The 72,089-nt window shown below is 43.8% G+C and overlaps 1 protein-coding gene across 6 annotated transcripts; it reads right to left on the bottom strand.

Annotated features, from left to right (window-relative positions):
* Window positions 1–19,904: 19,904 nt before the first annotated feature.
* Window positions 19,905–53,698, bottom strand: STARD4 (StAR related lipid transfer domain containing 4). Of its 6 annotated transcripts, none has more exons than XM_075601799.1 (8): window positions 53,482–53,698; window positions 40,813–40,901; window positions 39,816–39,955; window positions 37,620–37,734; window positions 36,553–36,602; window positions 27,601–27,727; window positions 26,778–26,892; window positions 19,905–25,117 (listed from the first exon to the last, which is right to left on the bottom strand). In XM_075601799.1, exons 4-8 carry the CDS (start codon window positions 37,722–37,724, stop codon window positions 24,891–24,893), a joined length of 624 nt encoding a protein of 207 aa, XP_075457914.1. In that variant the 5' UTR covers window positions 37,725–37,734; window positions 39,816–39,955; window positions 40,813–40,901; window positions 53,482–53,698; the 3' UTR covers window positions 19,905–24,890. The 6 variants fall into 6 exon arrangements, with proteins under 6 accessions (XP_075457914.1, XP_075457924.1, XP_075457939.1 ...); XM_075601809.1 differs by having other exon boundaries at window positions 39,816–39,942; XM_075601824.1 differs by lacking the exon at window positions 39,816–39,955 and adding an exon at window positions 41,011–41,040 and having other exon boundaries at window positions 53,482–53,695.
* Between the last annotated feature and the right edge of the window lie 18,391 nt (window positions 53,699–72,089).

Here is a 72,089-nt window from a genome sequence, read left to right as displayed (position 1 = left end):
ATGCCGAAAAGCGGTGATAAGTGGCTTAACACTGCTGCCTCTGTTATTTTTTTATTATGAGCAATTTTTTTTGAGCGATTCAGTCTTTTATCACCCACTTATCACTTTTTACTTAATAGCAGTAGGCATTTTTGACGATAAGTGCTTGATAAGTGGCTTATGAACGCTTACTGCATACAGTAGGTCCCATAGTGTCTCCAGACATTTTGACACGGTCCATGCAGACAACCCAGCTGGGTTGTTATATAGAGGGATTGAATGTGTCCCCCAAAATTGGAGGGGAGGTGACAGGTTAACGAGCCTCTGTAAGAAGGAGACCTATTGGATTTATAGATTGAAGATCCTTGTCCCATACGGTCTAAATGTGGACATAGACATAGGGGCCTTCAACTAGACATTATCCTGAGGAGCCACTCCTTTGTATTTCTTTTATTATCTTTTTTAACTATTTTAAGACACTCGAGAATTTTAAATAGTTTTAATCATTTTCTAATACACCCCAATTTTTAAAACATTCAATTTTCAAGGAGGAGGTTGAGAACTAGAGATATTTGTGTTTTCTATTATAGATTGACTTTATGTATTTGAATGTTTATACTATATGTACACCAAATTATATTACGAATGAACATGGCAATCACATCTCTATTTCCCCTCTACCACTTTTTTCGACTCCTATAGTTTACAACATCAATCGCCAAGGGGTCAAAATATACATAAATTGACAATTGCAATTATTTGTTATATGTTGTACACTGGTACCTGTGTGGTTTTTTTTAATCAGATATAGCTGTTTTAAGGGATTCTGCAATAGCGACAGGTATTCTATCTGGGACTTTTATCCTAAAGAAGAGTTAACAGATGATGGGTTAATAATAAACATATGTGATTGACAATTCCTGCACAGTACGGTAGGGAGTTTAGGTCAGTGAGTCTATTACACTAGAATAACTATATGATGAAAATGAACCACTGAATGAATTTATCCTTCGTACTGTTACACTTAGCAGCCATTGCTTTTCTATAATGTAAATATTTCAAAAGATGAATAATGGTGTTCTGTTACGTTGTTGTATTTTAAAACTGCAGCTACATATGTCATGTTTTAGTATACCATGCACTGCATGCTGTTTTATGGTCATACATTTCCATATGGAACTTAGATTGCATTTTTAGAATGATGAGCTAAACTTACTAACAGAGGGTATAGATTTCTGTGTTGAGATATCAAACTACCAAAGAGGCAATACATTCTATGTGTGAGAAATGCAGAGACAGGACTCAGAAGGAAGATTACTCAACTATCATCAGCTGGGAAACCCTTCAGATATTAGTGGAAGGGTATTTAAACCTTCAGACGGACACTACGCAGATTCAACGAGCCTGAGGAAGCTGACTACTTTTTGGACCATCGGCAACCGCCGTAGCTGTCCGTTTTGTTTGCGTTCCAGCAGTGTTCCAAGCTGTATACCGAACGCAGTGGCGAGGACGTGCTTGGGCTGTAGTAAATGCGGACTCTGCTGTGATTGCTGGGGAATTTTAACATGTTAGTTTGTATGTTTATTGCATAATAAATGTTTGTGTTTTTATCTAAATACACTCTCCATGCTTGTTGATTTATCACCGGGGATTGTCCTGCAACAAGGTGAACTGAGACTCTGCATCTGGAGAAGTAACCCACCAGAGACCAAACGGAAGCTTCAATCGATAGGAGGAAAAAGCAAAGAAACCATTTAAGCACTGTTTGCTTACACATGGCCATGTAAGTAGTTTTATACAGTATATCCAGTATTTACACTTGTCACCATCTCAACCTTGATATTTATCACTGAGTTAATGCATTGATTGTGGCCATTCTAACACTGGTGCATTTCTCAGAGTTACGATTGTTTGGTTATAACTATAGCCAATCCACTGTTGACAGTTGATTCTATTTTAATACACCTGCGCTGCCTTTATATTGCTCTTCGTTTCTGGTGAAGATTGTCAGAGTAGTATTGTACTTTTGCATGTCTTGTTTGCCTTGTGCATATATTTTGCAGGAATCTGTAGTTATTAAGATCCTTGGTAGTGCCAGTTACTTTGTAGCTTTTCCACAAGGCATCCCTGAAATGGTAGAGGGCTATAAGGTCAGTTGTAACCCACGGAAGGTGGGCCCCCGTACCCTTATTCTGCGTAGTGGAGCATGGGTATCAAGGAGTTTTTAGAATTTGGATTATAAATAGTCGAGCGCAGAATCAGGGTCAGGAATTAAGTTGATTCTGTACCAAGGACAGTTGGTAAGGTCAGCCAGAAACTGTTGTGGGTTAAATGATCTAAATATTCTAGTGAGGAGAACATTAGGGCTTGATTGGGGTGGTTTAATTTTCCTTACACAGTACTCTATTGCATGGTCACTGAAAATGTCAGGAAGGATGCCAGAGGATTGGATTCTGCTTGGATTTGAGGAGAGAATCCAGTCTAGCAAGGAATGACAGTTACAATGTAGTTTTATACTGTACCGACACAAACTATGAAATGAGCAATTGTTATTTCAATTATAACCTTGATATGCATAGTATCTACATGGATGAAAATGGTTTACGTGTGTAGTGTTTTATTTTACAATTTTACAAAGATAATGGACTTGGTAGAGGTTGTACTATTAGTTTTTATTTTATGTTTCATATTATTATTATCATCATGTCATTGGAACTGATGCCAATGCTCTCAAAATAACATGTATAACATTTTGCATTATATCTAAGAATTTTTTACAAGAAAAGAGTATATGCATTTTTGCAAAAAATATTCCACTGATATGTTAAAGCATATGTCCAATGGCTGTGAAGCTGTATATTACCATAGCTTGCATTAAGAATGCCTTAATATAACACTTTATATACAGTATTTTAATAACCAAAAATTACTACCATAGATTTCTGCCATTGCATTGTCTAGAATTGCAAAATAATACAAGATATCCCAGATAGATGTTGTTTGAAATAATGTTGTATTTGAATTATTTATTATTAAACAATAGTTCAAATGCAGGGAGTCCTGAGGAATCAACAACTGAATTAATTTCTCTAGAACCTTTCATGGTGCAAATTAGGCTGCTGTGGTCCCAAACACCACAGTTAAATCTATTATGAATGTCTGTTTTAAAAACTGTTCAGAACATCACTTGCAGGAATTGATGGCTAGAATCCGAAAATTATTATTATTATTATTATTATTATTAAAGAGATGGTTTTAATGAAAGGCCAAACAAATTATTAAAAATGCAGGTCTCTTCTAGGACAGAGGTACTGTACAAAGTACATCTCTACTCACAAGTTTATAATGCAGTTGATGAAAGGTTCATATGGGACCTGAAACGTTGTTCCTCCTATGTTCTTGTCTGAATGCAATTGGAGAATTGCATTATGAACTTGTGAGTAGAGATGTACTTTGTACCTATGTCATAGAGGAGACCTGCATTTTGAAGAATGTGTTTGTCTATGTTGTGTTGGCTGCACAAGGAGGATTCTCCTCGCCTGAAACTATTTCCCCACACTTTGGAACTTTAATAAAAGGCCAACATCATCCATGAGACTTTAAGTTACCAAAATACATTTATTAATTCGTATAACATTAGCCTCTGTGTTGACTTTTGAGTCAAGGTCATCTTATCCTGTATACTGTAGAAAGCTTCAAGCTATAGTTTTGCTTGGTATTCCATATTTGTACACACATTGTAAAATGTAAAAGTTGGATGAAAAGTAAAAATTCCCACCACATTGTTAACAAGGGAAATTACTTGCATAGATCCAGTATTTTCTAAGTAATATGAGGGAAACATTTGCAAATGTAGGCAATTTGCAACATTCTCAGCAAAGGTTATGGAAAGTACATTTCCCTATAGGAAACCATATGATTTACAAATTTCACAAATTGTTCTATGATGTTTTCAGGTTTTACTTCAATTTTTGCTAAATCTCTTATAAGTAAAAATGAGGGGGGAAACCTAAGTATGTTTCTGCTTGTGGACATAAAAAAAATAGAAGATTGCTGAACTGGCTTTGTACACATTTCTTAAAAAGTGCGCTGAACATTTCCAGAACTGGACGGTGGTTAGACAAGACCCTTCCTTGGTGACAGTGCCCAAAAAACAGGAGTGGAGCCACGGCATAATTTTTAAGATCAATAATCTAAGTGTAAGCATCAGAGTGTTGTATTATCACATGTATAACTACAGGCTTTCAAATATATTCAATGTCAGTTTTTGTTTTTTAAATGATATAACTGTAATGTATGTTAAATCAATGGACAGCCAGTCATTATTTTGTATGAGAGAAGACTGCTGCTTTATATATTTGTGTATGATAGTTTCATATTTCTATGTGCGTTTTCCCATAGTAGCCCTTATTCAATATGCCATAAACCCCTTCCCAGTAAAGTTCCATTTAAATGAATAGTATTAAAATGTGTATGTACACATACATACATACATAAATACATACATACATACATACATTTTAGTTTTGTCTTGAAATCTCAGAAAAGATCACTGTGCAAACTCCTTTGATACTTTTGAGGTAATAGAAGCTTTTATACAAAGTACACAAATACCATTCATATTCTTAGTACTATGTACAGTACATTAACAATATATCACAATAGCAATATACCAGATATGCAATAGTTAGTTTTTCCATAAAAATGTTAAAAAAAGAAAAGAAAAAAGTCAAGACTTGTTAAACATATTTACAATGGACCTTCTTTACAGCTGGTTGGGATAGGAGTACATTGCTTAGCAGGCTCCTTCGGCAGATATATTTTGCTTGACTCATTAAGGTCCTTGCTCAATATGCTGTGAAGCGGTCTTCCCTGCACTTGAGAAAGCATCTTCACAGCATAATGAATATGGGCCATTGTCAGTCAATAGAAGATTTAAAGGCAATCCAAGCCGCCATTTATTTTCCATTTTTGTTTATTTTTTTTCATTGGGGGTGCTTGTAACCACTCTGGCTCATTATCTGGGTTCATGTAATGGCAGATTTTCAAGGCTCCTTGCGGGCCAATAGGAAGCAGTGACATCATCCGGTGCGACTTCCTAAGTGATGCGGGAGCTTTAAACTTTGCTGAGATACCGGAACCCCCTTCGGAAATAAGTATCGCAGGAAGCAGAGGGTTGACAAAAATGACTAGGGATCAGCTCCGGAAATGCCCTGCTTCAAACCTGTGTTAAATACATTAGAAAAAAAGTCTGCTTGGATTGCTCGTTAAAAAATAAATAAATTGGGCAATGCTTTGTACAGCTTAACAAAATCTATCTATAAAATAAACTTATTTATTGCCTAAAGAGTAAAATATCATCACAAATATGTATACACTGTAAAAACATGAAGAAATACCGGGGGGTCACTTAAATGCTGTAGCACTGAAGGCCTCGTCCATAGTGCAAGATCTGGAGCGAGCTACATAGCTTGCACAACAAACAAACGTGTGTATTCCAAAGCGCGTGGCCATAGTGAGCGCGAGCTTGCATGTGCACGTGAGACACAAGGATACCAAAAGCAGAGGAGACAAACTTGTTTAATATTGCAGCAAGATAGCCTGGTCATGTGAGCGGTTCTATATATTATTGCATTTTTATTATATAACTTATGTTTATGGTTATGTTGTTCCCAAGCGGGATGTTGGATGTTTCACCAGAGGGAGAATGTGGCCAGGTCCCCCTTGGGGCCCCATGCCCCCTTACCTCCGGCTGTGGCGGCGACTGGCAGCGGAGGCTGGGGAGAGTGCGGGGAGGTGAGCGGGTGCGTCCGGCGGGTGCCGGGAGTGTGTGGGGGCACTGCGGCTGGTGGAGGGCTGACCGGGTCGCTGAAGGCTCCTTTTGCAGGGAGCTGCCATCTTGTTGGTGCCCGCGCATGCACGAGATGGTGTGCTTGCGCAGTATAGCGCGAGCTGCGCCATTAAGGAGATAGAGCTCCGTGGGAACTACAATTCCGAGCAGCCCCAGTGGCTGCTAGTCAGGTAGCTAAGCTTAGCCAATAGGGCTCTAGGATTCCCCTGTTCGCCGGATTGATACATTTGGCGCGCTGCGATCCACACCAGTCGGAGCTGGGACACAGAAGGGTGAGTGTGTGTGTGCAGGGTGTCAGTGGCCGCTGCACTAGCCCAGCGACCCCCTTATAGGCCCCAGCCAGGTCCCGAATCCCCCATAAGCTTATGCTGCTACAGGGACAGGCCCAATAGATAGGGACACTGCCCCTGTAGTTGCAAAGTGTCAACGACACAGCGCAACGCCACGCACTATCTGTGGCCTGTGGTCTGTGACCAGACCACCACCGAATTAGAGACTATCTTCATGGTGGGTCACTTCAGCGGGAGTCCACCCCATGCAGAGGCAGAGGCTTCGCTGGCGATGACGTCGCTGGATCAGCGGATCCCTTTTTGCTCTTCGGCCATATCCAGGTGCTGGAGCTCCTAAGCAGGTACCTTAACAAGTGCACCAACAACAACACTCTTACTGTGGGCAGCGCTGTCACGCACACATTGGGGGGGTGGGTTGGCTTCTGTGGACACCAGGTGGTTAGGTGCCCAGGGCACCTCAGTACTTTGGGGGGAAACCCCACCAGGGTGTGGACAAAGCGGTTGGGGGCATTGTGAGGTTACAGCCATGCGAGGCATACAGTTCATATATTATTCAGTCATATATATGTTCTTCCCACTAGTAGAAGGCAACTGGTCTCAGCAGGATTTCCCTCGTGCGACAGAGATGACACTCTTAGTGCAACATTGCATGTTCAAAAAATATATATTTAAACAATAAGAATTGCACTTACATTTGCACTATGTGCATAGACACAAAACTATAGATGCGTGGCTCGTATGTCCTCAATCAGCCCCTGCTGTTTGGAGTTGCGTCGCGTCACTTCCGGTAGTCTGTCGTGTCACTTCCGGTTGCGATTGATCTCGAATATGGAACGGCTGGCACAGGGCAATGCTGGGGACACTCGTAGCTCACTGCAGTTCAACTCAGTTGCCTTCTACTAGTGGGAAGAACCTAGACCCCATTGATACACCAACTGCTGATACCAAATTGGGAAAGTGTGAGTCCCCATTTCTATGAAAACTTAGTTGTCATTCATGTAGAAATTACTACACTATATTATTATTATTTTTTCCACATATGGTGAAATCTGTGCTCCCCAAAGCTACTTTCTACAATCAACGTCAGGAGAATTGGACCTTCTCTTTATAGGGTTGAGCTGCGACGTTCACTGTTTACATTATATTTTATCACTATACCTTTATACACATGAGCATCTTTATAAGTTTAATTTAAAAAATGTAATATCACTATATTGTCCTCTTAAAGGAGCGCCTCACTTATTCTTTTGCATTTATATGTTCTTAACTGATGTTCAGTAAACCATATATATATATATATATATATATATAAATATATGTGAAAAAAAATCACTGGCACTCCAATAGAAATTCAATAATGAATAGGTGCATGTCCCATATAAATAATAAAAAAAATATGTTCTTATCTGATGTTCAGTAAACCATATATATATATATATGAAGGAACAAGGATTGTAGCGCCAGAGTAGAACTGCAAGTGATTAAAACCTAATGAGTGAATAAAGTGTATAAAGTGGATATTGTGATTAATGTGCAAAAAATTCTAACACATATATATCAATAACCAAAATAGTACAATACAATAAACTTGATATAAAGATGTGCAAAAGTGTAAAGGAAGAATAATAAAGTCCAACCAGTCCTTTTGATGTTAGTCCATGAATAAAGGTAAATAATGCTGATAAAGGGGTTCTCCGGCTGCTCTCACATGGGATAAACCACATCCAGGGGTATCTAGAAACAGAAAAAGAGAGAGAGCGCACGCCCCATAGCATAAAACTGTGTTTTTAATATGAAAAGGGGGAAGAGAAGGGGGGGGGAAGAAACACACTCACAAGAGTAAAATGATAAAAAGGCAATTTGTGATTATATCACCACCATCCGGTTCTTTGCTGCAGAATGTCCGTTCTTGTAGGCTCCCTCAGGGCTGCCTGTAGAAATCCCAGCTCACCGGATGCCAGGGGTGCCGTTTGCAAACTGGAATCAGTCCACCGGAGTCCAAACACTTGCCTCTCCACTAAGAATGGCCGCCGTATGAATCCCACGCTGGATGTGGCCTCGTGCGCGTGCGCAGCATCGTAGTGACGTAATCGCGCTATCAGAGTCCCTGACGCGTTTCGTCACCGCTGGGCGACTTTCTCAAAGGGCTGATGAATAGATGATGAATAGAATGCAGTCCTGTATATTTATAGCCAGTCCGTTGCTTAGCAACCCGTAATTGAATAATTATTTAACCCATAATATGCTGATGAAGATAGGCATTACTATGTATACGGAACAATATATAAATAAATAACTAACTGGCTAAATAACAAGATATGGATAAGATAAAAATACATAATGCAGGAAGGATCTATGGGAAAATCAAACATATAATCACCGCAATAGATACTTAGATTCATTATTAGTATAATTTAAAAAGCATTCAGATTCATAATGTAGACCAATAGATTGAATGAATAATATAAAATTAACCCCAGTTGTATACAAAATGAAAAATAAAAAACCTAAATTTGCTCCAAAACATAAAATACACAGGGGTGGAATGAATTGAAATCCAATAATCATATGTGAAGCAATAAAGCAATAAAAACAATAAAAACTCATCATTACAACATTGCACATATAGACAATATAATATACACATACAAGATAAGCAACAATGAATTAAGTAAATAATCACTACTGTCAAAATCAAAGTGTATGGATAATACAGGTAATCTAGGCTGAAAAGTATATATATATACAACATTAACAAAAACAAAAAACAACCTAATGGCTCAAATGGGCTTTGCTGATAACCAAATATATATATATACATGTTGATGTGTATCGGATTACTTGGCCCTCATGAATGAGGTGTAAATTTCCCCATGCAATTAGCAATAACACATGATCAATCATGTATATACATTAACAGAGACAATGTCCTTAAATGTAGAAAAATTATCTCAATTAGCACATTGATATATTAGATGGTAGCCTTAATTTTTGTGTTACCAATAACCAAAAAGGTGGAGACTAAAAACAGGAAAACATACTCCCTGGAGGGATCCAGACCGACCTCAGCCCCTGGCAGTCGTTTCTCGACCCTTGAGGTTGAGCCACTGCCGGCGGATGAGGTCATTGTTCGTTTCGCGAGGGGCTTTTTCAAGGCGAATAGTTAGTATCATTAAGGATACCCTGCAGGTAGGCAGGTATATATAGGGCCCCCAGTGATGACGTCATGAGTTAACCCCTGGTGTGCCATGATATGCTTGGTCCTGTGATGAAGCACAGTGAGTATGCCAATGTTTATGACTGCATATCCAGCACACTGAATCATTAAAAATCTGACTCAAATTGTGTGTTGTTATTGCCTAGTTGTCAGAGACTTGCAGAGTGAAGCAATGATACACTCCGAATCTGCTACAGGGGTAGTAAAGGTGATGTCTAATATGATCATGTAAATGTATACATTATAATGTCAGGGTCCAGAGAGGCCCTGTTAGGGGATAATGTCACCACTCCTGGGTGGTGGTGGTCTGTGTACAGGATTTGGGAACTACCTGTTTTTACAGACATGGCAATGCTGTTCAGTGTATATATATGTGCAAGTGGTTATGAGGTCACGAAGCGGTGTAAAGTGGACGGTGAGTATGTGCAGACATGATCCCAAGTGGTATCAGGATGAGTGGGTATACACTGCCTATAGGAATGGGGTGTACAGAAACCCCTCATTCAGGCCTCTGGGTGCCAGTGTCCCACGTGTGTAAATCCATTTGGCTTCTATTTGGAGGAGAACTTTGTCCCAATGTCCTTTCCGAAATCCTCTAGTTGGATGGTCAATCCCACAGAAGGTGACGGCCTTGAGGTCCCCGCCATGACATTGATTAACATGTCTTGACAGGGGTTTGTCCGTCTTATTCCTCACAGTTCCTATGTGTTCAAGCACCCTCTGTTTAAGACATCTGCTTGTTTTCCCCACATAGACTTTGCCACAGACACATTTGCCTTGGTATATGACACCTGTGCTAAGGCAGTTGATGAAGCTGCGTATGGGATACGTCTTGGTGTCATTCCAGTTTCCAAACTGTTTTGTAGTTTTCATGTACTGGCATGCCTTGCATCGCTTGCAAGAATATGATCCAGTGGGTTTTGGTGGTAGCCATGTTCTTGGTTTCTCCTCCTCAAAGTGGCTATGGACCAACAGGTCTCGCAGATTCTTGGCTCGTCTACTGGTCATGGATGGGCGGTCTTTGATGACACCTTTAAGGAGGTCGTCTGCTCTTAGGATGTGCCAATGTCACTCCAGAATAGCTCTTGCCTGAGGCCATTCGCGGTTAAATGTGCCTACAAAGCGAATCACTTTGTCTGGTAGGCTAGGTGGTTTGTCCATGATAAGGGACTGGCGTGAGGTATATTTAGCTCTCTTATAGGCCTTCTGTATACTCTTCCGGCTATACCCTCTCTCCACAAAGCGTTGTGTCATTGTTTTTGACTGTTTTTCATACTCCTGATCAGTGCTACAGTTCCTTTTGTGTTGAAGGAACTGGCCTGTCGGTATGCCATTAACCTGAGCCTTTGGATGGTGGCTGCTGGCTTCTAAAAGGTTGTTTGTGGCTGTTAGTAATGTCCATCTTCATCAGCATATTATGGGTTAAATAATTATTCAATTACGGGTTGCTAAGCAACGGACTGGCTATAAATATACAGGACTGCATTCTATTCATCAGCCCTTTGAGAAAGTCGCCCAGCGGTGACGAAACGCGTCAGAGACTCTGATAGCGCGATTACGTCACTACGACGCTGCGCACGCGCACGAGGCCACATCCAGCGTGGGATTCATACGGCGGCCATTCTTAGTGGAGAGGCAAGTGTTTGGACTCCGGTGGACTGAATCCAGTCGGCAAACGGCACCCCTGGCATCCGGTGAACTGTGATTTCTACAGGCAGCACTGAGGGAGCCTACAAGAACGGACATTCTGCAGCAAAGAAACCGGATGGTGGTGATATAATCACAAATTGCCTTTTTATCATTTTACTCTTGTGAGTGTGTTTCTTCCCCCCCCCCTTCCCTTCCCCCTTTTCATATTAAAAACACAGTTTTAGGCTATGGGGCGTGTGCTCTCTCTCTTTTTCTGTTTATATATATATATATATATATATATATATATATATATAGAGTGTGTGTGTGTATTGTATTGGGTCCTGTGCAAGGGGTATCCAGCAGTGCTAAGATCCTTCACAGGTGGAGGTGCTATTACCGGATGAACCAGATATACCCCGGCTCCCTGCAGCGGAAGATCAGGGCTCCTGTTAGCCTACAGGTAACAGTGCACCACACGTAGTCACCCTAGACACAGGAGAAAGGGGGCTACATGGGTTTGCAGAATACTTTTGTAAATTATTAAGCATTATGCATTTTATTATTTGCTAAAGACGTGTTCTCATGCATGAGCCTTCCTTGACATGAACCCCTCCCCCCCACTCCCCACCTTGTCATGACCGCGCCCACCCCATCACTCACTCTCTAAAAAACTACAGTCCACACATCTCCGGAGAGGAAAGCTCGCGCAAGGCAAGTAGCACTGTAGCGCTCTCGCTCGCTTTCATTATGGACAACGCCTTAGAGTAGCAAAAAGCAGCTCTCATCTGCAAAATAGGACTTTGTTTCTGAGAGCTGCTGTTATTGTAAGCCATGAGTTTCAAATCGTGCCTACAACATACAGTATTGCATAGTCGATAACATGACCTCTAAATAATTTGAAAACAAAAGGTGCTATTACAATGTCTGTGAATGCAGCAGGCCTGGTACATACTAACAAAGCAAATCCTGCTACACACTCTTGTTTCTGTTGATGTCACATTGTTTTCCAGTGTATATTTCTTTGCCCATGTTTATTATCTTTTACATTAGGGAATGCTTTGACTGCTTTGATGCTGGGACTCTACACCTAAAGATGCATGAACAGAATGATAATAAAAATGACAAGTCTAGACAAATAATACAATCCTGTCATAGTATGATTTCAAATAAAATGTCTTACTCTGTAGCTCAGTAATTGAAACAGAAAATAGTCAATTTGAACACACATAAATGTAACCAACAATATTGCTACCAGTGGTGCACTACATCAGGACACAACACACCAGAAGGGAAAGCGGCCATTGTTTTGAATCAGCCATGTTCAAGAAGGGGGTGGGGGCTTCTGTGCTACTTCACTCACAAAAGCACACAAGTGGGTGCAATATTGTTAGCTGCATCTGTATGTTAACTAATGGTACTGTACATTACGAATTGCCATTTGCACCATATCATGCAAAGAACTTGTCATACTGAAACTACGAAATGCACATGATGGTTTTCCAGCTCACAAGCTAAAATTGACAGTGCAAGATTAATTGAAGGACATTGTGCTGGATTCAATTCACATTCTTAATGACTATAATAGTAAGAGACTGCAACTAGCACTGCTCTCTTTGAAAGAGACATAGATCACTGAGTGAATTATAAGACAATAATATGTCTTTGACATGTGCATGGTTCAATCATTCAAATACAGTTGATAAAAACAGAAAAATAATGACTAAAGTAAGCCATTTTGCCCATTTCAAATGGAGATATCGCACTCAGGGAGCTGTGGACATGGTCGGAACAGAAGAGGAGGACATCCTCTTCCATTATCAACATTATGCAATGGGTTGCTACTACGTTATGGTTACCCAAGCAATTATATGGTCACAATGCTGGAATGTCCATGGCATTCTGGGGACACAGACATTCCGGCACCAAAAACATAAAATAACCACACTATTTAAATCATAAAAGGTATACAGGGTAGACAGCACTCGATGAATATAGCATAAAAATAGGTAGAAATGTGGATGGTGCAACGGGATCAAGTGGGGGCCCACAACCCTCCCAAATAATATCAATAAAAAATATCATTTTGGGATATAGTCTTTTACCTAGTAAGCTGGGTGCTTTGTTGTCTGTCTGGAGGTTTGGAATAAGGGAGAGGGATTTACAGTACCTGTGGTAATTCAGACAGTAGGGAACGGGTCAGAAGAAGGGGTTCATCCCCTGAAACATTTCTCCCCTCTACTTGATTTTAATTTGTTTCCTCCACATTTGTTGTTTTTCCCTCCACTTCCCTTCCTTCCCCCTCCACCCCTCCACCCCTCCACCCCTCCCTGCTTCTGTTTTCCCTTCCCTTGTTGCTCACATTCCTTAGCCTCCAGAGAACCCCTTTTTTCCTTCAGGTGTCTTTTGCACCTATAGTAGCGTTTACATTAGCATTTTTTCATCTGACTGTGTATGTATTTGTATACACATTAAATATATACTCTTTGCTGATTATCAGTTTGCTTTCTCTGTGTGTGCTGGGAACCATATATTTTTTACTCACACTATTCCAGGAAAGTTTTGAAAAACATTCAAAAAGAAAGACTGTGCACTAAATTCAATGACTAGACTGAGAACTCATCCACCACTGGAAATGTTCCAGTACAGTGAATAAGAGTGGATGCAAAATAAGGCAGCACATATTGCTTTTTTTAGAGAATTGATGATGGGTTCTGATATCACAAAACATTTCTTAGATTTTCTTCAATAGTGGGTGAAGATTGGACGATTTCAAGTCTGAATAATAAAAATGCTATATTGTGTGAATATATACTGTATGTAACTTGTATGTAACTAGTTAAAATACGTAATTTAGTATTAATATAATACAGGGGAACCCCCGCTCAGCTTAGGATAGATGTATAAGGAGAAGGTGCTCCTCTGGGTAGAGAGGTATATGATAAACTATAACAAGACAAGTAAACCCAGTTGTGGGCACTTGGTCCCCCTAGTGGATGTATTATGACATTATTAAAAACACATTTAACAACAATGCAGAATTGGATCCCTCAACACCCGTGTAGGAATCTATGTGCTATAAAGGAGTATTGATTATGTATATTGTCCAATCTCCTTAGGTTTGATAACCAACAAACCTGAGTATAGTGCCCCATCAATTCAGACAGGGATTGGAGTGTAGTAACACCGTGAATATACTTCTAGATATACAGATTCAGTTTAGTAGTATCAACTTATAATACTCAGGAAACTGGATAAGTATAAGTACTGGATCGAACTACATTGTATTTAGGGGATTACCACTAAGTCCTGCAATCAGTGTGCGTGATGTTTAGACAAATAGTGGTGTCCTATTAATGAAGCTGATATCACAGAATGATATTAATATCAGTAAAACTATACTGTATATCCATATCCTTGATGTATATAGCAGAGAGGAATCTAATAGTATTGGATGGTCTTTGATAAAAGCGATCGGTCCATGACAAGTCTAGACAAACCTAAGGAGATTGGACATTATATACAGTATAACCAATCCTCCTTTATAGCGTATAGATTCTAACACCTGCACGGGTGTTGAGGGATCCAATTCTGCATCGTTGTTTTATTCAATATATATTTTAGGAGATTATGCTAATAAATATGTTTTTAGTAATGGCATAATACATCCATTAGGTGGATTGAGTGCCCACAACTGGGTTTACTTGTCTTGTTATAGTTTATAATTTAGTATTAAGTTATAAATTATATTGGAAAATTATTAGCTGCCTCTGCAAAGATAAGAAGGCATAAATTAGTCTGAAGACAGGCAGATGTAGAAATGTTTTATGTGACTTAAGAATCTTACTTGTTTTATTCATTTCCTTTTCGTATGAAACTTGGTATGTTTAATGCCTGGTCAGTTTGTAATCAAAGGGTACAGTAGTTAAATAGTTAGTTAGTGAAAAACAATACAATAGAGATTGGCTTTAAAAGATCAGGGACACAGTTAATCCTATAGTTACTTAGTGACAGAACAAAGAGGGTTTTGTAAATCAAAGTAAACATTGCTAAATGAGGAAACAGTGGTCTAATGTTGATGATTGACTAAGAACATTCGGCTGACAGTGAGAAAAACAGGTGATTGCTACTGTCACGGCCGCTTTAAACCTCCTACATCGCCGAAAAAATTCGGGGATGTTTTCCGTTTCTAACGGACTTGGCCGCGCGTCAGCCGCATCTCCCGTTCAGTGCTAATGGCGCTTAACATTGAAAGCACCCGCGGCGCCAAAAACGGCCCGCATCTGCTCGCGGGAAAACGGCCACAGGAGACTAAAGGCGGCCGCCACTGTAAGTTAAGGATGTGTATAAAAGATTGTATTTGGATTTATAGAAATCAGAATTATTTATCACCAAGCTTCAGCTGAATCATTTAACATCAACCAAGCTAAGGATTCTCCACTCTATAACCAAATTCTACATGCCTGAAAACCTGATGTAACTGACTGAAATAGTGCTGTAAAAGATGTTTTCTATTTGCCTCTGAATAAATTGAGAAAAGAACCGGGCCGTGGACTATTTGATATATATTGAAAGGTGGGGCATTTATTTGCACCCATCTAATGAAGTAAATCTTCAGTGGGTCATTCATTTTTTTTTATCATAGGGGTAATTCATTAAGCTGCAACAGTGCTGATTTGGCACACCTACATTAAAAATCTCCCATTGACTTCAATGTGAGATTCTACACAGTAGTGCCGAATCGGTATTAAGGTAAATTAATTAGTAAAACAACAATAGACAAGAAAGTCACAATGCTACATCCGGTCTGACCAATTATTAAGTTCATTACTATCTGTTTTTTCTGTTTGTTCTTCTCATAAGTATGGGTCATTTAGTTACATTCTTTGGCCAAAACATTTCAAGCCTGCAACCACGTCAAGGTAGACCCTCTTAGCAGGCCCCACACTACCAATTCCACACGGACTTTTGTAATTCTTCCACTGCATAGAGAGAAGAGGAAACAAAACAACACTAAAGCCAACATGTATTTGGTGCCTAAAGTGTTAAACATTTAAGATACACCGTATGTGCTATGTATGAGCTACAGTACATCGTTTTTAGTCTATTTTTGTCTTTTTTTTTTAGAATGTAATTAATAAATAGTTTTCATTTTTTTATTCTCTGGTGAGTTATGTTTTTTCCTCTGGGTTGCGGTTCCACCGATTCCTTTTTTCCATCTTGCCAATTTCTGTTAAAGGCCCCCTGGGTGGGTCCTCCTCCATCACCAGCTGGGCATTGACAAGCTTGTGTATCCACACCCACGTTCCCCAGGGCCTGGAGGGGGGAGAGGTGAGAGAGAGTACAAGAGAGGGTGGGTGAAGAGAGGGTGGGGGGAGAGAGAGAAAGAGTACAAGAGGGTGGTGTGAGAGAGAGTACAAGAGGTGGTTGGGTTTAAGAGAGAGAAAGTACATAGGTGGTAGGGTGTAAGAGAGAGAGTACAATAGCGGTTGTAAGAGAGAGAGAGAGTATAAGAGGGGATGTAAGAAAGAGATTACAAGAGGGGGATGTAAGAAAGAATGCAAGACAGAGGGTGTGCGAGAGAGAGTACAAGAGTGTGTGCGAGAGAGAATACAAGATGGGGGTGTAAGAGACAGTACAAGAGGGAAGGTGTAAGAGAGAGAGAGAGAGCGAGAGTACAATGGGAGGCAGGGGTGAGAGAGTACAAGAGGAGAGGAATGGGTGTACAAGACCAGTGAGGGGGTTGATAGAGTACAAGAGGAGGGGGTCTGAAAGTATAAGATAAGGGGGTGAGAGAGTATGAGGGGGGGTTATTAGAGATTACAGGGTGAGAGCACAAGAGGGGTGAGACTACAAGATCAGTGAGGGGTTGAGAGACTACAAGAGGAAGGGGCACCAAGTCTTACTAGTTTTAAATACTTGGGTATATATATACAGTGTTCGACAAATCACCCAAAAATCTACTCGCCCAACCAAAAAATCTACTCGCCACCTAGACCCGCCCCCAACCCCGCCCCTAGTCCCTCCCCCAACCCCACTTTAAAATACCCCCACCTGAAGAAGCGAGTTGATCTCGCGAAACGCGCGTTGAAGTAGTAGAGCGTCATGATCGGTGACGTCATCGGAGTGCGACATCGGCTACAGGAAATCAGCTTGTATACTTGCTCATCTCGTCTCTGACCCGCGCTCATATACACCATTTGTTCAGATGCACAGAGATACTGATATACAGATATGTAAACGAGGATGAAAAGATAATTGCATCTAAATAAATATTCCTCAGTCTGTGTTCCAATAGAACATATAGTGTTGTGTAGATACAAGGTATAAATATACTATACATTTTTGAGCTTACAAGCAATTAAATATACACTATAAATAAAAACTTTTGAGCCAGATAATTACTAAAGGCTATTCAAAAATACTATATATATAGTGTCATATTTAATCCTGCAATACATTGCAAGTTATACCTATTTTGGAGACAATAGTACTCCTCCGATGTCGCAGTAGTCCTGGGATTTAACCATTTGGGTTAACACATATATATATATATATCCAGTTACTTTTCACACCCAAATATACCAGTGCTACTACTCCTCTACGGGGACTTTTAAACCATTTTTTCACAAATGTCACACATATTATTTGATGGAATAAAATGTTATTATTTTTATCAGCAATAAGATCCTAGTTCAACTGAAAAGAGCCAAAGTGATCTCCAATACTTATCGGTATCAGTCAGTTTATAATATCATAGAGTGCATGATATTGGAGGGTCTTTTCTCTCGGTCCCAAGGGATCAATCTGTTAAACTAAAAATATTGCTACCATGATTTACTACAAGAACAAAGTCCTGTATTTCAGTTGAGCTGAAAATCGTGAAAACATGCTCAATCCCTGGGTCTCAACAACGTATCAAGATCACTATATAATCAATTACTCCTCTCACCTTTACTGTCTCTTGATCATTACATCCGGGATATACATATTCTTCAACTTTTGCTGGGTGAGAACATGAGCTTGACTCTCAGAAACCATTTCTATCTGCAGGTCACACGCTAACACAGTGGCTGAAGATGGCAGAATTTCCTCATAACATATGATACTCCAGAAGTTCATAAGGGGAAAACAGTTTTTTCACTGAATCACAAACATTTACTCTTTTCTCAAAATAATTCAGATGAATCTACCAAAGTTAGAGGAGTCTCTCTTAGGCCTGTTTGAAATTGGCTAGAAATAGCCTAAGAACTCTGATCAGCATACATTAACCCCACTGTGCATGATACAACCACTCACTCCCATGTAAACCTGGTAACGGAAAGTGTTAATACTGTGATTCTACTATTTAATGACCTAGGATTTACCTTCTGATACTACTGCAACAGTATTCAGATCTTGTGTTTGGAATGGTGCTTACCAATTACAAGATACTATACAGTGTGTAGAACCACATGTTGTTCTTATTCTAGGTTCTAGATTATGTTAACTATATGGAACTTTAGTTCTCTCTGATACCTACAATCAGAAAAAAAAAGTATTAATACCTTGATACTACGATTTATGGATACAGGGGATACCTTCTGATGTCAATGTGGTAGTGTACAGAATGCCATAATTGCATTGAGTTACTGTCGCCCACAATAGTTTAAACTTTTCTCTCATAAATCTCTGGAGATTTAGGTCAAATTCAAGGAATTGCAAAAGTGAAGACTAACAAATAATTCTCATTGACTCTAAATCAGAACATAAATTAATCTACTCACACTCTTTGCATTTCTGGAGAATTGGTGTTGCATCTAGATATTACCTATATATACTGTAACTAAGGACACTGTCTTACCTTACTAAAAATATTTTGGTTCCAAAAAATATCAGCGCAACCTCAGAATAAAGGAAAAAGAAATATGGTGAAGTATGTCCAAAATTTTGAACGCTTTCAGTATTGATGGTGAGATATGCACTTACATGAAGTGCCCAGACCACAGGCACTTAAAGATACTTTTAAGCAGCACCTTGTCTCTCTTTTAAGGATAGTGCTTTTCACGTTCAACAATTTTTTCCATTGTTTTATTAAAATATTGGTTGGTTTACCTGTTCAGGTTGTTGGGTTAATTTAAAGATAAAAATATATTTAAAAAAAAGGGGTCTCCCCAATTTATGTAGTTCTCTAGTTTTAGTGTCCGCATATGACAATTTTACTTGTTGAAATAACCCATCCCCTCTTGCTAAATATACAGGTAGTCCTCGTTATCCAACGTTTCACTTTACAACGAAAGGCATATCCAATGCTTTACAAAACAACCCTATGGGATGTTTTTCGACACCGGAATGCGTTATCCAACGGTCACCACCACTGATTAACATGGGACTGACTTTACAGCGGTTTCACTATCCAACGCTACTTTCAGAACGAGTTCTGTTGGATAACAGAGGACTGCCTGTACTGAATGTATGCATACACAGTATTTTATCTTCTCTGTATTGTTGTGATACCTATCCATAAAGAAATTTAGAAACCCAGTTTGCCACGTTTAGCTTATGACAGTTCATTTTTTTCCCCAGAGGGAAAGATCACAAAGCTAATCTGGCCAACATAAAGAAGCCCCATATGGTTTATATTTAATACATGGCCCCATGTGACCCGTGGCACTAGATGTGTGTTTGGCTTCACTAGTTCATGTGATAAACTAGAAACTATTGAAGGACTTCACAATGTGATCAGGATAAATACATTAAAAGTAATAATGGCAGTCCCATCCAATAACATTTAGAAATATCTGAATCATTCTGAAATAATAAAATAATGATTTAACCAAATGAGACTCATTCGAATTACTAAGGGAAATATAAGCAAACTACATAATGTTTTGAAACCTCAATAGAAGTTTTGTTAAAATGATAAAGATACAGCAATAAATACCAGCACACATTGACATGAAATACAAAAAATGTTTATGCATAAATATAAGCTTATTATGTTGTTTTTATTGTTCACATTAATAGTCACATCTTTAATAAATACATACAAATAGAGCTAGTCCGCTCTTTCAACAATGAAACAAAATACATGGATAAGCAATTAATTAAACATAAAGGTGTTTTTCCCCAGTTTGTTAATTGTTCTAGTCAAACAGTTTATTGTACAATGTATTTGCAAGAGACATCCTTAGCATTGCTTTCATGTATTTAATTCACCTGGGAAAAAAGGGGTTATTATTTAAATATCTTTAGCGAATTACATGATTATGGAAAGCAGCATTGCTCATTATTAAAATATAGCCATACAGTTTTTACAAATACATATGTACATACATTAAACTAACCTATATCACGGGAGGAAAAAGATTGAGCTATCATTTCCCTTGCTCCTTTGAAACAAAAGTAGCCATCTTTGACTAATGCTATTTGTGATACTATTGTGGTGTATTGATTGTGGTGTATTGATAAAACTCCATTCGTGTAATTTGTTGTGAAACAGCAAATAAAACAGTTACTCACTGTATAGTACTGTAGCTCTGCAGTGTAAAACACTGGGGGAAGATCAAGGAGGGCAGATGGACATCTACAGAGTACTGTATGTGCTGTTCCCAAAGAAACAAAAGCTTAGAGATGTTAGTGAGAAGTCTCAACTTACACTGTCCTCACTAGCCTCTCCAATGATATCTTATTACCAGAGAAAGTAATGCTATCTCAATAATAATATCTAATTTACTGTATATAGTGTGTGTATGTATATGTACACACACACACACACACACACACACACACACACACACACACACACACACACACACACACACGTATTTTGAGGCTATTGTATATTTGAAGAAGTATAATATGTCTTAATTACTCTGTAAAATGGTTACACAATTATAGGTATTCATATCTATGCAATTGAATTGTAAAATGAAATTTAATTTAAAAAAAAATATCTTTAGAAACAGAACTTGTTGGTAGATTAAACAAATTTGTTAAAGTTAAAAATAAAGTAATTCATTTGACCACAAAATAATATTAATAAATACGACAGCCATCTTCATCTTGTGTAGTAAATCTTTAATATATCTCTAATTTCAAATATATACAAAAGAAGCATAGAATAGTTTGCACATAAATTACTTTTCCTAAAATGCAAACCATTTCATATTACAGATAACGGATAAATACAGTGGCACTATTGCATCACTATAAACATTAATGAAAGCATGTACAGTACCTAAAAAAGTTTTGATTTTGTATAAATCATGCAGTATACAGTACAGTATTTGAATAAAAAGCATCACAACCAACAATACCTTTCTGTAAACAATAATATCTATACACTAAAAAGTGATATGGCCATTAACTACTGCCAACCACAATAAGTCCCTCTCCACTTGTTTGTCTGGCATTCAGGAATTATTTCAACCAACAAAAATAACACTGTACAGTAGATACATTTATTTGAAGAATAAATAAGTAGAATAAAATCTTAAAATAAATTGAAAAGACATGCACATTTTTTCTGCAGTATTAAACACTTGAACATATCACAAATCATAAGTCCCCATTCTGGTAAACATGGGATATATGTGTAAAAGAAAGGCACAATTTATCTCTAATCTAAGTTACAGTATTTTTTACAATCGGAGGTACACTGCAAATGTATCAGCTGCTAGAAATCGTTAGCACCAAAACAAATTAAGTATAACATTTGTAAACTGGGATCTTTCACAACTGAGTTTCATGTGTGATATAAAAGAGGTTTCAAGCAAAAAAAAAGGAAACGGTTATATTATTCAAAAAAGCACACAAAATAAAAAAGATACATTTGGTTCTTTAAAAATACGTGACTTCTGTCAAGTATGAATGTTCAAAGGGGCATATTCAAAGAGCTCTCAATTGGCATAGCACACCACAATAGGCTGAGAACTCCCATTTATTTCAAGGGAGTTTTCGGATGATGGGCTTCAGACTACATACGTGTAGAGTAAGCCCCTGAGAAGTAAAAATGACCTGTTCTAAAACGGGAAAACAACTAAATTATTGCATGCATACGGTAGCAGATACACATATATATTTATAACTTAAGACAAATCATAAGAAACATGGAGCATCACACAAAAGCACTACTGTATGACCTGCTATCGTACTGTACCTGAAATTATAAACCTGAAATTATAAGCCCTGTTTTTCAGACGTATTCGTTTTTCAGACGTGCCTCGTGTATTAGGTTACAACCCAAAAGATAGCCACTTCAGAAACATTATTTCAATGAGTTGGAATACTAGCAACCTTGAATGTTAAACGCTAAAGTACTAATGAAAGGAAGAAAAAAAAAATATATATATATATATATATATATATATATATATATATATAAATGTGCGTGTTTATATAACTATAAAATACTAAATTACTTTTTTTTAAAGAAACATGCAATGCTAGAATGCACAAAATGTTCTTATTTCTATGAAATAGCCGACACTAAGGCCCATATACACAAAGCTCCGTTACTGACTTAACGACATGTCAACTTAAGTGCTAATGGGTTAAGTGCTAACGGTATCTTCAAAGTTCACCAACGCTACACTAAGTGCTGTTTGCAGCTGTAACGAGCCCTTGCATTACTATAGCGGACGTTCGTGCTAATGTTATGCAAAAGAGGTGTGCCCTCTAACAACGCAAATCCTCAGAGCTCCGTTATACTTAACACAGGGATTTAACGTTAAATTAGTAAAGTCATATCTAAAGGTGGCGTTACTCACCGAGTGTAATACCACAGTTAGGTATTATTTAACTATCGCATTGTTAGTTACCCGGTTCTTTCCCTCTCCTGTCTTCTCTTTTTTAACTTTAATTAAACACATATTCTTGGTCTGGATGAGAGTAATGCCACCTTTGGGTAAGATAGGCTTAACGCCATGTTATTTCTATGTTAACATGCTAATAAAATAACTGTTGTTTTTGCATAGATCTAAGCGTTGCACCCATTAAACTCACTGTATCTCTCTTACTATATACAATATATACAGCTAAACCCCATTATAGCGCGGTCCTCGGGGGCCACCCTATCCGACCGCACTACAAACGGGGTTGTGCTAATTAAATAAAATAAATTAATTAAACAAATTTAAAAATGGCCGCCGCACACGGGGTTCTGTGTCTACAGAGGGGGGAGAGCTGGGATCCCATCATCGCACTGTGCTGCACTGTGCTGCACTGTGCTACTCCTCCCTCCCCCCACCTCCCCACCTCCCCACCTCCCCACCTCCCCACCTCCCCACCTCCCCAGCAGTCAGAGAGCTGCAGGCTGTGCTTGGACAGTGCGAGGCTCAGGGCTGCAGCCTCCTCTCATGGCAATTTTACTCACATGTCCACTGATCACCTGCACAGCAGCTTCTCCTGCTCTCACTCGCAAACTTTTCAGGGACGCCGGGGGAGCCTGAGCTGTGTGTCTGTGGGAAGAGAGCTGTGTGTCTGTGTGTCTGTGTTCCTGATAGCTTCTCCTGCTCTACACCACAGACATTCTATCCTGTGGGGGGTGGGGGGGGGGTAGGGGGAGAGGGAGAGAGTGTGTGTGTGTGTGCTGTGCAGTATCCTGTGAGTGTGTGTGCAGTGTGCAGTGTGCAAAAAAAAATAAAACATTTAAATTTAAAAAAAAAAATTTTTTAAACGGGAGCCACGTGAAAATTGCGTTATAACCGATTTTGCGTTATAACGGGTCGTGCTATAACGGGGTTTACCTGTATATATATATATATATACACACACACATACACAAGAGGGTATTCAATTAGAATTCAAGTACAGGCACTCTACAGGGCTTATAATCAAGTTAGTAGGTTTATTTAGTGAAAATCACAATGGACTAGGTTTGGGAGATATGAAAAAACTTACCACGATAAAGATATTATGTAATATATTGCAATAAATATCCAAAATAAAATGCAAAAAATCTTAACTCATCAAAAAATGTTCCTGGTCATTTACTGTGGAATCTTTTTATTATAAAAATGCATTTCATCTTAATAAATGTCAAAAAAACATTTTAGTATATTTATAATTTTACGAATTTATAATTTTACGAATTAAACTACTACTGCAGTAATAAACAATGGTAAGTATCGAGTTATCGTCCATTGTTACAACCGTGGTATTACTATCATACTGGCATTTTGCCCAACCCTATAGTGAACAAAGTGTTCACACACAAACCAAAATGTTGATACACTGACTTTCCCTAAATAAACCTTTTCACTTTACTATAAGTCCTGTTGAGTGCCCGTACTTGAACTCTAATTTATATATACTGTATGCACTGTATATATGGTATACAGATATAAAGTATATATAGGGGGGAAGGAATAGCTTAGTGGTAATGTCACTGGCTTTAAAGTGGGTGGACCCGTTATGAATATTGTCAGCTCCTTGTGACCTTGGGCAAGTTACTTTATCTACCAACTTCCCTACAAACATTAGAATGTAAGCTGTGCACGGTAGATTCTCTTTCTCCTGCATAGTTCTACAGTATGTACAGTGTCATCTCCATTAAGGAAAAAATACACAAGAACACACAAACACACATACATACACAAATATATATACAAAATGTATATACACATACATACACGAGCGTGGGTAAAAGTGACTACATTGAAAGATTATTGGAAATTACGGCAAATTATGTAATACACAAATCATAAAAATACATATTTCCTTATGCTTTTCACGGATGAGTCAGAATAGAAATAATATTCCTCTACCATCAGAGCAATATTTTTAAGGAGTAAAACATACCTTACTTAGTACATTCTACCTTGAAGTGTAGATACTCAGTTCATAACCAAACAAATGTTTTCGGATACTCTTGAAGCTGGTTACCCAGAAATGAGAAAAATATACTGGCTGACCAGTATGAAGGTGAAGCTACAGTTAAAACTTATGCCATCAATGCCTTCCTGAGATCAGTGTAGAAGTTTGCAAGAGAACTTGCCATGGCAAAATCTACAGTCTTTTGAGGAAGCTTCCCTCTCAGATCGGTCTGAATGTAGCCTGTCAGAAGGCTGTAGTTCGGATTGTCCTTAAGGGGCACGCAAAACCAGCCACAGGGGTGATTAAACCCACGCACGCAATTCGGTTGGACATTTCCATGTTCAAGACTAACACCTGTGTGAAGAAACAAAAACGTCAGATACAACAACACACTTGTGACAATGTTAAAGGGGATTTTTTTTATGGGTGTGGGAGGGGGGAAACAGTATTATGAGAGAATTACTTTTAAACATAGAACCAAGTCTACAAGAGAGACAAACAATATTACCAGCATGAAAATTATTTAGATAAGACTGATTTTACATTGTAAACTGTTCTAAGTAATGACACATTTTAACCACTGATTTCCATTTATGTCTGATGCAGCTTTCCTCTTTTGGTATTATAATTTTATTTATTCTAATTTCTCTTCTGAAATGCTTTGTACATATGGTTTTCACTGTAGAAATAAGCATTAAAATAAGGAATGGCATTTAGCATTCTAAAAAGAAAACAATCAAAATGTATTTACATTTTGCATAGTCAATCACTGCATTTATTTAGAAAATATACTGTATGTCGCTATTCCCGTCATCTGTTTTTGACTCAGGAGGTAAATGTATTTAAAAAAATGTAAATGACAGAAAACAGTTTGCTACATGACATCGCCCAAAGCTTTGCTTCTCAAGTCATATACAAGGAATTGAATTCAAAAGTGAGCAACCGTATAATACAGATAAAATGCATTCTCTAATGTGGAATGAAAACAAGAGTAATAGCAGGATGCTAGTTTGTGGGCGCAGCTAATTATGATCTTAGGCTACGCCCCAGTGCCTGCGCCCCAAATATCGTCTGTAACTGTATGCAAGGCATTACATTGAGCAGATTGAAAATGGAGCCGTGATTAACAGCTGTTTCACTGGAGCAGATATCCTATGGAGATTGTCATCCGTTGGGGACAGGTAGGAATGAAAGGGGCATCTGTACAGCCATTTGAAAGGGGGCTAACTTGTGTTAACATTTGAGGAGGAGGAGGTCTTGTGGACGTTCCTTGGTGATAAGTAGGAATGAAAGGGCATACACAATCTTAGCAAACTCAAAACCCAGACCCACAGTATTATTTATTTATATATGTAATTGTGTCAATTGGAGTGCTACTGGGAAAGTGACCTGAAATATACAACGGTAAACAAAGAATTTCAAATGCACATCCAATATTACAAATTATTTCGTTAATTTCTAGATGTTTTTGCTTTGTCATAAGTTTGGGTAATTTTGTTCTATTTCTTGGCCAAAGCATGTTAAGCCTGCAACCACGTTAAGTTAGTCCCTCTCAGCAGGTTCCTACACCAGCAATTTTAAACTGTCTTTTGTATTTGGCACAAAATGTCTTATGTCTTATGCAAAGGCATTACGGGTCACGACATGAAAATGGAGCAGTGATTGACAGCTGTTTCACCAGCACAGACATCCTACTGTATACACACTATTTCTCTCGGTCCTTGGCAATAGGTAGGAATGAAAGGGTCGACTGCACAGTAATTCGACAGGGGGACAACCTGTATTAACATTTGAGGAGGGGGTCTTGTCATAGAAGAATGTTTTTTTTTTTTTGGAATGGTGAACCTTTATGATATTTTTGAAGCCCTGCACATTAATGCAATGTTCCAGTTCTTAGTTATATATTTATGTCCACATTTAGCTACATCATTGTCCTGTATCCCATACTTTATATAGAACAATGCAACACTACAGCAAATAAAAAATAGTGGTCAATTTTCAGGAAGAAATGTACCGCAAGATAAAAGGCCATCTTCATATTGTGTGGTGTAGGAGAAGTCAACAAACTCTCTGGGAGACACAATGTTCCAGAGCTGACCAGCAGTTGTATAGCGCATCACACAGCAACCCTATGACAATGCAGAACAAAAAGATTAAAATACACAGAAAAAAAGATTGCATGACAGACAAAAGGAGTATGGTGTAATACCACAATACAGACACTCCATTGCTCATTTTCAATGCTCTAGCCACTGCAAAATGATTATCTTTACAATAATTGGAATGATGTGGCACTGTGATATTTGTTGCTCTTACATGATGGGAGGAGGGATGCGAACAAATCTGCAACCCCACTCCAATCACTATATGCCAGGCATCTACTCTCCCAAACTTAACGAAAAACATCTCAAGACAGCCTTTACTACTGCTAGCTCCTGCTACTGTCTATTAATGCACATACTTGCACGAACAAATATTCTGTGTGTGTGTTTATTGCATTTAAACATTACAACAGGAGTCAACTCTGTATTCAGTTTACAATAAAATGTGTCACCTTGAGACATTGGTCCACTGGAAACTTAAAGAGTATTCCTTTATTTTCATTTATTTTAAATAATCAAAGGGAAAATCCAATTACTGTAAGTAGTCCCAGATATAGGGAGGGACATGTTGAATAAGCTCAGAAGCAACCGATCACTTGTCTCCCATTCCGGTCAATGGGAGTTTTCACTTTAGAGCTTATTGAATAAGACCTAGTTTCATTGAGAACTTGGAAAAGGGGTCTTGGTGTATGAGCAAATATAAACTATTCAAAGGAGTGAAAAGTAAACATCTACCTGTTCAAAGTCCTTGATTATGTCCATAGAAGTCATTATGCTGTCCCATTCCAGTCTATAAGGTCCTGGTCGAATGTAATCCACAATTCTAGTAGTACCATCGTCAACAATTCCTTGAGCTTTATAGCTGAAACAAGAGACAAAAACAGGAATGGAACAGATCATTTTGTTTAAATGCAATCAAAAGGAATACATACCAGTTATGAGCTTGTTTGCAGCAAAACAATCTAGGTATCAAGTCTATTTATAATAGACAATGTACACCAATTGTTCACTACATGCACGTTTTTGATAGATATGCAACTTTTCTAAAGATTAAAAATATTAAATGGCAAGCATTTCTCATGGTAAACAGATTTGTAAAATTGCACCTGGGAGACATTAGATTTAAACTGACACATTTTCATAGGTATGTGGAGGCCTCGACAAAAGCTCGCCCGCTCCCTGGAGCGAGTACATTTTACCCGCTGGTGATTTGTTTCGGCAGGGTGATGTGTCTGCGATGGCGGCGTGGTTCAGTGTCTATCGGCATTATTCTCCTTCTCCTCTGCATTGACGCCACAGTGCCATGCCAACAGAACGCAATGTGACGTCCCGCAGCGTCAAGGAGATGAGCCAGCATTGGAGCAGACACAGCACTGGAAGGAAGCAGCTAAGGGCGAGCGGGCAGTCAGGGAGCTGACCCAACCGGGGCCAGGCTTGTCTGGGGCCGCACGTGTGCACTGGTCCAACCGGCGATGCGCGGCTAAGGGCCCCAGAACTATACCTCAGTGACTGAGGACAGGGTTCTGAGACATACTACTACACCAGGCTGTGCATCACAGGCCCCAGGAAAGCAAAGCATGTTGTGGCTGCACACGTGGCTGTCGTCCCGTCCCTCCCACAGGGGCCCTAGTGTGCCCACATACATGTACCCACCCAGTCAGTCAGTCACCCACCCAAGTCACCCACACACACACACCCAGTCACCCACCGAGTCAGTCACGCACCCAGTCAGTCTCCCACCCATTCACCCAGTCAGTCAGTATAACAGTGAAGGGTGAAGCAGGCTCACTAATAAAGGTTCAGCCCACTTGGTTACCCCTGATCCATGTGTTGGGGTCCTAGAGTGTCAGCTCTTGTACCCAGATGTCCTAAATGCATTACTGTGACTGTGCAAATTATGCGACATTAAAGATTTCTGTGTGTTTTGCCTTTCCTGGGATCCTGGGAACGGGAGATTTCTATGCTGTAAGTTTCAGAGTGGGTTTGTCGGAGAAAGTCTTTACAGAATGTGGCTATGTATCGGGGATCCAGAGTTATGGGATACCCCAGGAATTGGATCCGGGAATCGAGTGAGATTCTTGGATCCAGCCAAGAACATTGCTCCGGGCAAACTCTGACTCTGAAAACGCTATTACGACTCACCGCCAGGATTCCTGCTGCAGCATCTTCCAGACAAGGTAACCGGGCATGAAGGGGTTAATGTATACCTTCGATCACCCACGGGTCCCAAGTAGACACAGTAGTCCCTAGTATAAAGAGTGGTACCCAGATACCCTGCTCCTAGAATAGGGGTTCAGGGGGGACTCCAGCTAAATAATAAAGCTGAGAGTGGTTCCTGTGTGTAAAAGTTTTAAAAGTTATTTTTCTAAAGTGTGACAAGTATGAGGCTAGTGAATGTAGGTAATATATACACTCAGTCCATCCCTGACACCAGAACAGAGACTTATATATTTTACCACACATAAGACAGGACACAGTATATTTTATTAAAGGATTATATTTAATAGGTATATGTACTGGTAACCTGTAAATGAACTGGATTTCCAAGTCATGGATTCCAAGCAGACCAGATGTCTACCAAGCTTGGTGCCTATGGGTCGGTGAGGTCGGGACTTGAAAGCCTCAGGGATGCCAAGGTGTTAGAACAGGAGGGGTACTGCAGTTCTGCTTGAATACCCACATCCTGGGCTAACACAGGACTATCCGGCCACCATTTGCCAGAACCCCGACTCTGTGGAGCCTGGACAGAGGGTGGGCTCAGTATGCAGAGGCAGAGGTGCCAGGTTGGCGCATGCCCCTTTACAGACTAAGAAAAGGTGTCCGCCCGGTTTCACAATACCGGCAAATCGGTGATTGGCTGGCAGCGAAATTACCACACTCTGATAGGCTGTAAAGGTTGGTGAATTAGAGCCTGAAACCCTTAATAGGGGCTTGCAGCCAATGAGGAGCGCAGATTCCAAGCACCAAACCATCAGCGGTAAATTAAAAGATGCGCTCTACTGAATAGACGCGAGCCGGCTTCAAGGATTTCAACTCAGAAAAGTTTCTAAGTCCTGCTTTTGAGAACATAGCGGTCGCGGTTGGCATTGCATGCCGAAATCAGTTACAGGACTTTTGTGAGTATCTACCGGTCAAAGAAAAGGTCTCCTACAGAGGTCATTTTTGTGAATTTCGTTTAGAGGATAGATTTATGCGTTAGCCCCGTTCCCAGTAAGTGTGTTAACCCTGTAAATTGTGTTACATTGTGTGTATGTCTTTTCCTGAAATAAATTACAATTTATTTTACTACCTTGCTTTGCTCGATCAATGATCCTGGTATAAAAAGGTGTTAATAAACCTGGTCTCCTGTGACAGTCAGTCACCCACCCAGTCAGTCACCCACCCAGTCAGTAGATCAGTCAGTAACACACACTGTCTCACACGTAACTATGTAACAAGGAGTAATTCTAGTAACGTATAAATGTAATACAATGAATATATCACTTCCGAACATAAGGTAATACGTGCAGTACTCTGCGGCTTCATTACGGGTACAGTTATAGGCAGTATTCGACAATCCTATACATTTACACGCCCGGGGCGGGTGGATTTAATCCCCGGGCGAGTAAATATTGGCCCATGCAGAACACATGTTTGTTTTTTTAAATTTCCACCGCTCGCACTGCTGTTTTTCCCTCGCTCGCGCTGAAACAAAAAAAAAAAAACTACCCCTACCTGCCAGCTGATTGGCGCGCGCTCCCAGGCTTTGTGGGCGCGCGGCCAGGCTCTATATGAGCCCGCCCCCAACGAACGGCCATTTTTTCTGCCAGGGGATCTGTTGGAGAGTACGAGAGTAAGTACTCTCCAATCCTCCATCCCCTCTGCTCCTTCCCTGCCTCCTGCAGTTCCCCCTTACTCCCCGCTTCCCCCCCCGGAGATGGTAGCATGGGTGTTCCCCCTTCTCTCCCCGCCACCCGCTTACCCCGGCTTCCCGTGCGGGACGGAGGTGTCCCTCCCCTTCTCCCCCCCCCCCCCCCGGTTTCCCGTGCCACTTCCCGCTTCCCCCGTTCCCCTGGTGATGGTACTGGTACTAGGGGTGTTCCCCGCTTACCCCGGCTTCCCGCGCGGGACGGATGTGTCCCCCCCCCTTCTCCCTCCCCGGCTTCCCGCGCCACTTCCTGATCCCCGCGCGGGGCTGGTTGGGGGTGTTCCCCGCTTACCCCGGCTTCCCGCGCGGGACAGAGGTGTCCCCCCCTTCTCTCCCCCCCCCCCGGCTTCCCACGCGGGACAGAGGTGTCCCCCCCTTCTCGCGATACCCGCGCGGGGCTGGTTGGGAGTGTTCCCCGCTTACCCAGGCTTCCCACGCCACTTCCTGATCCCCGCGCGGGGCTGGAGATGGTCGCGGAGGGGGCGAGCGGGGCAGTGGTGGTGATGCTCGGTCGCGTGGCCTTTCCTCTTTTTCCCCCTGTCATGTGTGTGTGTGTATATGCATACATGGGAGTGTGTGTGTGTGTGTGTGTGTGTGTGTGTATGCATGCATGGGAGAGTGTGTGTGTGTGTGTGTGTGTATGCATGCATGCATGGGAGAGTGTGTGTGTACATATGCATACATGGGAGGGTGTGTGTATGCATGCATGGGAGTGTGTGTGTGTGTGTGTGTGTGTGTGTGTGTGTGTGTGTGTGTGTATGGGAGAGTGTGCGTGCATGTATGGGAGAGTGTGCGTGCATGCATGGGAGAGTGTGTGTGCATGCATGGGAGAGTGTGTGTGGGTAGGATACCAGAAGTGTCCCGTCACCCCACCCTCCAATCACCCCGCCACCCCACCACCCAGTCACCCCACCCCGTCACCCCACCCAGTCACCCCGTCAGTCACCCCAGTCAGTCACCCCAGTCAGTCACCCCGTCACCCCAGTCAGTCACCCCGTCACCCCAGCCAGTCACCCCGTCAACCCAGTCAGTCACCCGTCACCCCAGTCAGTCACCCCAGTCAGTCACCCCGTCACCCCAGTCAGTCACCCCGTCACCCCAGTCAGTCATCCCAGTCAGTCACCCAAGTCAGTCACCCCGTCACCCACCCCGTCACCCCAGTCAGTCACCCCGTCACCCCAGTCAGTCACCCCAGTCAGTCACCCCGTCACCCCAGTCAGTCACCCCGTCACCCCAGTCAGTCACCCCGTCACCCCAGTCAGTCAGTCACCCCAGTCAGTCAGTCACCCCGTCACCCCAGTCAGTCACCCCGTCACCCCAGTCAGTCAACCCGTCACCCCAGTCAGTCACCCCGTCAGTCACCCCGTCACCCCAGTCAGTCACCCCGTCACCCCAGCCAGTCACCCCGTCACCCCAGTCAGTCACCCCGTCACCCCAGTCAGTCACCCCGTCACCCCAGTCAGTCACCCCGTCACCCCAGTCAGTCACCCCCGCCCTAGTCAGTCATCCCGCCCCAGTCAGTCACCCCCGCCCCAGTCAGTCACCCAACCTCTCTCTCTGTGTATCACCCACACTCTGTGTGTGTCACCCACCATTTCTCCCCTCTGTCTCCCACCTCTGTGTCTCTCCACTCTCTCTCCCCCCCACTCTCTCTCTCTCCCCCCCACTCTCTCTCTCCCCCCTCTCTCTCCCCCCCCCCACTCTCTCTCCGCCCCACTCTCTCCCCCCCACTCTTTCTCTCCCCCCCACTCTCTCTCTCCCCACTCTCTCTCTCCCCCACACTCTCTCTCCCCCACTCTCTCTCTCTCCCCCACTCTCTCTCTCTCCCCCACACTCTCTCTCTCCCCCACACTCTCTCTCTCTCTCCCACACTCTCTCTCTCTCTCCCCCACACACTCTCTCTCCCCCACACTCTCTCTCTCTCTCTCTCCCCCACACTCTCTCTCTCCCCCACTCTCTCTCTCTCCCCCACTCTCTCTCTCTCCCACTCTCTCTCTCTCTCCCCCACTCTCTCTCTCCCACACTCTCTCTCTCTTCCCACACTCTCTCTCTCTCCCCACACTCTCTCTCTCTCCCACTCTCTCTCTCTTCCCCCACTCTCTCTCCCCCCTCTCTCTCTCTCTCTCCCCCCCCCCCCCCCACTCTCTCTCTCCCCCCCTCTTTCTCTCTCCACCCCCCACTCTCTCTCTCTCCCCCCACACTCTCTCTCTCCCCCCCACACTCTGGATCTCTTATTTACCCTATATATCTTACTTGCCCTATACTACACCGAAATAACCTATACGGCTGTCTTCCAGATCTGACTCAAGCTTCACACGGAAGACATCGGAATCCCCACTCACCCAGAAGACAGGTAGGGAACACCTCCCCTCTAATGTATAACATTGCGGGAATGAGGGTACCTGGACATTGAGGGACTGCGGATCAGGTAAGATCCCAGGCGGGATTGCTGCTTTAGATATTATGAAGCGAGGACATCCAGACACTGGTTAAGAGGTTCAGGAAACTAGTCATTCACACCTGGCTTTTATTTCTAGATCTGACATTTACACACACACACGTAACAAGGCCTAATTGTAGTATAATGTAATACAATAAATACATTTATGCCAAAAATGAATGTTGTTCTGACTAGGAATTTATTAAATGTATTTTATTTATATATTTTATTTTAAAGCGGGGTTGGGGGCGGGATTAGGGTTGAGGGCGGGACTAGGGGCGGGGTTGAGGGCGGGACTAGGTGGCTAGTAGATTTTTTGGTTGGGCGAGTAGGTTTTTGGGTGATTTGTCGAACACTGGTTATAGGCATGTACTAATTTACTTCTTTATAGCACATAAAGAAGATGACTCTCAAAGACCTTTCCCTGGTCAGAATGAAGTCTGGCAGGTAACCCATATTGGACAAAATATTTTTCCCACAGTACTTTGGTAACGATTGTTGCTTGCTGATCCTTGTTTGGGAAAGCTTGGGCATACCGAGCAAAATGGTCAGTGACAACAATTATGTTTCCAGCATATATACTGGTGGGCTCTAATGACAGAAAGTCCATATACACCAGGTCCAGTGGCCCATTACTGGTTATATTCATAAGAGGGGCAGACTTCTAGAGGAGTCTAAGCATGCACGGCCACAATTTCTACAGTACTCTTCACATCTCTTGACGTATGAGGCCAGTAGAAACGATCCTGCGACAACCGCTGAGTTTTGTTGACTCTGAGGTGCCCATGGTCATCATGGAGAGTTCTCAACACTATTTGGCAGTATTTAAGTGGGAGCACCAACTGTTTGGTGATCAAATGGGGGGACTTTTTAACAACGTGGAACAATATTCCACTCTTCATTGCGTGATCAGATGATTGTTTTAGTAGGAGAGGGACATGAGGGTGTACTTTTCTGACGGAGGAAATGGGTTTGTCCTTATTCAATGGACCATATTTCTCTTATTCCAGGATTGAGCTGTTGTACTACTCTCAGATCTTGGCGATTTAGCTGAGGCAGCCCTGTCATAGATCAGCCGGATAATTATACGCTATAGGTAATAATAATAATAATAGCATGTTCTTGTATAGCGCTGCTTATTGTACGCAGCGTTTTACAGAGACATTTTGCAGGCACAGGTCCCTGCCCTGTAGAGCTTACAATCTATGTTTTTGGTGCCTGAGGCACAGGGAGATAAAGTGATTTGCCCAAGGTCACAAGGAGCCGACACCGGGAATTGAACCAGGCTCCCCTGCTTCAAACTCTCAGTGCCAGTTAGTGTCTTTACTCACTGAGCCACTCCTTCTCCCAGAAGGTATGGAAGTATGCGGTATCCCCAGGCTGCCGACTACCCGGTCAATGTCAGCAGAAGTCACATTTGGGGGTCTCAATCTTTCTACACATGGCCCATACTTCTGTTGTCGTAATCTGGTTCCCTGGTATCCTGATGGGTCCAGAATAAGGCATCCGAAGCGATGTTCTGTTTGCCAGGTCGATACTTTAATCAGCAATTATACGTAGCTATTGTAGCCAACCAGCGGTGTCCTGTGGCATACAGTTAAACTGAGGAAAGGATGTAGGTACTGTAAGCAGGTTATTAATCGGTATGGACCACAAATGACGCACCATGCAGGTAATCATGCAGCTTGTCAACTACGGATCATGTTAACGCCAGGAATTCAAGTTTGTGAACTGGGTAATTCCATCCTGTCTGCGCAAGACCCTGACTTACAAACACAAAAGGCCTAAACCCTTCAGGGTATTCTTGATACAGCACTGCTCCCAGGCTAGCATCCACATGTAGTACTGTATATAGGATTTCTGTGGGTCAGCAAAGGGCAGTACAGAGACATTGGTGAAATAGGCCTTGATTTATTAGAATGCTCCCTTGAATTTTGTGGTCCATCTTTCTCTAAACGGTTCCGAAACTCTAAAATAATCCCAGCCACTTGTGCCTTTTGTCGAACTACATCCACAGGATAGCGGATAGCTGCGTCAAGCGCTGTACTATGTCTGAGAAGTTATCCACAGACTTTCAATAATACCCACAAAACCCCAGGAAAGATTTCAACTCAGGTAATTGTCTCGGCCTTGGCCAGGACGCTATCGCCTCCAGTTTTGAAGGGTCCCACATATGTAACGGATGTTCTGCAAAACTGGCAATTGTTTAGAGACTTCAACCCGGATTCGCTCAACCTTAACCAGTCCAGCACTTTCATCAGACGAGCTTCATGTTCCTCTGAAGTCCTCCCGAAGACTATAACGTCATCCAGGTACACTAGCACAACGCATGTCAATATTATTCTTTGAGTTTGTGAGTATCAAATTTGGAGATTTCATTTCTTTCCAAGTCCGAATTATCCTGCATTACTGTTCTATGTCAGTTTTTCTTCCCACCTTTGGTGGCAGATCCTCCGCTCCCCTGTTGTTTTGGACACTAGCACCTCCAGCAGGTTCATATTCCCCACTACTCATTCCATTAGTCTCTGAAAAGTGCCGGGCACCCCTGACACTCCTTGGGGCATGCGTTCAAATTGGTAGAATCTCGACAGGAGGGGGGGGGGGGAGAGGGGGCAGATAAAGGCTGTCTCCTCATCTTTTTCATACATGGGGATCTGGTACTTCGAAGGTAGAGTACTGAAAACCACTTGCTCCCTGTGAGGCAATCCAACACATCGTCTATTCGGGCATAATATACTGGTGGTCCATTCAATGTACACATTTGCACTAGATATATACGAGGGGATAGGGGTATGCAGTACCTTCACTCAGCCGGTGTGAAGGTGCAAAAAGTATAAAGGGGGAAGCGGTGCACTGCTGGGACAGAAGATTATAGCACAAACAAACAAAGAAGGTCCCAGACTAAATTGCACTCAGGCTCTCAAGTGGTAAATAATACAAAGATAAAAATATAGTTTTAATAATCACACAATCTAATAAAATATAAGCTCCTAAACAACGGCGACATAGGTTGGTAAACCAACAAGGAATAAACAATGGTGTCTAAAAGCCTGTTAATATTGGTGGGATCTTATGGAATAATGTCCCCCTGCTCATTGTAGATAAGACTGACTAAAGTGTCTGTTTGAATAGTATCACTACCAAATGGTATAAAACTCTCTACTGTGTATTGGGTATCGAGGTCTCTTATTATACAGTAAGACAGACTGAATACTTCTGGTTACAAGGTAAATCATTATATTGTCTGGCCACTAGGTGGTGTAGTATAGGCTAAGTTAGTGTATCGGGAATTCCATACTCCGTATGCCCCAGTACTTGCACTTTTAAAACAAACACTTACAGGGATCCACCAAATTCTTGAGAAGGTTTTCTCCAAACTGTTACATCACTCTGGAAAATACAGAAATCCTGGTCAGATATTATTTCACAAAAGCTGAAACCCAGAGAGAAGATCTAGCACTTGTCTCTTAACAGTATAACATAATAACATTGCAAATTTAATGCAAAACTGCCTGATTTGTTTTTCTTTCTTTGTAATACATTTTTTTTAATTACACTCCCCTCTTTAAAAAAAAACAAAACCTCTTAGCTTTAGCTAAACTTTGGAATCATTAGTCATGAAAATTGCATACAGCCTATCTACAGTATGCCAGAGTGTCAAATGGTAACTGTTTTTTTTATTCTAGTTACTGGAAAGGGGTTTTACACATATTTACTGTCAACATCGTCATCATACAAGACACGAAACAGCACAACCATTTATACATATGTACTTGGTACAACAAAATAACATGGTGACCAGTTATACATTGCAAAACATAAGCTCACAGTACTTACATTTAGGCATACCTCAGTATTAAGGAAAAAAATATTATTTTGAAAAAGGGAATTCATTAAATAGTATCTTACGTGCAAAGTACTATTGCTATTAGTAGGCTATTATATAAACGACTGCACTCTAGTATAAGTTGTACAATAGCTTCAGCATCCAGAATTTTTTTTTGGATCATTTTAATAGGAACTGTTAAAATACAATATGTAATATGTTTCTAAGAGGACATATTCCATTGTATGCAATGCCTTTGTTTTTGCCCCAGTTTTGCAGCCGGGACACTGGTCAATAGAGCAGAAACTAATTGTATTGCTACAAAACTATTTTAGAATGTGCTCTAACAGCAAAAGGAAGTTGTAATTAAATACTACAGTGCTAAAATTACTAAAATGCACAGCCAGTAGAAAGACTGAGAAAAAAAGAAATGCAGAAGCAAAGAATACAGCAGTGGCATTTACACCTGGGAGGGGACTGGCAAAATCTGCAAATTATTGGTGCCAAAAGGTTATAGAACAAGGCACAATAGGGCATGGGGCAATTATAACAGAAGAAAAAGGCAGAACTCGCATACTTACTGTTTTTTTTGCAACATACCACTCATCTTCTTTAGTGCAATGGTATTGAATCAGGGTATTTTGCAATTTGGTTGACTTTGACGATATATCAAGCGGACCTTCCATGTTATTTCACCTGTGAAAAGTATACGTGTAAGAACGCAGACAAGAGACGTGCATTATCCATGAAACAGCTGGAAGATTCTACACTATCATAATTTATCTTTTCCTCCAGATTGGATGGTGACCGGTGCTGTAAAATATGATCAGCCTACTGTACTTGTAAAGATCAAATTCTATTCTGTATGTTCCGGTATTTCAGAATAAAGTAAAACAAAAAACTGCCATGTACAGCAAACTACACATAAAACTTTGATCTGCAACCTGGAAAACACATGGGAATTCTCTTGACATGAAAAAAAAAAAAAAAAGGAAGCAAGCAGCACTGGAGGAGAAATCAAAATGGCATTATATTGTAGTTGTTAATTTTGTAAAATAATAAAAGATGCCAGTACCAATGTATCTGTGGGCCCAAACGTGAGGAAAGCACGGGTAATTTTTCTCATGTCAAAAATGAAAAACTATAACATAATGATATTTTGATTTACCCTGGACTGTTGCTGTGTTTTTATGTGTATTGTGGTGTTGATTAGCTTAGCACCAGTTTTAGTAAATGCCCCCAACTTCAACCTTTTATTCTGATAATTCACTAAATGGGTTGGAAAAAAAGGGCTGTGATTATCAAGAAATGCCATTATTATTTCTTGCCAATGCCATCTAATGCTTAGGTAATTCAATGTTCTGTAACACCCATCAAAAAACTGGTTTAAAGCCATTTTTGCTCCAAAGGATTAATGGCATTATCTTTATAATGAAAGTTCAGTTGAATTATTTGACCATCCATTTATTTTTGGGCAAACACATTACAAAAATACGGATGGGGAAAGGGGAATAACGGGAGTATACAGAATTTAAAAAAAAGGGGGGAACTACAGTAGAAGGGACAAAGGATCAGCAGTGCATTAAACTCAGAGTATTTTGGGTTACAAAGTCGGATGACAAAGATATAGACTACTTGTAAAGAGCAAAAACAGTAGATAGAAGGGTAAGGGACATTACGAAGCGAATAATCAAGCAATTCTAAGAGAAATACAACTAAAGTTGTTAGTTGAGTAGCTCTTGCATATTTCGTGTTAGTTGTGGTGAACTCGTCCTACCCCCATTGTATGTTACCCATGGCTCCAAGACCTTTTGAAATTTCTGGCAAGTATCCTTGTCAATTTCTTAATTATCAACCTTTTATCCCATATTTTCTTCTCTATTTGCTTCAATGTGGGAGCCTCTTTGAGTCTCCAGGCAGGAGTAACATTTTTCGCAGTCAAGAGGATATGAATAATTAATTTATCTAACTTCGTACCCAGAGTTTCAATTGTTTTAAAGAGAAGGTAGACCCAGGAGTCAAGGGGTATATTGTGGTCTGTTACAAGATATATTAACGCTTCTATTTTTTTTCACAGCGTTCTGATTTGGGGCATTCCATCCATATATGCAGAAAAGTGTCCCTGCCTCCGCATTCTCTCTAACAATCAGGAAGATTCTGTTGGGATATGAGATTCACTGGGGAGTGAAGTGCCATCTGTGTAAGACTTTTAGGGGCCTATGCTATAAGCGTCGATAAGCCACTTATCGAGCACTTATTGGTAAAAATGCCTACTGCTATTGAGTAAGCCTCGAAAAGTGGCCGATAAAGGAATGAATTACCAAAAATTTCAGCCGTCATAGAAAAATCGTCGGGTGAGCGGCGATAAGCCACTTATCGCCAGGTTCTGAAAGTCATGCAATTCTAGTAGCCATGACTAGATTATTAAAGCTAATTGTGGCTCTAGAATGGTGACTTTTTCCCAAAATCCTCAAGCCAGGAAAAGTTGGCGTGAGGCTGGTCAGAAGCTGCTGAGAGGCGGCGAGATAGGATTTAGAAAAAAAAATGCATTTTTCTGCATCGGATTGATGCTGGGGGGCTCTGGAGCTGAAATCCATTAATATCCGCACCGGAGACCTCCAGCAATCCCAAGCAATAAAAATGCATTTACAGTCAACTTCATTACCTTAGCGGCTAACCATTAAAGTAGTGAAGGGGTTAACCCCTCCCGCTACCCACCTAGGGCCAAATACCCCCTTCACCCACCCCCGCTACCCACAATAAACACGAATACCCACCTCCTCTGCCCCCACATGATTGATACCAGAGTCCGCAGGGGTCCTCAGGTGATCCCCGTGGGTGTCTGTAGGCCCTCGGGTGGTCCCCGCAGGTGTCCTGGGTCCCCGCTGGGCTGCGGTATCAATCCTGTGGCAAAATTCTGTTTGCAATACATTTAAATAAATACACCACCCCAAACATACAGTAATGGGCAAAATAACTATTATCTATTATAACTAGTGAGTTTGCCCATTATAAAATAAAACATTAGACAGCCAGTATAAATAAAGTAACTAAACCTTTTTACTTACCCATGCCATCATGAAGGGTGTCCTCGTAAGATTACTGCAGGTCCATGTCATCCGAAGCCAGCAAGAATACATGAAATAATACAATCTAATGACCCCTAACCCCTTAATCACCTTAGCGGTTAATAACCGCTACAGTAATTAAGAGGTTAACCCACCCTCCCCCGCTATCCACTCGGGAGGCCTAACCACCCACCTCGGGACCACTATACCTACCCTTGTACCCATTGATTGGCATAGTGGTACATCATACCCATATAATTTGGGCATGATAAGCCACTAGAGCAGTCAATGGTCACCCTAATAAAAAAGCATAAAGGCCAAAATACACAATAATAAAACATATACACAAGCACCTAAACACTCCAATTCCATACATAAAAGCACTAACCAACCAATCTAATCTAATAAATAAAAGCACTTACCAACAAAACAAATAATTAATTTAAAACGCTAACCAATCCTAAAATGTACTAAAAACAAGTCATCCAAAATCAAAACAATTGAATCCAAACAATAAAAACAAATAGAAAAAATTACAATCAATTCAAAACAAACATTTGTCCAAAAATGCATTGGCTGTCAGTGTATATATCTGTTCCAAAGGGGCATAGATTCCTACATTATCAGTCAATGGGCAATCACAAACATAAAAATAAACAAATACAATGAAAAAAAGACATTTACAGACATTCAATATTTTACTTACCTATAGAAGTCTTCACCCTCCAAATCCCGTTGTATTTGCAATCTCTCGTACCGCGACGTCATCACCCGCAATCCAACGCCTCAGTTTCCCTGATGGCAGAATTTATGGAGGATTTAGTAGTCCTCTCAAATATGTCAACCAAGCCTTCCCAATCTAGGGACGGGCCTAAGTCTGTTCCCACTGAGCCATAAACTTTACCTTTTCTTCGAAGTTATCTACATAAAGCATCTTAAAAAAAGAGGGATACGGTACCTTTATTATTTTCTATATTGCCATAAAATATTTCATATTATGTTAACGGCCTATGCATCCATTTTTCCTTATCTATTAAACAAGATAAAGTGTCTCAGTTGTAAATATTGAAAGAAAAATGTATTTTGTATACCCTTTTATTCATGAAATTTCTGGAAAGATTTCAATATCACACCATTATAGACGTTTTTGAATTTTAATATACCATGTCTGGTGCCATAGCGGGAAAGGCCATCGGTGTGTACCCTCTAGAAAATGTGGAGTCCCAGAATAGTGTAATAGAGCCGGGAATGGGTGAATTTATTTCTATAAAACATTAGTAAATCCAGAAGTCCCAGCCCATCTCCCAAAAGCGGCTTGATCATGATTGTGCATTTAATTCTTGGTTTTTGACCATTCCACACAAAGCCCGCTGTCTTTTTTATATTGAAATGTGGATAATTTTGCTCGTAAAAATTCTTATAATCTCTTGTTATGTGAACTCCTAAATATTTGAGGCCGTCTTTTTCCAGTCTCTTTGGTGGACACATTTTCTTTTGTGCATCACGGCCTATATGAAGATTCAGGGCTTCAGATTTTGATTTATTCATTTTAAAGTTTGTTAGTATACCAAAAATGTCTAGATCTTTGATGATTTAAGGGACAGACGTTTTAGGCTGCGTCCATAGATGGACCAGCCGTGCTGAGGCGTGTGGACGCTCAGCGCTGAGCCCCTGCATCCTCAATGAAGATGCCTTGAGAGGAGGCTCACGCGAGCGTCCGCAGGCGTGCTCAGCCTTTGGAGTTTTCAGCCGAGCGCCCAGCTGTTTTTCAGCGTGCTGTCGGCTGAAAACATCCAATCAGCCTTCAGCAGCGTCAACGTCACGGCGCCGTGACGTCGGCGCCGTGACATTGACGTCAGTGCGTCGCGGGCGATTGGCCCAGCGATGTCACTGCCCCGCCTCCAACCCCCTCCCCCCCAACTCCCTTCGCGCATGCTGGCTCGCCTGCAAGTCCATGCAATCGCGCTGACTGAAGCAGGCGAGCCTCAGCGTTAGCGCGCCTCCGCTCTCCCCACACCTCTATGGCCCGGGCCATAGGGTTCGTTAGATAGGAGAACATCACTGGCAAAAAATGAAAATGTATATTCCTTATCATCCATCCCTTGATTTTGTTGTATAGACTCATTGTGGTGGCTAAGGCCCCGCTCACTCTGCTAGCTACACAATGTGCGCGCGCTTGCGTGCACGTGTGTCACTCTTTCATGTTTGTCAATGGGAGTTTTTAGACTTGAAACTACTCCCAGCGGCGAAGTACAGCGTTGATGCTGCTGCAACTCAGGGAGACAACTGAATTTGTGATTTCGTGCGGCAGCAGTGTCACGTGTACTTCACCAGCCAATGAATGAAAGCTCCATCTTCTTTTTTTCTAAAAAGAGGATGACGTCTTCCCCTGTCCCGCCTATTGTCAGTTCATTCAGTCTAATGGGGATGTTCCCACATTGCCCAGCAGACAGATGCGCAACCGCGGACGCGCACACACAACGTCGGGTAGTAGGCAGAGTGAGCTCAGCCTAAGACTTCAATTGCAAGGGCAAATAGCAATAGCAAAATAGGGCCCGGATACCGGCTATGAAATGGGGGAATAAACCAAATTTATGAAGGATCTGGAGGATAAAAGGCAAGCGCACTCTATCGAGGCATTCTCTGCGTCTAGTCCTAGGACGACTGTGAGCGTGCGGTGTTACAATTATGGATATTGTTATCTGCTGCCTATCTTTCTGGAACTAATCTTCCATGGTCGGGTGCATCCTGGAACTTAGTACTATGTTGAACCTAGTGGCTAAAAGTTTTGCAAAAATGTTAATGTCTGAGTTTATCAGTGAAATCGATCTGTAACTGGGCAGAGAGTTGGGTCTTTGCCATTGTCACAGTAGACCAGAACTTTTACACCAAAACCACAGGGATCACTAGCACCAGACAGGACAAGGTTGTTGCATAAAATGAGGTTTATTCTGGCACGCCAGCAGACAAAACAAGATACAATACCAACTGGGGGCCTGGGGAGTAGACTCTAGCCTTGCTAGGTGCTGGGGCCTGATTCAAGAAGGCTTGCCCTGTCCGCTTCTCGTCGAGGATATCAGAGTGCTGATCACACAGCAGCCCCTCTGACATGTATCTCCAGCTGGTCACAGTCAAGATCCAAACTCCTTCACAGAATGTCTCTCAGATACATTTTCTGATCAGCAGTGCCTCTTATATAGCCCTCTGTGGCTATCCTTTACATGGGACAGGTGGCTATCCTTTACATGGGACAGGAGTTGCTGGCCAATCAGAGCAGACCTGAATGTCCACTCTGTCCCACTCACCAAATGTCTTTAACACCTCCATTCTCCCAGCCTTTGTCTCAATACACATTTCTCTGCAGGAACCACAGATGATTAAATCATAGACTCCCCTCCATAGAAATATACACATGCAAATCACATTACAAATCTGCTATCTTAGAAATGAGCGCATACACGTACAGTCACATAATCCAATTCACACTTTACAGGGCTGAGTCCCAAATCACATCACAGAACAATGTTGATTCACTAAACTGGGGGAAGGGTTGTCACAGGGAATAAAGAATACAGGCTTCAAAATACATTCTTACAGACATGTGTGACATTTACACATTCTCTATTCTTCCCCAGATATTAAAGTGCATTTGGCCGAAATAAGCCTTACATAGGTGGCCAAGTTACATGGATTTAGGGGTAGCTAGCTGGGCTTCATTTCAGTTTTGTGATACCAGCTACCCATACCGTCACAACCATCTTTAGGGATAACCAATATAGATACAGTGAACATATTTTGAGGGGCGGGAAACCCTTAAGAAAGTCATTAAACGTTTTAAGCATCCTTGGAACTAATGTGGGGGCATATTTTTGTAATATAGGTTTGTAATATACTGTCAGGCCCTGGAGCTTTTGGTGACTTCAGAGGTTTGAGATATCTCTTCAAGGGATAATGGTTGCTCTAATGTTTCAGAAAGTTTTGTATCTAAGGTTGGTATGTTGCACTTTTGTACATACTGTGATATCAGCTCTTCACAATTGGGTTTATTGGTGACTAGATAAAGATTTTATAGTTGGTAATAGTAATCTTTGAATTTTCTACTTATTTACTGGATTATGGGTTACGATGCCCGATTTTAATTTTATAATGTATATGTTTTGGCTTGACAGTCTATTTCAATGTTTTGATTCTAAGAGGTGATCAGTTTTATTGCCTTTGACATAAAATAATCGTTGGTTCCAGTGCATTGCTTTCTCTGTCTTTCCTGAGTGAAGCTATACTTATTAATTCCACTCTTGTTACAATTTTGTGTGTAGCCCAAAGTGTGGATGGGAAAATGTGCTCATCTGTGTTCAGTGGGAAATATTCCAATAATGATTTCTGTACTCTTTCTGTTATCTCTGGAAGGCCTAACAAATGATCGTTTAATGCCAAAACCCTCCAGAGAATTTCTGATTTAGGACTGGAAGCTTAAGGGTTAATGGGGCAACCAAGTTCTGTTCTCGATTGCAGATCCATTGAACGAGATCAGATCTGAAGTACATGTATGTAGTGATGTTTCCCCCACCCTCTGGGAGATTTGCCCTGCTACCAAGTGTGTAGTGCTGGTACCTGCTGTCTTACAAGATACCGAGTTGTCCGCAGGTGGTAGTGGGGACTGGTTTCTGGGGTCTAGGATGGGTCTCTATCTCCATGGTGTCAGCGCCTCCAACTCTTGCAGGCTCCAGGAAAGTGAAGGCAATCCCTGCAGGAGAACTCACACTACTCCCCTGATAGATTACACTCACGAGGCAGGAGTATATTTTAACAAGAGGGGTCTTTATACTTCACAGCATACACTGGACAGCAATCTCCCTCTGCCCCTTAAACCTCTGGATGGTCCCTGGACTCTAGGGCACCAAGGGCGTTTTCTGCTCTTCCCTGACTCCCTGTTAGAGTCAGAAGTATGGTATTCACCCCCCACTCCACAAGAGGGGACAGAAGGTGCCAGAGCCCTGAACACCTCTTTGTGATACCAGTCTCTCTCAAAGGGGAGAGACAACTGACTAAATGTAGTAATACAGTCCCTTAAGTACCGAGGGGGAAGGTCCAAGGTCTGAGCCCCTTATTCGACTGAACACAGGCCTTAGCCCACCTCCTCCCCTGTCACTCAAGGGAGCTGCTGCTGGTGGGGAAAACCCTGGCTTGGTCCCGACACTGCCTGCACTGTTACCAGAGCTTGTGTCAGGGAGGGCACCAGCACTCGCCGCGATATCATAGTGGGTATCAGACTCCGCTGTCGCTCAGCATCGCAGGTGAGTGGTTTGTTCACAGCGTGGGTACGCGGGTACGCCGGCTGGCGCATCACCACGGACACTCGACCGCTGTTACCATCCAATGAGGGTTTGGTGACCTCTGTGGGGGAAAGGTACCGGAGCATCTCGCAGTCGTCGGCGGCTAACAGCAGGCAGCGGTCCCTCTCCTGTGCCACCAACGGTAAGGGCCCTCCTCTCCCCAGACAGTCACCTTACTGGTGGTTCTGGTGACGGTTCCGGCTCTGGAACCAGGGCACATGGCCCCCCTGGAGCGTCAGATTCAGCTGGAAACAGTTCACTGAGAGAGATGGATACAGCTCTGCTCTGCTTGCTGTCCACGAGGAACTGAGGGTGCGGTAGCTCACATCCAGCTCCACCTCTCAGCGATGACAATCTGGTGAGTTAGATTAGTGCCTCTACCTGGTGGAAAGAGGAGCACTGGTTCAATGGGGAAAGGGGTGGCCTTAGCTTTCGTGCTGAGCCACTCAAAGTAGATGGCCGCGGCTCCAGCTTTCACGCTGAGGCCTTGCAGATCTTTGCAGAAAAGAGCTTACAACTTTTGCAGATAACACACGCGGTCCCCGTTTTCGGCGGGAACCGCCATTTTGTATGGCAAAATCTATCAGGTTGATCCCTTTGCACTTGAACCACCATTTTGAGCCAAAATAAAGTGCATTGCCGAACGGTCCCCAGGATTTTGGCGGGCATCCTCTCTCCTTAAGCTGCTGCAACACATGAATAGCTGAGTATATACCCCATGCTAGGCAAAACTCCCTTCAGTATGCTGCACACGATAACAATCCCAATTGAGTACTCTGTGGCTCCCTGTGCATCAGCTGCTAGCAGTACAGTGGCAGTTCCTCAAGCAGAGGTTCTTGGCACCCGCGACACAGGCACCCCTCCTCAAACACTACCCAGCAGTACCATAACGCCACCTCATTTGGCCCTGACACTGCAGTCACTTTCCAGAGGTTTCTGGGCACCTGGCAACTAAAACACCCCCTCCAGGCGTCCTACACGAATTGGTCCTCCGGGTGACTTAGAACCATAGCAATAGCAATCTGCTTCCATACAGTTTACCCATTAGGTCAGCAAAGGCTGCAGCAAACTGGCGGGGAAATTGGGCCCTTGATATGGTAGGCAGGAGTCCTCTAGAGCTACACCTAGCCCCCCTTCCTTCATTAGTACCCAGCTTGAAATCATACCTTATTTCTTGCTGTTCTGCTTCGCTGAAAACCTGCCCTGATAATCTCAGCAGCGCCTCTAAATGTAGCCTTCCCACACTCTGGGAGATTTGCCCTGCTACCAGGTGTGTAGCGATGATGCAGTTTATTTAGATATTTATTTAATTTATTCATGGTTTTGTTTTGGTGTTTTAATTGTTTATTCTTGTCTTTAGTTTGGATTTGATTAATTGATTGGTGGTAATTTTGTTCGGTTTACTTCTTTATTTGTTTTTAGTTTGAGATTGTTTTGAATGCATTGGATCTTGTTTTTGATTTGTTTGTTTTTAGGTTGACCATTGACTGTCATAGTGTTAAATCATGCCCATATTATATGTTCATGATGTACCCACTGTGTCAATCAATTGTTTGATTGACATTAGTAATATGTTCATTTTACAATGGTCTTGTTGTTTTATTTGGGCCTGTTTTTTTATTCCTTTGCTATAGTGGTAAATCATGCCCATATTATATGAGCAGAATGTACCCACTGTACCAATCAATGGGTGAAGGTAGTTGCCTGGGGAGGGTGGTTAGGCCTCCTGGGTGTGTAATGGGAGAGGGTGGGTTAACCCCTTAATTACTATAGCAGTTACTAACCGCCAAGGTGATTAAGGAGTTAGGGAACATTAGATTGTATTTTTGATTATACTGCATTGGTTGTGGCAACGGAGGACATGGACGGTGATGAGGATGACGACGGCCTTCATTGTGGCAGCCTGGCAGGGGTGAGTGCAAGATTTATTGACTTTATTTCTGCAGCTTAATGTTTTATTTTAAATGGGCAAATGCATATCTGGATAATAGTCATTTTGCCTTTTACTGTACTGTTTGTGTTAAAGGGGAGGGGGTTTATTTATTTCCCTTTTTTTGAAGTGAAACTTCTTTAGTGGCACCTCATTCGTAATGGGACAAAAATGGATTGTGGAGACAGAAAATAAAACGGATGTGACGTGAAAGTGCTGACGTGAAAGTGCTGGCAGTTGAGGCCGGGCTGTGTTCTGGCAAATCACATGCGGCCGTTCCTAACAGCCGCCGCTCCCCCCACACGACCGCTGACATATGCGGCGGCGGCGATAGCCGCTGGCGCCGCTCCTAACGGCCGCCTTTCCCCCCACACGCCCGTACAGATGGATGCGCATGCGCAGATGTGACCGCCGGGTGCCTCATGCGCTAATGCGTCCTCTTACTCAGCAGCGCGTAACCTCCCTCCCCAGACTGCCCTCTCACTCAGTAGTGCATAACCTCGCTCCCCAGGCTGCCCTCTCACTCAGTAGCGCATAACCTCGCTCCCCAGGCTGCCCTCTCACTCAGTAGCGCATAACCTCGCTCCCCAGGCTGCCCTCTCACTCAGTAGCACGTAACCTCGCTCCCCAGGCTGCACTCTCACTCGCGGTGAGCCCCCGTTATAACGCCCCCAGAAACGTCCTCACTTCACCCAGTACCCGGGGGCAGTGCTCATCATCATGGGGACAGCCAATGGGACTCTGGCTCGGCTGTGACGTCACGCAAAAATAAGGCCGGCTTTGTCACTCCATAGCGAGGCTTGGAACGGCTCCTGCTCCGGTAACGGGGGGGGGGGGGTTTGAGTGCGCTGCGTCCCCCACAGCACCATCAGAGGGGGCATCGCTGCAGCGCTCGCTCCCCTCCGAGCCGTCTCCAGCTGACGTTGACGCTCTAACGCTCTGCCCCCGCCTCCACTGCCTCCCCCCGCCTCCATCGCCTCTGTGCCGCGATCTGGTAGGAATGGGGGGGGGGACTGCTGAAAGGGGCTGGGGGGAGGACAAGGGTGCTGGGGGAGGACAAGGGTGCTGGGGGCAGGACAAGGGTGCTGGGGGAGTCAGGAGAGAGGGGGCAGGACACAGACAGAGAGACATACACATCACACACAGAGAGACACACATACACATACACTGACAGACACACACACACACATTGACTGACACACACACTGACTGACACACACACACACACACACACACTGACTGACACACACACACACACACACACTGACTGACACACACACACACACACACACACACACACACACTGACACACATACAGATGCACACTCTGACACACGCACACTCTGACACACGCACACTCTGACACACGCACTCACACTCTGACACACACACACACACACACACACACACCAGTGATGCGCCGAACACCGCCCCTGAATGATGTGCCTATCCCCTCCCCCGGTACTGCTGCCACTGCACTGCTGCCAATAAACATGACCCCGCCAATCAAATTTACTCATGCTCTAAGCAGTAATAATATTATTGTTACTTTATATGTTGCTGACAACACACAAAGAAGTTTCACTTACTATGCGCGTGCACAGCACACACAGATTTTTTTTTTAAAGCACAGGATTGGTACCGCAGGCCAGCGGGACCCCCAGACACCTGCGGGGACCACCCGAGGGCCCCCAGACACACGTGGGGACCACTCGAGGGCTCCCGCCGACCTATAGTAACATTCCTATGGTTTAAAAAAAACAAATGTAATTCATGTTATGCGGGTATAGGGGTTGTTGGGGGCACAGGGGGTGGGTGCCTAGTACATATTGCAAAGTTTATTGGGGGCAATTGCCACCAATAAAGCTGCTATTTGGCTTTAACCCCTTCATTGCCTTAGCGGCTAGCCGTTAAGGTAATGAGGCTGCTTTAATGTGTTTTTTTTAATATAGTGTGCGGGAGCAGGGGGTCTCCTGAGCTGAACCGCTTTGATTTCTGGCCCAGGGAGGTCCTGCTACCTGAGTTACAGTCCATTTTTAAAGCGTCCAAGTCACATGACGGGGGACATTTAAATAATGGAGGAGATACCAGCACCCTATATCTGGGCCTGTAACTTGGGAAGCAGGGGGTCCTTGAGGCTGAAATCAATGCGGTTCATCTCGGGGGACCCCCTGCTCCCGCACACTTTTAATGAAAATTACATTAATGTAGCTTCATTACCATAGCGGATAGCCGCTACGGTAATTAATTATTTTAAATTGATATGTGTCTTTTGATCATAGTGTACATTAGCAGGGGGTCTCCTGAGCTGAAACGCATTGGTTTCAGCCTCGGGGACCCCCTACTTCATGAGATACAGGCACCGATATGGGTTGCCGGTATCCCCGGTGCTTTTAAAGCTCCCATGTCACGTGACCGGGGGGATTAAAATCCTGCAGGGGGATACCGGCACCCCATAACAGGGCCTGTATCTCATGAAGAAGGGGGTCACCAAGGCTGAAACCAATGGGTTCCGCTCAGGAGACCCCCTGCTCATGTACAGTATGATCAAAATCAATATTCTTAATGCACGATCGCCTGTAAGAGCCGTGCATGGAGACACAGCATCTTCATGCAGCTCTTACAGGCTGCTTTTTTTCTATAAGCTATTGTGCTTTAGATTTTTAAGCACGATAGCAGAGGAACAAAAACAGCTCACGTGAACGGGCATGTATTTGCCCGCACCTAATCAAATGCGCTTCACTTCTTAGTGAATCCTGCATCTGGCTTAATTTTTTATCGTGGGATTACAAATTTCCAAACGGGCGCAAAAGCTCACTGCTTAGTGAATCGCCCCCTAGGCTGCGGCCAGGCAGGGAACGGGCGCGCTGGCACTCGTGCGCTGCGCCCTGCTCGGCCAGGCGATTCGTGGACGGCTGGGTGCGCACTCGTCTGGGGGCACGACCACGATGTCACGGAGCTCGGAACTGCTCACGTGACGCACTTGCGAGCGGCAAATTCAAATTTGCTTGCTCTAAGCACCGAGCGGGTGCAGGCACTTGCTCAAGCTGGCCATCCATATTGCCGCAAAGTGTTTCATCGCGGCCAACATGAGCCCACCCACTCAGCGCCACCCTGGGCGAGGCCTATAAGTCTAAGTGCTGTGCAGCTGACCCTCCTATTATTAAAGCATGCACTTGCATTTTCCACTTTAAAACTTCTCCTGTGGCAAACATATTTGTTGTAGATATGAGCAGTTCTCCACTGTAAAATATAAAACATATTGTAATAATAAAAAAAAACTTGGGACATTTCTTCGGTAGTAACATGAACATATACACTGAACTAAATGATAATTCCCTCTTCAAGTAGCAGTGATTATATTCACCAGTATTTCTCACATGGTTTCACACGAGGAAAGACTTTCAGCCATGTCAGTTCAATAACTGTTCCTTAGTATTGTCAGCATCTTTTTTTCTCTCTCAGTACAGTGTTACTCTAGTAATTACACTAGGAGTGAAAGGAGGCTGTCGTCAATGAGAACTAGCAAAGCAGAAGGTTAATGAAAGAAATTAGTATATCTGTTACCAAATTTAAAGCAGTAATCTCCAATTTGAGGGGACCTTTTTATTATGGTATCTGAACCAGGAGTCCCGGGAGTCGATGTGCGGTCCCCCAACCGAGATTTTTTAAAGGTGATCTTGGCTTTCAAATTCTGTTTAAATAGGATAAAAAAAATCTTCAGTGGCAAAAGTAAAACTAGTATCACAAAAGGTCTGACATATTGTACATAAAAAACTATAAATGAATAAGTGAAATAGGTTTCAGGTGCCTACACAAAAGGAAATAACCCCAATTCAATCTAGTTGGACTAAAATGGTTTCTCCTCCACTAGATATGCTGTTACTGCTATTTGCCATATACTGTATATTAGTGCACCTTGTTTTCCCGTCCTTGGCCATAGGAATATAAACATTTGAATGATTAACCTGGGTGTTGACTGCATATAGTTTAATAGGTGCAGCAGTTCTCGAATGACACAAGTGAGATTAGTCAGGTCAGTAACTATAAAAAGATTCTCGGCTTACTGCTTTTTTCTTTTTTAGGCGTGTCTTTTTAACACTGAAAAAAAGAAGAACCTGCTACAGAAGCAACAGTTTCATAAACTAGCAAAGGCTATAATAATTCAACAACAAAAAACACAAACACAGCTTTCATAATTATATAAAAAATAAAAAAGGTATAAGTGATACCCTAAATGGCCAACTTGTGTTTAAAAAGAGTGCAAGCTTTCAGGATCACTACTACCTTAACTTTTGTTTTTTGTTTTTTTTATCACAAGCCTTTTTTTCTGTCTAAATAAATAAAAATAAACTGAAACTTACAAAAGGAAAAGAAAACCCATAACCTAATTAATATATTGACTACTGATATTGATTTTTAAAAACAGACTTCTGTGGCATTTCACAGACATAACCAGGCAAGGTAATATTATTTTTTATTCTTATATAACGCTGTACATATAATTTTGCAGGGACAATGATTCCCTGACCAATAGAGTTTTCCATCGAAGTGCTTGAGGCACGAGGAGATAAAGTCACAAAAGAGCTGCCACTGGGATTCGAACTTCAAAGTCAGTGGCATTCCCACTAAGATACTCCCACAGGCCAGGTACTGTATATAAAACTAAGGCTTTAAAAATGTTCTTAAGCCTAAAGTGTATGGGACACAGGTACCTGCAGGAGTGTGGTTACCATCTCATAATTAGCCAACTTTTCACCATAAGCGGTCAAAGCAGAAATGGTCTGTTGGTAACCATATTACAAAAAAAGTAAATAATCATGCAATAAATGTATCAAACATTCATCCTAAAGGCTGCGCTTATAGTCCTGGCTACAGCGACATAACGTGACCGCGTGACGTCAGCCGTAGCTATAGTGCATGAGTTTGTACAGATGGCGCAGCGGGACTGGTGGAGCCGTGGCCTCTGTCACGCTGCGGTCACTGATAATCACAAATTTGTTTGACTTCAGCAACCACGACCGGAACGTCGCTGCGCAGCGCGATCGCGACAGACTGCTAGTACTGGCTTTGCGGCTGCACGCCATAGCTATAAACAGACCTATAAGCGCAGCCTAAGACCAATGACTACCATTAAACCAGCATTCTATAGTATAAAAGAACCCTATTATGTTATTTTAAAGCAGGATGTTAGTCTAAAACCATGTGAGTCAACTCCTGATGAAGCGTATGTTTACGTGAAATGCATTGAGATTTTACCAGCTGGTCAGGTTCAAGCCTGGACTATGTCTCCTGCATGGAGTTTGTGGTACTGTAACATTTCCACCAGGTGACCCTGTTTCCACAGTCAGCTTCGTTGTTTCCTTCGGTTTGGGGTGATGATTCCAGTCACCATGGCCTTTTACATATATCGATGTAAGTTGTTTTATTTTGTCTAGTTGTTTTTATAAATCAAATTTTATTGATTCAGTCTTTCTGTGCACCCTCTTTTTGTGTGTGGTTATGTTATTGTACAACAGGATCTTGGTCTAAAACCATAAGCGAGTCAACTCCCCAAACTCCATGCCCATCATGGAGTCTTTCAACATGCTACCTGAAGGTTCACTATATATCCATGGCAACTATCCTGGCCAATCAGAGTGCTCCACATCACAGAGGTGTGCATGAGGCATCTCTCAAGAGAGGAATTAAGTGACCTCACATTACCAAAAGCACGAGACTGTGTGCCAGAGGTGCATCTCCTGACAAATCAACTGTCTAATAACCAATGGTGAGATGTGCAGAGGCTCTTATTTAAGAGAATACAGGTAATTGCATGGTCAACTGTGCATGACTGCACTTCTCACCATACTGAATAGCTTGCCTGCTCGTGAAGGATGCAGCACACTTCATAAAAACTAGTTATTCTGTGTGTACATAGGCTGCCCTCCAAGAGTGACAAACATCGTGGCAATGATTGCCATTCTCTGTCAGTGATTGACAGCTGCCGTTTACTAGTAACTGACATCCTGACAGTGATTGACAGGCTGGTCCATGTTTAATAAGAGCCTGTGATTGGCAGTGAGTGGCACGTGACCTCCGTGCGCACGCTCTTGCTTCACGCCGCTCTCACCTGTCTCCGAGTGGTCCTCGGTCATCTGTCAGTCACGTCTCGCGCCCAGTTCTCTCCAGTGAGCTCCTTTTCTGTCTGTTCTTCGGCGCTGGCTCTTCACCTCATTTTATTATTATACACCCGTCCGCACCTGTCAGGCAAGGACGCGAGAGACGGCTGATGTATCGGCAGTTATACAGCCAGCCAATCACAATTCGCACCAGAGATGTAGCGTCACAAGGGGCGGTGCCGGATCGCATCGGATGTGTGGGTTGGTTGACTGCTGCATGTCAGCCAATAAGCAGCAGGAAGAGTTCACGAGACCGTTACGGATGCAGTTGAGGTTTTACATGAGTGACTGGCTGGTCCATGTTTAATAAGAGCCTGTGATTGGCAGTGCGTGACATGTGACCTCCGTGCTAATGACTGCTGCACTTCAGTTTGTGACCAAGCAGATGTATTCATCAGATAAATAAATGTGTCATCCTTAATACCCTGTTTGCGCCACAGCCTCTTCGTTTCTTGGCACATAAGTGTGCAGGGAGAAGTAACCTTTTGTGGTGTTAACCCACTTCAACATTGTCAGTATACACACACACACACACTCTCTCATGAAAACAGCAGTTTAGCATTTTGGATCAAGACATTACAACTGGCTTCAATACTAATAAAAGCAATATAACCCCTTTACTGTAACATGCTTGCAACGTATTAAATAAGGCACTTTGTTCTAGATCCTTGTTTTTTATGCTTAGTAATATGGGCCTAAATCTCTTAAACTTATACAAGTTTATTGCATTAGTCTTAACAAAACCAAAAAAAACGTTTTATTTACACACTCACAAATTTCTCACTTGCAATTTATCTAAAAGGCTACCGCTAGAATGATTTCACTTTTTCCCTGATACATGTCTGCTCATCTCCTTGAATTCCCTTCCCATCAAAACCTGTATTGCCTACAAAGTCCTGTAGCCGATTGGCCCAGCGACGTCACTGCCCCGCCTCCCTCAGTCTCCCCCCGTCTCCGATCGCGGCCGCTGGCTCGCCTGCATGGGCATGAAATCGCGCAGATTTCAGCAGGCGAGCCTCAGCATCAGCGCGGTCCAGCCCTGCTTCCCCTTCTATGGCCCCAGCCTAAGACCTAATTTCTCGCTATATACCATCCGTACTCTAGCGCAGGGGAGCGCAAACTTTTTGTGCTGCGCCCCCCTGTCTCTCTGCCCCCGGCTTTCGCGCCCCCCTGCCTACCTTCATCCGCGTCAGATGACGCTGCGTGGGCGTGTGATGTCAGGTCACATGGTGTCTATTGATGCCGCGTTGCCATGGCGACGCAACACCGACGGCTGAATCCCGGTAAGTAAACAGTTGCAGGGGTCTCACGCGATCCCCCGGCATTTAATTTAAATGCCTGGTGGAAGATCGCGGGGCCTCTGCAACTGCCCGCGCCCCCCCAGCACCATCTCCCGCCCCCCTGGGGGTCGCGCCCCCCACTTTGCGCACCGTTGCTCTAGCGTTCTGCTCAAGAATGTCTTCACACTACCCCTTTTGTATCTAAAGCCCTCTCCCACCATAAACCTTTCTCACTGACTGCCCCACACCTCTGGAATGCCTTTCCCTTCAATACCAGACTAGCGCCCTCTCTATCCACCTTTAAGAACCACCTTAAGACACACTTGCTTAAAGAAGCATATGAGTAGCACCGTGACTAATACTATACACATTATGCATAAAGCTTGACCCCCGGCAGACGCACTTACAAGAATGCCCTCATACTATATGTTCTCTCTACCAATAACCTCTTCGGAGCAGGGACTCCTTTTCCACAATGTTACTTTTACAGTATGTCCGATGTACAGTACTTATACCCATGATGTGTTATTTATAGTTATTTGTTATTTATATGATTGTCAAGTGTATTACTACTGCGAAGCGCTATGTACATTAATGGCACTATATGAATAAAGACATACATACATACTCTCTCCCCTACAGTAAAACATTTCTCCCTCACTTTACTCTACCTGACACAGTATACACCTAGCACCTTCTCCTGCCGTCTCCAAACCAAATATGAAAATAGGCCATCTGAATAAAACAGTTCAGTATCCTGGACTCATGACTAATTTCGATAACAATAAAACTAGTTGTGCTTAAAACCACAAATACATATATATATATATATATATATATATATATATATATATATATATATATATATATGTAGCCCTGCTTCCTATCACTAGCAAGCTGCTACTATGTGCTGTGTTAACTGCTGACCCACAAGGGCCTAAGTCTCTGCCACGGAGAGCCTGGGGTGCGCGCAATAGTAATAACGGGTGCAGCGCCTCCACCTGCGACAGCTCCCGCCAAAGGGGGAGTGAGTCTTCGCAGGACGTATATGCAAGAATTACACTTATACAATCAAGTTCTAAACCAATCTCGTTTACTGGCAGATTAAACCCACGATACATTACAGGCCATAACATTCCGATATACAGGTACACAGTGTATAACACGCCTTGGCGGACGTCACCATCTCCTGGCGCCACGGCGGACGCACCACAAATTGCGCCTCGGTGGACGCCAACAATAATCCCCACACCCGCCACCGGGTGATCCCACCCCGTGTCCAATCCGTACTGCTTAGTCCTCCCGCTCACAGCAGGCCCTATGTGTGTATGGGTGACTGCGCAGCCACTATGTCTCGGTTGAAGGAAAGATATAGTTGGTGCACTTGATGAAATACCTGCCGAGCCCTCCGGGGCTCGGAACTGCCACGATCTTCACAAAGGGTCTCTGGGCGTCGACACCGCTCTATGTCTCTCTCTCTCTCTAGGGTCCGGGGCGCTCCCACCCGGACTCTGGCAACTTAAAAGGGGTCTTATCCCAGACCTCCCTCTCGACAGAACAGTCCCGGTCAAAACCAACAGTACTTAGGGGGCAGGAACCTGACTAAGTCGATCCCTAGCTCCGCTTGTCTCTAAGGTGACTCAGGGCTAGCTGGGCCGGGGGCACCTGGCCTGCGCCGGGGTGGGTCAACCTCCCCTCACAGTCTCTTCGTCTCCTCTCCTCTCCAATCAGCTCTCACTCCACGTGCGCGCAATCACTGCCTATATCTCTGGCAACTCCTCTACCCATAGGCTAGACTCGCTCACCTGACCCTCCCCGCAGAGCTGCTGGGTCAAGGGACTGCTCATTCTCCCGCCAAATGCACTCTCCTCCTTCGCGGGCTCTTGCAACTACTCTTTGCAAGCGCAACCTCCCTCTCTTTGGGGTGAATCAAGGGCTACATATTTATATATATATATATATATATATATATAAAAATTAAATAGCCATGTTAGTCCAGTTGCGATAGCGCAGAATAAATGAGTTCTTCAGTATTGGGTGATACCTTTTGTCACGGGAGACCAGGACTAATACCAGGAATTAATATCGCCAGACAGAACATGAGAGTTTATCAAATTAATTTATTGGAAAAACATATCCACAACTATACAAAAGACACAAACATCACACATACCAAACTGGGGGACACCCTGCCTAACTAGTCGCAGGGACCTACTTGCAGAGATTTCCCCTGTTCTTTCTTTGCCCAGTGCCTACAGGACTGGTTTTCAGGCCTGAGTCCAGCACTGGATGGGACACAGCAGTTTCTCCCTGTCACAGCAACACCTCTATAACTCTCTGCAGGCTCTGTCTCCTAGGGGTCTCCCTCCCTGTCTCCTAGGGGTCTCCCTCCCACCTTTTGATATACTTAAAACATAACATTGCAACACTCTGGGCCAGGAGCTGCCTACATGCTGGCCCTGATTGGTGGGTAGGACTGCAGCATAACATTCGCAACAATTCTATGCAATCATATTAACCCCTGATTCCTGAGGTGCTGGAACCAAGCAAAGACATACGTATATATACATAACAGTAATACATTGGTATTGTATTATATGACAGGTAGGGGTAATGGCAAACTTAACCTGTATTAACAGCAGCCATAATTCCCCCTACCGTCACACCTCTCCCCTTAAGCGGAGAGCTCTGGGGTAGCGACCCCAACAGGTTAATCCCCAAGCGTGACGTCTGAAGGTCAGAGCTAAGCCAGGCCAGGATCATCCTGCCGGGAAAGTCCATCGGCATTGCCGTTCTCACTCCCTATTTTGTGCTGAACGGTAAAGTCATATTCTTGGAGGGTCAAACTCCACCGCAGCAGCTTGGCGTTATCCCCTGACACCCGCTGTAACCAGCTCAGGGGGTTGTGGTCAGTAATGACCGTAAACGGGCGGCCATACACATATGGTTGAAGCTTCCTGAGGGCCCATACTATAGCCAGGCACTCTTTCTCAACCGTAGCATAAGCAGCCTCCCGATCTAATAACTTGCGGCTCAGGTACACGATTGGGTGTTCAACCCCATTGGCACCCACCTGACTCAACACTGCACCAATGCCAAAGTTAGAGGCATCAGTTTGAATCAGGAACCGCTTATCATGGTCGGGAGCTGATAGGATCGGAGCGCTTGCCAGGGAAGCCTTCAGAGCTGAGAAGGATCCCTCACACTCCGGTCACCAGGTTACCGTGCGAGGGAGCTCTTTTTAGTCAGGTCAGTCAAGGGTTTGGCCACAGCATTGTAATGAGGTACAAATTTGCGGTAATACCCAGCGTTCCCCAAAAGGCTAGCACCTGCTTCTTAGTTCTGGGAACTGGCCACCCCACAATGGATTCCACTATCACCGGTAGCGGCCTCAGGGGGGCCTTCGCCCAATCGCCTTGCCTCCCCACTCGCTGGCAGGTATCACAGGTGCGACAGAACGCCGATGCCTCCCGTGATACCCCCAGCCAGTAGAAACTCTGGGTCAGCCTGGCTCTCGTGCGGGTAACCCCCTGATGCCCGGCCAGCGGGATCGCATGCGCTAAGTGCAACAACTGTGTGCGGTACTTGGTAGGTACCACCAACTGACATTTGGCTGCCCATGGTCTGTCCGGAGCTGTCGAGGCTTTTTCCCGGTATAAGAGTCCCTGACGCCACAGGATCCGCTCGGATCCGGAATCGGAGGACGGTTCAGCAGCACGCTGCCTCATGCCCTCCAAGCTCGGGTCCGTCTGTACGGCATCCCAGAACGTCTGGCTCTGCTCCAGCCCACTGGCCCTAGTCACACAGTCTGGGATATCAGTTTCAGACAGGGCAGGCTCTGCTCGACTTACCCGGTCAACCTTCTCCGGAACGTCCACGACTGGGAGTTCCAAGGCCTCGGAAGTGACAGTTTCAGGATTGGGATCCTGGACTGCAGCTGAGTCTGGGATGGGACCACGGCGACTCTGGCTCCGAGTCACCGCAGCTACAGCTACGGCATCGTCCTCCTCGTAGCTGCATCGGAGTCGACCCAAGTCATTGCCCAACACTACAGGAGAATCTAAACCGGGCAGAATGCCAACATCGCGGATGCCTTGGCCCGCACCCCAGTCCAAGAACACACGCGCCTCTTGGAGGAATTTGCTGCCCCCATCCGCCAGAGTCACCCTCATCCCCTCCCCAAGTAGAAGATGCTCTGGCCTGACCATATCTGGCCGAACCAGAGTAACAGCAGCACCGGATTCCAGCATATCCGGTCCCCAATGGTCACCGGTCGAAGGTGCTTGATCCGGACATCCGTGGGACCAAGACCGACCGTGGCAACCTGGGAAGCTGGTTCGATTGGAACAAAGGGGTTGGTCGCTTGGGGCGCTGCGACTGGCACCGGGAACGTAGGGGAGGGTGCTAGATCATCTGGGCTACCTATCCAGGCGACGACCCGGGCTGCTTGGGTACGTTGCCCAGCCACTGCAACCTGGGGCTAGAGAAGCTTGGGACAGTCGCGTTTCATGTGCCCCGTCTGGTTGCACCTGAAGCATCGCCGTTCATGGATGAACTCGGTAGGAGCCGGCCGGGTGGTGTTAGGCGCTGAGGCTGGCCGCCAGGAGCTCATGCTGGTTCGGGCGGCATCAGGCTGTTGAGGCTGTAATGGTACTGTCAGTTTAAGAGGCACCATGGGCCGCCTCCGGAGATGAGGACGTGCGGCTACAAAATCATCGGCTATGGCCGCCGCTTTCCTCGCACTGGCCGGTTTGCGGTCGGTAACCCACTTTCGTATCTCAGGCAAGCATTTTAGCATGAACTGTTCTTTGACCATCAGGTCATGGAGTGCCTTAAAGGTTGTTACTTCACACCCGGCAATCCATCTTTTAGAATGGTGCTCTAGCCGGGACATGAACTCGAGGTGCGTGTCTTGGGACCCCTTGTTCATGACTCTGAACTGGGTCCGGTAGGTCTCTGGGGTAATAGCATACCGCGCCAGTATAACCTCCTTCACAACTGGGTAGTCCTTTGCGTCCTCCCAGTCCATCTCACGTTGTGCCACAGCTGCTTTTCCATGCAGCTGAGGGGCCAGGTATTTGACCGTCCTCCTCAGGTAGGTTGTGCATGTCACAATAGTTCTCAAAGGACCGCAGATATCCATCAATGTCATCCGTGTCCTTGGAAAACCCAGCAAAGCTGCTATACTTGATTCGGGGTGCCCGACTGGCACGGGACCATCGACTTCCTACTGATGATTGGGTGGATGCATGAGCCGTCAGGAGCTGGAGCAGGGCGACTCACTCAGCAGCAGTGGCCTCACTGTCTAGGTCCTCCAGCACACGCCAGATGTATGCTGGCATGCCCACCTCCACTGCAGGCGGCTCCGTCGAATCCTCCTCTGACTCCTCACCGGAGTTGGCTGGTGATTCCTGAAGTCCATAGGGGCCCGGAACTGCCTCAGGGCTGGCCGGCGCTTCAGCTCTAATCGCTGAGCGCTGCGCCTCATACGCTAGCAAGTCGGCAATCAGCTGCGTCTTGTTGCGGTTTCTGGTAGGCATTCCGCACTCCACTTATACACGGTACAGTGCCTAAATATATATGTATAGATATCTATTAAATAAAATGGTCTTTTAGTTTAACATTTTGGTCCTTGGGACCCTTGTGATGTGGTCTGCCGTGTAGTGGCTCAGGGGCTTACAACAATTTGGCCAAAATGTTAAACTAAAAGACCATTTTATTTAATAGATATCTATACATATATATTTAGGCACTGTACCGTATATAAGTTTCGCTGGATGTGCACTGAGCTCTGTCTGTGTTTCATGTTCTGTCTCTGGTTTTAAATATATATTGCCATGCTCAGTAGCACTCCTCTGTGACACTTATATGCTTATACTGTATATATGTTGTGGTTATTTTGGGGTTTCAATATGAGCTTGTAGGTGTCCTGTATGTTTTACAATTCTTGTTCAGCTGGTCTTAACTGATTGGAGGGTGGCAACCTCCTACCTAATTTAAGCTCACCCCCTCCCACATTTAAATGGTTAGAAGCTCACTGCATAGCATCTCCCACTCTCAGGGGAACTTGCTTGCTTGCCGTATGACTGTGACAAATCTAATACAGAGTGCTTTTCCTGGTAATGTACAAGTTAATAAAAGCTTCAATCAGACTTAGAACTATGCAACTAATTTTGACAGATTTATTATAAATCATTCTTCCTGGTAATGCACAGGTTATTAAGAATTTATATTAGTGTTAGGGACCCTTGAGATGTGGTCTGCCGTGTAGTGGCTCAGGGCTTACAACAATTTGGCCAAAAAGTTAAACTAAAAGACCATTTTATTTAATAGATATCTATACATATATATTTAGGCACTGTACCGTGTATAAGTTTCGCTGGATGTGCACTGAGCTCTGTCTGTGTTTCATGTTCTGTCTCTGGTTTTAAATATATATTGCCATGCCCAGTAGCACTCCTCTGTGACACTTATATGCTTATATATATGTTGTGGTTATTTTGGGGGTTCAATATGAGCTTGTAGGTGTCCTCTATGTTTTACAATTCTTGTTCAGCTGATCTTAGCTGATTGGAGGGTGGCAACCTCCTACCTAATTTAAGCTCACGCCCTCCCACATTTAAATGGTTAAAAGCTCACTTCATAGCATCTCCCACTCTCAGGGGAACTTGCTTGCTTGCAGTATGATTGTGACAAATCTAATACACAGTGCTTTTCCTGGTAATGTACAGGTTAATAAAAGCTTCAATCAGACTTAGAACTATGAAACTAATTTTGACAGATTTATTATAAATCATTCTTCCTGGTAATGCACAGGTTATTAAGAATTTATATTAGTGTTAGGGACCCTTGAGATGTGGTCTGCCGTGTAGTGGCTCAGGGGCTTACAGCAATTTGGCCAAAATGTTAAACTAAAAGACCATTTTATTTAATAGATATCTATACATATATATTTAGGCACTGTACCGTGTATAAGTTTTGCTGGATGTGCACTGAGCTCTGTCTCTGTTTCATGTTCTGTCTCTGGTTTTAAATAGCTAGAATTAGTAAGAATTTGTAAGAATTGGTAATAACATAAAGAGCCCCTTTATATAAGGTAATCTCTCCTTTATATTGGTATATCTATATCAAATTCATATAATCATACAAGAGCTCCTTATATGTACCCCTCAAGTAAGGTCAATTATAACTCACATATAGTGTTAAGTATAACCCATATTTAGGTTCTCAAGGGGAATACCCACATTAGAATGAATATATATGTGAGCGAATCATTATCTTAAGAAGTGACCCAGGGTCCACTCCGTGTTCAAACCCTCAGGAATTTTGGTTCTCAATACGAATATCCACTGGGCCTCCCTTTCATCCAGGGTTTTCTCTATATGTCCCCCACGCTCTCTCCTAATGATCCTATCGATTCCCATAAATGAAAAGTTATTAATTCCTCCCTTTTCACATTCACAGAAATGTTTAGAAACCGGGTGTAGCCTGTCCCCCTTCCTAATTAATCTCATATGTTCTTGAATCCTTGTTTTTAGATTCCGTTTAGTCCTTCCAACGTATCTCTTCTCACATCCGCAAGTGACCATATAAATACAGCTGCGGCCGCCTTTACCCTAGTGCGGCCATAGCGGCGCAACTCTGATAACCGTGGGAAGATGCAGGTTTTTTTTGTCCGAAGTGTATTGCGGTATTTTAACGCTCTTAATATTAGCATTTTATTAGCGCTGTCTGCAATACTGCAATACCGTCTAAAAACTCAGTGGGGTGTTCGCGAGCTGTTGTCTTCGAAGTCTAATACTTTAGCAGTTCAACCTACGTCAGTACACAGTCTGCGTGTGCGCGCGCAGTAATTGTAAATTTGCATATTTATACATGCATTTGCAGTGCTGTATGTCTCATTTGAAAATTGTTGAAACGCATAGGCGTGTACACTACTGTAACAGTATCACATCTCGGCATATGCAGCGCTCTCCCCTCGCTCGCCCCCGCACACACACAGGATAATGTACTGCACTGTAGTATTTCAACTTCTTATCTTATATACAGTACAGTACACCTCTCCCACACCATTCCTTTGAATGTGTGTCTTTCTGGTTTCAATCACATTCCTACTTGATAGCTGATGATTACTGCGCATGCGTCTGTAAGTTCACCACTGCTTACTTGTGAAGTTCAAGAGTGAGTGACCAAAAAAAATAAATATTTTTTTTCCCCTCATTTTTTATTTTTTCCACAAGCCTGCCTAAACCATCTTGATATTACGATATTCAATCTGTGCTGTAGCTTTTGACTGCGACACTGTGCGTTTGACTGCACATGGTTGATTTGTGTGCTTTTGTTACGCCGGTGCTGCCCGCAGACCAGACCCATCCCCTGAGCTGAAGGGGGAAGTGGTAATACACGCACCCGCAGCAAAGGGAGCATGTCCGGAGTGTGGTATAAGTGTTGCCAGGCCAGGTGTAGTAAAGTAGACAATACTTGCCGGTACCGGTTGTAGAGAAAGAGTGAAGAATGCCTTGTCGAGGTCAGGGAGTGGAGAGCAGAGGTAGGTTGTTGTCCAAGCCGTGTTCAAGGGGTAACCAGAGTGTGCGTTGTCCAAGGAGTGCCGAGATCGAGAGCCAGAGGGGGTAGTCGTACGAGCCGTGTTAGAACCTGAGAAAACACTAAGAGAATCCAGGAGTACTTCCATGCAGAGACTATGTCGAGCAAAGATTGAGAGAAGAGAGGAGCTAGAAAAAGCAGGGAGATCCAATCAGGAATGGAGGCGGGACAGGAAGAGCTACAGGGAGACATTGCAGATTGGTGCAGGCATAACAAGCAAGGTGAGTCTTGTTGGTAACCTGAGTAGGCCCGTGCGGCGTGCGGGGGCGGTGCCTGAGGTCCGGGAGACAGGAAGAAGATTGTGCAGAATGAGCGTGCTCCGTAATGCGTGTACGCACGTGGACCGCGCCAGAGGAGGGTGCAGGTGTGAGAGTGGGAGGGCGTGAGCGCGCCCGGCGCTGAGCAGAGGAATCGCCGAGGGGAGTGATCCCGCGATGGCGGCAGGGGCGGGGAGCCACGGAGGCCGTAAGGTAGGATTGTGTTGTGTGTCCAGGGACTCCCTAGGGGAAGAGAGTGCTCTGTGTGGGGAGCACGGAGTTCGCCGATTCCTGACAGTACCCCCCTCTTCAGGAACGGCATCAGGACGGTCCATGAAAGGTTTCTCTGGAAACTTTCTCCTGAAGGAGTTAAGAAGGGTCGGGGCATGAATGTCCTTTAAAGGTACCCAGGATCTCTCTTCAGGGCTAAAGCCCTTCCACTGCACCAAGAACTGGAGCTGGCCCCTGGATAAGCGAGAATCCAAAAGAGAGTGAAATTCGTATTCCTCGTTATTTTGGACAGTAATAGGGTCCGGTTTACGAGTCTGATCCGGAAAGAAGTGACTGGTGATGAATGGTGTTAAGAGGGACACATGAAAGACATTGGGAATCTTCATACTGTGTGGTAGTTGGAGCCGGAATGCCACAGGTTTGATTTGTTCACAAATAGGGAAGGGGCCCAGGAACTTAGGTGCCAATTTTGGAGATGGTACCTTGAGGTGGATATTCTTAGAGGAGAGCCATACCAAATCCCCTGGCTTGTAACTGGGTGCCGAACGACGACGATGATCGGCCTGTAGTTTCGATCTGCAGGAGGAGTCGAGAAGGGTTGACTGAATCCTTGACCATGCGGTTTGGAGGGAAGAAATGCGTTCATCTTTGGCTGGTACTCCAGAAGGATGTTGGAGATGGGTAGACAGGGAGGGTGGAACCCATAATTTATAAAGAAAGGCGACTCCCGGTTGGACTCGTTTTTGGCAGAATTGACGGCGTACTCTGCCCAAGGAAGCAGTTGAGCCCAATTATCCTGGGAATCGGATATGAAACATCTCAGGTACTTCTCCAGGTTTTGATTGATTCTCTCCATTTGTCCATTGGACTGTGGATGATAGGCGGAAGAGAAAGAAGAAAAGATGCCCAATCTCTTCGTGAAAGTTCTCCAAAATTTGGATACGAATTGAGAACCTCTGTCAGAAACAATGGACAAAGGAATCCCATGAATCCGGAAAATCTGCTCCGTAAAGATATCAGCAAGGGCGGGGGAGGTGGGTAATCCCTTAAAAGGAATTAAATGGGACATTTTTGAGAACCTGTCCACAACCACCAAGATAGTGTTCATTCCTCTGGACCTGGGCAACTCCACGCTGAAGTCCATTGAAATGTAGGACCAGGGGTGGTCGGGAACTGGAAGAGGTAACAGAAAACCCTGAGGCTTTTGACGGAGAGTCTTGCTTTGAGTGCACGTGGGGCAGGCGCGGGTAAACTCCAGAATATCTTGAGACATCCTTGGCTACCAGAAATTCCGACGAATGAGATCAGTAGTCTTCTTAAAACCAGGATGACCTGCAGATTTAGAGGAGTGACCCCAAGACAGGACCCCTGGAACAAATTTGGAAGGTACGAAGAGTTTGTTGTCGGGAACGACCAAGTCCTTGGGATGGCGTCTCTGGGAGTGCAAAATCTTGTCAAGATTCTTGAAAGAAGACGTGGCGAGGATCCTCTCCTGTGGAAGCATGGTCTCCAAACGTTCCTCTGGTCTCTCTTCAGAAGAATGTATTCGGGAGAGTGCGTCTGCCTTTACGTTCTTGGTCCCGGGGATATAGGAAAGGTGAAAATCGAATCGAGAAAAAAAAGAGCCCAACGAGCCTGTCGTGGACCAAGGCGTCAAGCGTTTTCTATGTAAAGAAGGTTGTTGTGGTCCATGAGAATAGTAAATGACTCTTTCAACCCCTCCAGCAGGTGTCTCCACTCTTGAAGAGCCATCTTCACGGCCAGAAGTTTCCTGTTACCCACGTCATAGTTCCTCTCGGCGGATGAGAATTTCTTGGAAAAATATGCAGCGCCGCAATCAGAAGCATCGACCTCCAGGACGAAGGGAAGTACAATTTTGGGATGACGGAGAATAGGTGCGGAAATAAAAGCTTCCTTGAGTGTCTCGAAGGCGGAGAGGGCCTCGGATGACCAAGCAGAGGGATCAGCTCCTTTTTTAGTGAGTGCAGTGAGAGGTGCCACAATGGTAGAAAAATTACGTATAAACTTATGATAGTAATTAGCGAACCCTAAAAAACGTTGTATGGCCTTGAGAGAATTGGGTCTTGGCCACTCAGTAACTGCTTGAAGTTTACCGGAATCCATCATAAAACCTTCATCGGAAATGATGTACCCCAGGAACGGAGTAGAGGTCTGATGAAAGGTGCATTTCTCCAGCTTGGCGTACAAATTGTGTTCACGGAGATGGGAAAGGACGTAGGAGGTGTGACGTATATGGTCCTGGAGATCTTTGGAAAAAATCAGGATATCATCCAAGTATACTATTACAAAAATATTGAGTACCTTACGAAAGACGTCGTTGATGAAATCCTGGAAGACAGCGGGAGCATTACATAAGCCGAAAGGCATTACAAGATACTCGTAGTGTCCGCTACGCGTGTTGAAGGCCGTCTTCCATTCATCCCCCTTCCTGATGCGCACCAGGTTATAGGCACCACGTAGATCCAACTTGGAAAAAATCTGGGCCCCCTGTAATTTATCGAACAATTCGGTAATAAGGGGAAGGGGGAAACGATTTTTAATAGTTATGTGGTTTATACCCCCATAATTGATGCAAGGCCTTTTTCTTGATGAAGAAAAACCCAGCCCCTGCTGGGGAATTGGAGTGACAAATAAAGCCTTTCTTGAGATTCTCCTGGATATATTTATCCATAGCGTGAGATTCTGGTAACGACAAGGGGTAGGTCTTGGACTTGGGTAGGGAGTGACCTGGAACCAGATCGATCGGACAATCGTAAGTCCTGAGTGGCGGCAAAAGGTCTGACTGTACCTTATTGAAAATGTCCCGGAATTGGTGGTAAACAGAAGGTAGAATAACCTCAGGAACAGAGGTATTGGCCAGCAGTTGATAAGTCTCGCCTGACCTCGGCCTCCAGGAGATGGGAGCAGAGGAAGTCCAGTCAATGAGAGGATTGTTAAGCTGTAGCCAAGGAAGACCAAGGGTGATGGGTATCCCAGGAGCGTGAATGGCATCGAGAACTAAGACCTCCTTGTGTAGATGTGGGGACAGAAGCAAGGGGACCGTCTCTAAGGAGATGTGTGCCGGGGTAAGGGGACGTTCATCGATACCGACGAGTGCGATGGGAACTTTCTTCCTCACGAGCGGTATGCGGTTTAGCCTGGCGAATTCAAGGTCCACGAAGTTTCCTCCAGCTCCTGAGTCAATGAAAGCAGCAGTAGAAGTCTGGAACTTATCGCCTGAAAGGGAGACTGGAAATGTAAGTTTTTTAGGGAGTTCACCTTTATGAAGGGGACGTGGAGACATTACACCCAGAGAGAGCCCCTCTGTACTCACTGGGTGTTCCCATTTCCTGGATGCAGTGAACACTCCCGAACCAGATGCTCCATGGATCCGCAGTAGAAACACAATCCCCCGGCGTGCCGGAACTGCCGTATCGGTGTGCGGATGCGCTGTACCCCCAATTGCATTGGCTCTGGCAACTCCAGTGAAGGACGAAGAGGTGTGGTAGCACTTGGGAGAGCAGGAGTGCTGCTGGGAGTACTGGAGAAAGGAACTTGAAAGTTATGGAGGCGAGTGCGCTGACACTCTGAGCGGCGTACCTGGATACGTTGATCCACTCGGACGGCCAAATCAAAGAGGACCTCCAATTGATTCGGCCTGGATTGGCGAGAGAGTTCATCCTTGATGGGATGTGCCAGACCTTGCTAGAATACGGAGACGAGAGCCTCTTGTCCCCAGTTAGTCTCGGCTGCTAGAGTCCAGAATTCCACAACATACTGTGTCACCATTCGCCGTCCCTGAGTGATCTGGAGAAGAGAAACAGATGCCATCTCCCGACGAGCCGGGGGAATCGAATACTTGTTGGAACTCGGCTTTAAATGACGGGTAATCTTGGGTAAGGTCAGAATGTCGCTCCCAACCCGGGGAAGCCCAAGCCAGGGCGCTGCCAGTGAGGAGGATATAAAATGTAGGCTACCTTCTTGCGACCAGTATTATAGAGATGGGGGGCCATTTCAAACTGCACCTCACACTGATTTAGGAAACCCCTACATTCTTGAGGTTCACCTGCATAAGGCTTGGGGGGTGGAATCTTTACATCGGAGCTTCTAACTGCGCTTGCGGAGTGGGGGCTTACAACTGGTGAAGTCGCGGTCGGTACTCGGGCTGAGAGTACTGCGACCTGGCGTGTGAGTTCCACAATTTGATCCGCCATGGCCTGGTTTGGCTGAAGCAGATTGGAGATAAATTGTTTAAGTTCGGTCTGGTCTGCGTCTTGTGGGCTCGACATAATGTTACGCCGGTGTTGCCCGCAGACCAGACTCGTCCCCTGAGCTTTAATTAGCGCTGTCTGCAATACTGCAATACCGTCTAAAAACTCAGGGGGGTGTTTGCGAGCTGTTGTCTTCGAAGTCTAATACTTTAGCAGTTCAACCTACGTCAGTACACAGTCTGCGTGTGCGCGCGCAGTAATTGTAAATTTGCATATTTATACATGCATTTGCAGTGCTGTATGTCTCATTTGAAAATTGTTGAAACGCATAGGCGTGTACACTACTGTAACAGTATCACATTTCGGCAATATATAGCGCTCTCCCCTCGCTCGCCCCCGCACACACATAGGATAATTTACTGGACTGCAGTATTTCAACTTCTTATCTTATCTACAGTACAGTACACCTCTCCCACACCATTCCTTTGAATGTGTGTCTTTCTGGTTTCAATCACATTCCTGCTTGATAGCTGATGATTACTGCGCATGCGTCTGTAAGTTCACCACTGCTTACTTGTGAAGTTCAAGAGTGAGTGACCAAAAAAAATAAATATTTTTTTTCCCCTCATTTTTTATTTTTTCCACAAGCCTGCCTAAACCATCTTGATATTACGATATTCAATCTGTGCTGTAGCTTTTGACTGCGACACTGTGCGTTTGACTGCACATGGTTGATTTGTGTGCTTTTGTTACGCCGGTGCTGCCCGCAGACCAGACCCATCCCCTGAGCTGAAGGGGGAAGTGGTAATACACGCACCCGCAGCAAAGGGAGCATGTCCGGAGTGTGGTATAAGTGTTGCCAGGCCAGGTGTAGTAAAGTAGACAATACTTGGCGGTACCGGTTGTAGAGAAAGAGTGAACAATGCCTTGTCGAGGTCAGGGAGTGGAGAGCGGAGGTAGGTTGTTGTCCAAGCCGTGTTCAAGGGGTAACCAGAGTGTGCGTTGTCCAAGAAGTGCCGAGATCGAGAGCCAGAGGGGGTAGTCGTACGAGCCGTGTCAGAACCTGAGAAAACACTAAGAGAATCCAGGAGTACTTCCATGCACAGACTACACTGGCGACACACTTTATTCGAGCTCGGCTAGTCCCACGAATTCGGGTATACCCGGGTGTATTGAGGTTTGTAACTGTTTTCTGCCCGAGTGCATTGAGTTATTTTCCGGCAGGGATTGAAGCATTTTATTCCCGCTGGCTGCAATACTGCACAGTACATATATATATACTGCATTACAATTCATGAATTTATGCCATCTGGTAGACACGCGAAGCATTGCAGCCTATTAAATCCTAATCATTATCATTTAACAGATCAGCCGCCCATCAGCCAGGCATGAACCCAGGCTGGGAAGGCAAATGCAACGGGGCTTGTCAGAGGCGAGGAGCGGCGCATTCCAGGTATCTGCCAGGTACATACCGGGTATTTGCTCGAATAAAGTGTGTCGGTGCAGTATGTCGAGCAAAGACTGAGAGAAGAGAGGAGCTAGAAAAAGCAGGGAGATCCAATCAGGAACGGAGGCGGGACAGGAAGAGCTACAGGGAGACACTGCAGATTGGTGCAGGCATACCAAGCCAGGTGAGTCTTGTTGGTAACCTGAGTATGCCCGTGCAACGTGTGGGGGCGAAGCCTGAGGTCCGGGAGACAGGAAGAAGAGTGTGCAGAATGAGCGTGCTCCTTAACGCTTGTACGCGTGTGGACCGCGCCAGAGGAGGGTGCAGGTGTGCGCGCGGGAGGGCGTGGGCGCGCCCGGCGCTGAGCAGAGGAATTGCCGAGGGGAGTGATCCCGCGATGGCGGCAGGGGCGGGGAGCCGCGGAGGCCGGTAAGGTAGGATTGTGTTGTGTGTCCGGGGACTCCCTAGGGGAAGAGAATGCTCTGTGTGGGGAGCGCGGAGAACACCGATTCCTGACAGCTTTTCATGTATTTGGGGGTGCAGGGTTCAAAGTATTATGATGACCTGCCTTTTGAAAATATGCAATTTGTTTGAACTGCAGTACAGCTAATCCTTCATGCAGCTGTACCCTGTACCCACCTCCCCCACGCACACACAGAAGTCTCGCTCAAGCAAGGATTTGAACCTCTTATCGACAGACACCTCTCCAGAGCCATTCTGTTTCTAAAGCTTGCCATTGTGTTTTAATCGTCCGTCCCTAGTCGAGCATCACATCTCTGTGCCTGCGTGTAATCCTCTTTGGGATGGGAGCTACAGTACATTGCTGATGATTACTGCGCATGCGTCTGTAAGTTCACCACTGCTTGCTTGCGAACTTCAAGAGTGAGTGACCAAAAAAAAAATATATATTTTTTTTCTCCTCATTTTGGAGATTGACTGTTCTGTACACCATCCTACTGTAAATGTTTTGACTTTCTGTACTTTAATAAAGGAGATGTTGCCTGTTTTAACTTGTATTAATAAAGAAATGTTTTTCCTTACTGTACACAGGACCTGTACAATTCCAGTCCCCGAGGGCTGCAAACAGGCCCGGTTTTCAAGGTTATCCTTAAAGCCGGGGCTGTTTGCGGCCCTCGAGGACTGGAGTTGTGCAGGCCAGACTGACTGTTCTGTACACCATCCTACTGTAAATGTTTTGACTTTCTGTACTTTAATAAAGGAGATGTTGCGTTTTTTAAATTTTATGAATAAAGAATTTTTTTAATAACACCATACTGTTGTGCTGTACATGTTTTGACTTTCTGTAAATGTTTTGACTTTCTGTAAATGTTTTGACTTTCTGTACATAAATGTTTTCCCTAGCAGTAAACCATACACCTGTTGATGTTTTGAATTGCTGTACACTTAAAATGTTTTTACATTGTATTTGTAAATAATTTTTTTTGTACTTACTCCACCAATAAAAGAAAATGTTGATTTGTTTTAAATTGTTCCATTGTTTCCTTTTATACTGTAACAAAATACAGTGTTTCTAGAATGTACAGTACTGTCCAGGCATACTGTACTGTATACTGTAGGCATGCTCAGTACTGTACATCACAAGAGTATTAAAACAATACATGCTGTACGGGTATAGAATACACAAATGTACTGGAATACATGTAGAATAAATGCATACTTTTTATTTTTCGGGTTTATTATACAGTATATATAAAAAAGTATTGTATGTGCGGTCTGAAAACAACAGCATACTGTTTTAGGTATTCTATCCTAATCAATAACAACGGCCACTAAACTGTAGACTCCGGTATTTGTTTTTTTTACTCAGATTCAGCAATGTGCAGGCATTGTAACACAAAGCGATATTATTATCCATCGAAATCCCTCGATTTGCCATTTTCCGCATAAGATGACAAAGTTTTCTTTTCTGAGGAACAAAAAAAAAGTAAAAGTTTTACTGTAATGGTAAGTCAGTCCCCTAAAGAAGTTCCCACAGTCAGTCCCACCAATAATTTTCTCTGGGGCGTCTCCTGTTCACATGCGCATGCGCCTACCGTCGATGTGATGACACGCATATGCATTTCAAGAAGGTTCCAATGCACATGCGCCTAGCTTTTCACGAATTGTGCAGTATCTACTGTAGAAGCTGCTAAGTCAATGATATTGCTTACAGGAAAATCGCTTGACTTTTGAATCGCATTGATATTGATATTTCAAAAACAGAAAAACATACGGCAACATTACTCACCATAGACTTTGCCAATCAGCTGGCGCCGAGCCACTACTAGTCCCGTATTCTTCATCATACACGTCGTTGAGAGGTGACAGCGGGACTACTACACCTGTAGTCAGCTGATGAGGCTGGAAATCGCTTAGGTACATGCAAGCTTGCTCGAATTTGTACGCGAAATCCGGCTCAGGCTGCAGGTATCCGGGCGGGGACTGACAGCAAGGGTTGCCGGTCACCAGGTTTTCACTGACGGTCGGACCGTTATTGGAAGCTGCCGCTGTCGCTGTCGCATTGCTTGC

The sequence above is a fragment of the Ascaphus truei genome, chromosome 1, assembly GCF_040206685.1.
Source record: "Ascaphus truei isolate aAscTru1 chromosome 1, aAscTru1.hap1, whole genome shotgun sequence".
Taxonomy (NCBI): domain Eukaryota; kingdom Metazoa; phylum Chordata; class Amphibia; order Anura; family Ascaphidae; genus Ascaphus; species Ascaphus truei.
This window is presented reverse-complemented; position numbering and strand designations above follow the sequence as displayed.

Excerpts from the sequence above, each read along its gene's own strand:
- STARD4 (XM_075601799.1), bottom strand. The coding sequence starts at position 37,724 with ATGGAAGGTCCGCTTGATATATCGTCAAAGTCAACCAAATTGCAAAAT. Across the intron at positions 26,893-27,600 it reads TAATCAAGGACTTTGAACAG|GGTTGCTGTGTGATGCGCTA; the intron begins GTAGATGTTTAC and ends GCATTGTCATAG. Across the intron at positions 25,118-26,777 it reads AGATGGCCTTTTATCTTGCG|GTGTTAGTCTTGAACATGGA; the intron begins GTACATTTCTTC and ends TTCTTCACACAG.